Genomic DNA, 72089 nt, shown 5'->3' on the forward strand with positions numbered 1-72089 from the left:
GATGATGGCGATGGTGGTGGTGGCGGACTTTCTTGTATTGGAGTTTTGATTTTATTTTCTTTTCCTTTGTTTGTTCATTTTATCCAGCATCCAGTCTCTTCTTGTTGTACTCTGGAAGCTCCTCTGGGAGCCCTCCTCCCCCACATTATGAATAACTTTGAGCTCTGACCGACTCCAAATGAATTTTAGGACCTTTTTTATGTGGAATATCCCATTTATTCAGTGACTTCTAGCCCTACTCTGCGGAACCACAGCTTCCTTGGCAAATTTTGCTTGTGTCTCTATTTTAAAAAGAAAAACCTCATCTCTTTCTGGTTTTTCAGTTAAAATAGGACTTCCTGCTACTTTTCAACTTCAACCCAAAATCTGGAACATCCTGTGGTCCTGTGTGAAGGCCACTTCCCTTCTCCCACCTACCCTGGCACCTGTATACAGGCCACAGATAGAACCCCCTGACCTGGGCCCTCTCATCAGCTCCTCCCTCCTCCAGCCTTGGAAATGCATCTCAGTTTAGGGATGTCTGCTGCCACTTCCCCCGCAAAGTCCCATGGGATCCAGCACCAGCTCACAGTACCACCCAACAAGCACTCTGCTCCCTGTGGCCCCACCACCTCCACACCTCCCTTCTAGACTGGGTGCACGGGGCTGGACAACTCCCGTACTGAAAAGAACCCAGCACCAGGTTGGACATCCAGGTTTGAATCTCAGATCCAACCCAATGAGCTGTGTGGCCTCCAGCAAGTCACTCCACCTCGCTAAGCCTGCCCTTTCAAACCCCTTCTCCACATGCATGACTAAACTTGATATTTGATATTCCAATAGGCCATAAAAGATACCTTGGTATCCCAGTTCAGACTACAAAATTTTAGATTTCCTAGATTTTACATGTCAGGTGAATGGCAAATAATACAAGGGGGACCCCAAAAACCTGGAATTTATTTATAAAAATTATGTACTTATTCTCACATGTTTAAACTTCAGTCACCTTCAAAGTACTCTTCATTAGATGCAATACACCTATCAAGGCATTTTTTCCACTGCTCAAAACAGTTTTTGACTAAAGAAAACAGCATTAAAATGAAAAGAGAACCAACTGTATGGGAAAACATATTTGTCAATGATACCTCAGACAAGGGTTTGATCTCCAAAATAACTAAAGAACTCACATGACTCTACTCCAGGAAGACAAACAACCCAATTAAAACATGGGCAAAAGACCTGAACAGACACTTCTCCAAGGAGGACATACAGAAGGTCCAGGGACATATGAAGGACGCTCAGCATCACTAGCCATCAGAGAGATGCAAATTAAAACCACAATGAGATACTACCTCACACCAGTGAGAATGGGCATCATAAACAAATCAACAAACAAGTGTTGGAGAGGGTGTGGAGAAAAGGGAACCCTATTGCAGTGTTGGTGGGAATGCAGACTGGTGCAGCTACTGTGTAAAACAATGTGGAATTTCCTCAGAAAACTGAAAATGGAACTGCCTTTTGACTCGACAATTCCACTGCTAGGATTATATCCTAAGAGCCCTGAAACACCAATCCAAAAGAACCTATGCACCCCAACGTTCATAGCAGCACAATTTACAACAACCAAGTACTGGAAGCAACCTAAGTGCCCATCAGTAAATGAATGGATCAAAAAACTGTGGTACATTTACACAATGGAATTCTATGCAGCAGAAAGAAATAAGGAGCTCCTATCCTTTGTGACAGCATGGATGGAACTGGAGAGCATTATACTAAGTGAAATAAGCCAGACTGGTATGAAAGACAAATACCATATGATCTCACCTTTAAGTGGAACCTAATCGACAAAATGAACAAGCTAGCAAACTGTAACCAGAAACATGGAAATGAAGAACAAACTGAAAGTAACCAGAGGGGAGATGGGAGGAGAAAATGGGGGGAAAAGGGGAAAGGGTTTTCAGGAACATGTATAAATGACACATGGACAAAACCAAGGGGGGTGAAAGAAGGTGAGGAAGGTGGGGATGGATGGGGTGGACGGGTGAGTGGTAGGGGGTAAATGCAGACAACTGTACTTGAACAATAATAAAACAATTTTAAAAAATAAAATTATACTGAATAGAGCAAAAAAAAAACCCAACAAGAACAGTTTTTGAATATGTCGATATTTATGCCTTTCAGTGCTTCTCCTTTTTTTTGTTTCACCTCTTCCACCTCAGCAAAGCGTTTTCCTTTGAGGACTTTTTTCACCCAGGGAAACAAAAATAAAGTTGTTCGGGTTCAGATCAGGTGAATAGGGACGGTGAGTGAGTCACAGGGGTCATGTCATTTTTGGTCAAAAACTGCTGAACACACAGTGCAGTGTGGGCAAGTGTTCTTGTAAATTACCCATCACGAAATGGGCAAATGTGTTGAGTCTTCAAAAAAAATTCACTGAAGCCACGCAGCCTCTCACAACACCACCAGCTGGCACACTGATGGAGATGGGTTCCTAGACCTCTCACCTAGCAAGGGAAGCCTGTACTACAAGGGGCCTTCCCTCCAGAAGATAATTCCAGTTTTGGGGGGTCCTCCCTTGTAGTCTTTATCTGCCCTGTGCTGCCATGTTGAACGAGAGTTCCTAACAGGCCCCAGCACCTACAGGTAGGGCCCATTAACACAAGATCTAAGTCAATTAACTGAAGAGAGAAGCAAAGCCATATTGTCATTGGGATGCTTGGTCCTCAAGCCTACTGAGGCACCTAAGAAAAGAAGTACATTTGCCTGAGGTCTTAGATCTCTTGTGTGTCAACAGAGCCACCTAATCTGACCCATGCAGATGCAGCAAGCCTTCTACAGCCACAGGAGTCAAGAAGCTGGTCAAGCAAGAGAGGCAGGGACATGTAAGGACGTGCCAGGGCCTGGGGGTCAGATGGCACACACTTCCTAAGAGACAGATCCATTCTCAAGGCTGCAGGTACCCTCTAATCATGATGGCATGCTCCAACTCTGTGCTGCCTCCCCAGCCTCTCCCCGAATGCCACACAGAGGGTATCTAACTTGGCATCACAAACTCAAACTGTTCAAAGCCAAGACTTGATGTTTTTCTCCCCTCAAGGTATTCATTCTCCCCCATTTTCCCGCTTTCTCAGGTCAAACATCTGACTTCAGAGTCTGTGCATTTAAGCACCACTGGTAAATGTCCAAGTAGTTAGCTGCCAGCTGGCACACCCGCTTCATAATCTCCCCAGCTCTCCTGGGACAGGGCCAGCATAATGGACAGAGATGGATGTGGTGTACCCAGGACAAATCAGCCAACAGGGGTGGAGATGGGAGTTGGGGGCAAAGCATGAGCAACAGGAGAGAAGAAGGAAACAGGAATCAGACACGTGATCCCCCCCCTACCCCAGGAAGCCTCCCAAAAGCCTCCACAGAGTATGCTAAACTCACAGGGGCCTAGTGGGAGTCCTGTGGATACTTTTCTGTGATTGTTATTGCTGTTAGAGAAAAAGAATGTGCTATGATGCAGGTCCAGAGGCATCCCACTAGAAGACAGAGCCATAGGGAAAGGAAAAAGCCAGGAGTTGGCAGAAACCCTATACAGGCCTGAGGACCTCCTCGGAAATGGGATGAAGGCAGGGCAGGAAGAAGGGGTATTCACAGAAATTTTATTGAGATCAGAAGGCCCAAAAAGTCTCCCAGATAACATCTGGCTTACATTAAGAATTAACGGGGCATGGAATAAGATTACAGGAAATAGGGTATTAATATTAAAAATGCTAGTAGTAGGGGCACCACAGAAAGTCCAAAGGCAGCAAGACAAATAAAATCAACCTTGATACTCATTCAAAGGTAGTACCTGTTATTCTCCTGTGTATATGTACAGATATGCACATATATTAGCATATATATCAGTATGTATATGTGTGTCTGCATGACATATACCAGTGTGTATATGTGTGCACACATGTGTGAACACCAGCACACATGATACACATTGGTGTGTGTGTGTGCATGTGTATATGACATTTCTGTGTGTGTGTATCCATGTGTGAATGTGTGGATATATACATTATCTATAAATCAACATGTATGATATATATTACTGTACATATATGATACAGGGTGAGGCAAAAGTAGGTTTACATCTGTTCATATGGAAAATAAAGTATTAATAACACAAGAATAAACTCTGCATGTCATGTATTCACAGCTATAAACCTACTTTTGCCCAACCCTGTATATGTATCAATAAAATAACGTCTCCAACTTGTGTCCTTAGAAACATTTTCCCACTGAAACTTAGAATAAATATAAATGATCAAATTCAAATTTCTGGGGTTGAAGAGATTTCTCACAGGCCTGAGGTACTTTCCTTTGGGTTTAAGTCTTAACTAGACTTCGTGGAAGGGCAGCCTGCCTGGCGCTTCCCTCTGACACACAGAAGACCCTGTACCCTCACTCCCACTTGTTTGTGGGTCCAGTGAAGGGAGGGGTGGGAATGAGGGCAAGAAAAGACACACAGACTGGGCGCCAGCACCTCTGACTCACGACAGTCCAGTGAGGTGCATGATTTATCACCCCATGTTGCAGATGGGAAGCAAGCCCAGTAAGCAAAGGGGTGTGCTCCATATGGATGTTGGGGGGAAGGGAGGGTTCTAAGTTCATGTGCACCCATAGTGAGGACAGTTAGTGCCTGTGTCTGTCTTGTTCACTGCATCTCTACAGCCTAGCGCTCAAAAATGTTTTTTGGCCCTGGCTGGAGTAGCTCAGTGGATTGAGCACGGGCTGGGAACCAAAGTGTCCCAGGTTCGATTCCCAGCCAGGGTACATGCCTGGGTTGCAGGCCACAACCCCCAGCAACCACATATTGATGTTTCCCTCTCTCTCTCTCTATCTCCCTCCCTTCCCTCTCTAAAAATAAATAAATAAAATTTTTAAAAAATGTTTTTTGGATAGGTGAATGAGTGGATGGATTGAGTACACCACCACTGTCCTCCACACCTCAGGCCAACTCTCTTTTGTCTCAAGCCCAGTGACATTCCCACTTTCCTTCCTCCTCCTTCCTGCATTCTCTTCTGGCCCCCACCACCCACTGCAACCGGCTCCCAGCATCTCACAAACCCTCTCTCCAGCTAGGTCTTTAGTGCTCCGGGACCAATATTTCAGGACATTTGTGGTCACGTGTTGCCACCTACAGGTAGTCCTGTGGTACTGCAGGCAGAGGAGCCCACTCTGCACCCTCTGCCCCCGCGCCCCCCACCGCCCCCGTTAGACTTAGATCCCAAGGAGCTATTGCAGGTTTTCACATTATTCAGAAAGAGAAACTGAAGCCTGAAAAGATACTTGGCAAAGACTTGGCAAAGCCCACGGTAAATCTGGAGTTAGTTTAAGTTTAGAATCTTCTCTCAAAGGGAGAAAACACTGCGCTATTTGAGGTACACTGAGCCCAGAATTACTAGATAGGGATTGCAGACGCCATCAGGCAGAGCTGGAGAGGGCAGACGGCACAATCAAGGTAGAAGGTGCATCTGTCTAGGACTCACTATTTCACTACAAACCCCTGCAAGGTGTGTGTCCAGTTAGCGTATCACTTAAACTAGAAAAAGGGATCTGTCAAGGCAATTAGGAAACTCCTGAAACAGAAGAGCAGAATAAACAGGCCTTGAAAAGCAGGAACCAGGCTAGTTCAGAAAATCCCGACCAGAAGAACCTAGGAGCTCTTAACGGTGCCAACCCCTTGCCCCATAGGTGTTTCCACATAAGAGGCAATCCCCTGCAATGGAGAGTCTGACTGGGACAGCCTGGATTACAGGGCCACCTCCAAGGTGGGCCCATGACAGGCAGGCCCAGAACTGCAAGTGTCAAATAAAAGTCATCACCCCAAGGAAGACATGCTGGACAACCCACGGAACAACTGTCCCCATTTCACAGGTGAGGCAACTGAGTCTTAAAGGAGTTTTGATATGGCTGGTGTGTGGGTCAGGTTCTTGTAGGCTGGGAGGAAGACAAACAGTGTCAGTTTCATTACAAGATGGGTGAGACCAAAGTTTTGGCCACCCAACCAGGGCTCCTGCCAGAGACTGGAACAGCTTCAAGTTAGGCATAGCTCTAGTGGCCTGTCAGCAGCTCCAAAATCAGTGGGAATACTCTCAGATGCCCTCACCAAGGGGCATCCTAGCTGGGTACTCTGGGGCTCCACCGTCCAGGTGACTCATCACCTCTGGGTATTGGCCTATTGCTCTGCTGTCTCCACTCTGCTCTCAGCTCAGCTTTTGCTGACTCACACACAGCTCCTGTTCATTCCTGGCACCTTCTCACCATAGCTTGTATTGACTTAAGGCTTCTCCTTAGAACTTTTCTTCTATGTCTCTCAGCTTCTACCCCCCATGCTGACACTAATCCTTTCTCCAAGTCTCATATTCAAATACACCAGATGGAAGAATCTGAATTGTTCAGTTGGTCTCCAGTATTCCTGTGGGCTGGATTTCTCACGAGGCCACCTCAGTCCTCCAACCAACATAGACATCCCTGACCTTAGGGTGGGTGTTCACTCCTTTCCAATGAGCTGCATGCATTCTGAGTCTTAACATGCAAAGTGGGAAAACTCGGAGTAAAGACCCCCCTCCCCTGCAAAGGGACTGTGGCATGGCAGACATGTAGACATAATGGGCTCTTCTACAAGCTAATATGTATGTGAGACAATTAGGGTTTGAACCTGGGTTCTCTGGTTCCATATCTTTCCTACCTGAGTACACAGGCTGCCCTGCTCTGCGGGAACGAGAAACAATAGTAACTAACACTGACTGAACACTCTATGTCAGGTACCTTTCTAGCTTCACAATGGGTATCTCAAATCACCCTCACCACAAGCCCTCTTTAATTGTGCCATTTCACAGAAAATTCATTTAGAAAGAATAAGTACAAGCTCAAAGTTATACTCCTAGTCAGTGGCAGAAAGTGATCTGAACCCAGGCTTGTGTAAGCTTGTAAAGGAGGAGGAAAAAGGAAGACATAGAGACTTCTTACTGGTAGAATGCTATAAATTGCCTAGATTTTCACCTTCCAATATAGACACCAGTAACCACATGTGGCTATTGAGCAAGTAATATGTGGCTGATCCAAAGGGATGTGCTATAACTGAAAAATATACATCAAATTCCAAAGATCTGTTACCCCTAAAAGAGAATGTGAAACATCTCATTAATAATGTTTTACATTGGTTATATCTTAAAATAATTCCAATTTGGGATATATTTTTATTGAATTTATTGGGGTGACACTGGTTAATAAGATCATATAGGTTTTGCCCTGGCTAGTGTGGCTCGGTTGGTTGGGACATCATCCCATAAACCAAACTGTTACAGGTTCAATTCCCGGTCAGGTCACACGCTTGGGTTACAGGTTCAGTCCTGCTCATATGAGAAGCAACCAGTCAATGTTCCTCTATCACATCAATGTTTCTCTCCCTCTCTTGCTCCCTCCCTTCCCCTCTAAGTCAATAAGTAAAACCAAAAACAAAAAACATATAGGTTTCAAGTGTACAATTCAATAAAACATCATCTGCATACTGCATCATTCACTTATGAATCTTTTGAGTTAAATTATGAAAATTAGTTTACTTCTTCCCTTTTACTTTTTAAAGTAGTTTTGTTGGTATATAATTCAAATACCATACAACTAACTCACTCATTTAAAGTGTAAAACTCACAGGCTTTTATTATATTCACAAAGTTGTGCAACCATCACAGTTAATTTTAGAATATTTTTAGCGTCCTCCAAAGAAACCTGTGCCCATTAGCAGTCACTCTTCATTTTCTTTTCCCTTAGCCCTAGGTAGCCACTTTTCTGTCTCTATGGATTTGCCACTTCTGGACATTTCACAGACATGAAATCATACAATATATCATCTCATGTGACTGGCTTCTTTCACTTAGCATAATGGTTTCAGGGCTCATTCATTTTTTTGTAACATGTCAGTACTTCATCTCTCTTTATTGTCAAGCAATAGTCTACTGTATAGATGCACCACATTTATTTATCCTTAGTTGATGAACATCTGGGATGTTTCCACATTTGGCTCTTATAGTTAATACTGCTACAAACATTCATGTGCAAGATTTGGTGGAGACATGTGTTTTCATTTCTCTTGGTCTTTTTACTTTTCTAAATCGGGTTACCAAATGAATTTTAACTACATACATGGCTGACATTATATTTCTGTTGGAGAGAGCACAGGCCTAGATCTTTCACCCTGGTTCTGGTGAAGGTGAAGATATCCACCCCAGGGGCCCTGCCACATGCTAACTCTGACTCCAGGCTCCTCCTCACCAAAGCTGGTGGCTCCCAGGTCACCATGGGCTATCATAGTGCTCAGGCCATTTCCATCAGTCCAGGGTCTGCCAAGAAATCTCTACAATTCCAGGGGCCCAACAATATAACTCGGTTAATTCTATAAGCTTAACGACCAACAGAGACACTTGAGGTGGCTCATAATAGGCAACCTTCCATCACAGAATACAGGTTAATTCTTGAAATTCTGAAAGGCAGGCATTCCTCTTTTAGCCATGGAACTAGGGCTGTCATTTATAGCAGAGTAGCGGAACTTTGGTTCAGAGTTGGACAAACCTGGGTTCAAATACTGAATTGGGCTCTCCTTATCTTGTAACCACAGGTCAGCCACCTCACTTGAGCCTCAGTTTTCTCAGCTGGAAACTGGTGATAATGCTACTCATCTATCTCCTCGAGCAATTGTGGGGATTAAAAACAAGATCATGAAAACAAGGCACGTAGCACAGGCCCAGCACCTGATGCACAACACATGAGAAATGGTGCCATTACTGTTACTAAGTGATAGGACTCCACCCAAATCCAACACTGTTCCTCACTGGACCACTTCTTAAGCTTCTGGACAAGGCACCCATTTACTTGAATCAGTTGGGACCATTAGTTGCAAGCCTGACGCTGGCTAACTTAAGGAAACATAGAATTTGGTGAAAGAACATGGGCTGCTCAGAGTGCAAAGAAGGACTTGAGAAGCAGTCCTGGAGCAATCAGCAGGCCACGGCAGCAGGGGTCTCTCAGCCTGTGTGCCAAAGCCCGCCCACACATTGTTTCCTTGCAGTATCCAACATAATAATGGATTTTAAAGGGTTGTCACATAAGGAGAAGGAGGAGAAGGACAGGAAGAGGAGAAAACAGATTACATATGGCCTGTAAAGCCTAAAATATTTACTGACTGCTTTTTACAGAAAAGGAGGGCCAATCCCTGCTCTAGACAGTCCCACTTTGGCACTGCTGTCAGAATGAACGAAACTTTCCTATCATTGCACCATTCTACACATGCTTTCGAAAGGACAATTTATTGTTTTTCAAGTATGGTGAGGCCAACAGATCAAGAGACAATTGCCATAGAAAAGACAGTTTGGCATGGCATTGGTAAGATGCTGGAGTAGGAGATACCAGCCTTCATTCCCTGACCAAAAATTTAAAAAAATAGACAACTATTCAATTTGCATAGGGGTAAATCCTTCTCGTTGCTGTGCCAACAGCAGTCAAGGCTCAGCTACAATAGGAGGGTGCACACAGCTCACATTGGGGAGGTGGCATGCCTGGAGTGTCCAGCTTAGGTGACTGGGAAGCTGTGCCATTGGGTTTTACAGGACACCTGCTACATAAAAACACACTACCAAGACCAGGAGATACAGCAGCTCTACCTAACACATAGAAACACACACAGGGAAGCATCAAAATGAGAAAATAAAGAAATATGTCCCAAGTGAAAAGGCAGAAAAAAACTCCAGAGAAAGAACTAAACAAAATGGAAACAAGTAATCTACCAGATACAGTGTTTGAAACACTGCTTATAAAGATGCTCAGTGAACTCAGGAGAAGAGTAGATAAATTTAGTAAGAACTTTAACAGATAGAAAACATAAAACTGGAGATAGAAAACATAAAAAAGAACCAGTCAGAAATAAGAATACAATAACTGAAATGAAAACTATATTACAGGAACCAACAGTAGAATATATAAAACAGAATCAAATCAGCAATTTGGAAAATAAAGCAGAAAATACCCAATTAGAACAGCAAGAAGAACTTTTAAAAAATGAGGATGGTGTAAGGAGCCTTATAGATAACTTCAAGTATACCAACATTTGTATCATGGAGGTGCAGAAGGAGAAAAGAGAGAAGAAATTGAAAACCTATTTGAAAAAAACATTCGATTCCCAGCCAGGGTACATTCCTGGGTTGCAGGCCATAATCCCCAGCAACCGCACATTGATGTTTCTCTCTCTCTCTCTCTCTCTCTCTCTCTCTCTCTCTCTCTCTCTCTCTCTCCCTCCCTCCCTTCCCTCTCTAAAAATAAATAAATAAAATCTTAAAAAAAAAAAAACAAACAAACAATGAAGGAATTCCCTACTCTGGTGAGGGAAATAGATATACAAGTTTAGGAAGTGCAAAGAATCCCAAATAAGATGAACCAAAGAGGTTCACACACCAAGATTCATCAAAATTAAAATGCCAAAGATTAGAGACAAAGGGAGAATCTTAAAAACCAGCAAGAGTTACACCATTAGTTACCTACAAGGGAGCTCCTATAAGACTGTCAGCTGATTTTTCAACAGAAACTTTGCAGGGCAGAAGAGATTGGCACGAAATATTCAAACTGATGAAAAGCAAGGACCTACAGCCAAGATTACTCTACCCAGCAAAGCTATCATTTAGAATTGAAAGGCAGATAAAAAGCTTCTCAGACAAGAAAAAGCTACAGTTCATCACCACCAAACCAGTATTACAAGAAATGTTAAAGGGTCTTCATTAAGAAGACAGAAAAATTAAAAATATGAACAATAAAATGGCAATAAATACATATCTGTCAGGAATTACTTTAAATGCAAATGGATTAAATGCTCCAATCAAAAGACATACAGTGGCTGAATGGATAAAAAAATAAGATCCTTTCATATGCTGCCTACAGGAGACTCATTTCAGGTCAAAAGACATTGACAGACTGAAAGTTAAGGAATAGAAAAATATATTTCATTAAATTGGAAAAAAATACTTATACCACACAAAATAGACTTTAAAACAAAGGCTATAACAAGAGACAAAGAAGGATCCACCAATTCTACTTCTGGGTATTTATCCAAAGAAATCCAAAATTTGAAAAGATATATACATCCATATATTTATTGCAGCATTATTTATAATAGTTAAGATATGGAAGCAACCTAACTACCCATCAATGGAAATAGATAGCAATACCTTAATATGAGGGGACATCAATACCCAATGGATAGATCATCCAGACAGAAAATCAAAAGGAAATATTAGACTTGCAGTATACTTTTTACCAAATGCACCTAACAGATACATAGAGAATACTTCATCCGAAAGTAGCAGAATGCACATTCTTCTCAAGAGCACATGAAACATTCTCTAGGATAGATCAAAGTTAAATTATCTCTATTTCTAGATAACATGATCTTATATATATGAAAAACCTTAATAACACCACCAAAACTATTAAAACTAATAAATGAATTCAGTAAAGTTTCAGGACACAAAGTAATACACAAACATTAGGTGCATTCCATATACTAACCACAAACTACCTGAAAGATAAATTAAGAAAGCAATCTCACTTGCAATAGCATCAAAAACAATAAAATACTTGGAGATAAATTTAACCAATGAGATGAAAGACCTATACACTGAAAACTATAAGACACTGATAAAAAAAAATTGAAGAAGACACAAATACATGGAAAGATATACCATGTTCATGGATTGGAAGGATTAATATTGTTAAAATGTCCATACTACCCAAAGCAATATTGAGATTCACTACAATCCCTATCAAAATTCCAATAACATTCACAGAAATAGAAAAAAGAATCCTAAAATCTGTATGGAATCACAGAAGATCCCATGGAGTCTAAGCAATCTTGAGAAAAAGAACAAAGCTGGAGGCACCACACTTCCCTATTTCAAACTCTATTATAAATTTATAGTAATCAAAACAATATGGTACTGGCTTAAAAACAGACACATAGACAAATGGAACAGAACACAGTCCACATAAACAGTCAACTAAACTTTGAAAAAATCACCAAGCACACATGATGGGTTAAGGATAGTCTCTTCAATAAACTGGCCATCCATATGCAGAAAAATGAAATTGGGCCCCAAACTTATACCACTCACAAAAATTAACTTGAAATGGATTGAAGATTTAAATGTAAGACCTGAAGCTATAAAACTCCTAGAAGAACACATATGGAAAAAGCTCTTTCACTCTGGTCTTGGCAATAATATTTTCAGGTATGGTACCAAAAGGCCAGTCAAAAAACAAAAAGAAACAACTGGGACCATATCAAACTGAAAAGCTTCTGCACAGCAAAGGAAACAATCAATAAAAGGAAATGGCAATCTACAGAATGGAGAAAATATTTGCAATCCATCTATCTGATAAGGAGTTAATATCTAAAATACATAAGGAACTCATACAATTCAACAGCAAAAAATAATCTGATCAAAAATGGTCACAGGATCTTAATAAACATTTTTCCAGTGAAGACATATAAAAGGCCAACAGGTACATGAAAAGGTGCTCAATATCACTAGTCAACAGGGCAGTGCAAATCAAAGCCACAAGAAGATATTACCCCCATACCTGTTAAGAGATGGCTATTACCAAAAAGAGAATAAATCACAAATGTTGGTGAGGATGTGGAGGAAAGGGAAGCCTCATGTACTATTCAAGAGAATGTAAATTGGTACAGGCATTATGGAAGACGTCATGGAGTTTCCTCAAAATACTAGAAATAGAATTACCATATGATCCAGCAATCTCACTTCTGAGTTTATATCCAAAGGAAAGGAGATCAGTAACTGGGAGGGACATCTGCATTTCCATGCTCACTGCAGCCAAGAAATGAAAATATTCACAATAACCAAGATATAAAAATAACCTATGTGTCCATCAATGGATGAATAAAGTAAATATGACTACATATATATAAGAATATTATATATAAAAATATATATAAGAATATTATTATTTTTAAAAAGAAGGAAACCCTGCTATTTGCAACAACATGGATAAACCTGGAGGGAATTATGTTAGGTGAATAAGCCAGACAGAGGAAGACAAACACTGCATGGTATCACTTATATTTGAAACCTTAAAAAATAAAAGTCAAACAGAAACAGAGAAGAGTGGTGGTTGCCAGGGCCTCAGGGGTGGGAGAAATGGGGAGATATTAGTCAAAGCACATAAACTTTTATTATAAGATGAATAAATTCTGAGGATCTAATGTACAGCTTAGTGATTACAGTTAATAATACTATATTATATCCTTGAAATTTGATGAGAGTAGATTTAAGCATTTTCACACAAAAAAGTAATTATGGAAGGTGATGAATGTGTTAATTAACTCGATTGTGGTAGTCATTTCACAATGTATACCCATATAAAACCATGTTATACACATGATGGCATAAGAGGGGAAAGGAAGGGAGAGAGAGAGCTGGCTGAGCCGTCCTCAAGAAGCCTGTCTGAGGGGACAAATGGGACCAATTAGAAAGAAAATTAATTGAACCTAAACTGAGGGCTTCCCAGACACAGCGCCTCCGCAAGCCTGGTATCAGCCCCACTTCAAGGGCAACAGAGTCTTTTGGAGTTTGGAGATTTTGGTTTTTTGTTTTTGTTTTTTCCTGATCAGCCCAGACAGGGCCCACCGGACCCTGTACGCTGTTCTGTTCCTGACACATTCTGTTTCCAACAACCCCAGGCCCAAGTCTTGCTAAAGATATGGTTTGTGTGACCTTATCCAAAGCTGATGGATTGAAGGGCAGGGAGGGAGCACAAAATTTTACCCCATAGATGGTGAACGTGAAGAATTCACCACTGGCTTGCAAGGTCAAAATCTCCCTAACTGCCATTTCGAAGCTCCTAACCTATGAATGAGGGAATTTAACTTCCTGCACAGACAGGCAAGAACAGTGGAAACAGAAGACCTCGGAGATCAACTACTCAGAGAATCGACATCTCCACCAAGGAAAATCCCACTTGTGAAACTATAAGGGTTATTGGGCTGTGAAATATGCTAAATAGTTGAATAGGAAACTAATTTCGATTACCAAGGAAGAAGCCAGCAATGCAAACTCCCATTCAGCCAGGAGCCAAATAAGCAGAAAATACAAATCACCAGATTCTTCTCTGCACATTAGACCTACACTCTATTTCACAGGAAGAAAACAAGGAAAATCACATTCTCTGACATCTGGATTTTGCTGTAACAAGTGGACTGCCAAAATAGGCTAGGGAGGGGGCTGCTCATACATTCCCAGTCTCTACCCAGAGTCCCTTGGAGTCACTGCAGATGACCAGTCACAACCTGTGCACCTCTCAGATCCTTTGAGAGGCTGGCTCATGACCAGGCAGTTACACAAATGTGTGGCCAGTGCCCCAGTGCAGGAGAAGCACAGGGGCTGAGGGACGGAGAGGGGACCAACTCACCTAGCTGAGTGGGGCAGGGGGCTGGGGCCAAATGAAGGAAGACTAGAGCAAATTTTATCTTCCACACAGCATAAAGGTGTTTGTCTTTGTTCTGAGATTTACCAATCCATTGCACTCCTATGATGTCCCCACACCCCTATGAAAGGTGGCTCTTTATACAAACACATGCCATTAGAGAGTTGGAGAAAGTACCACTTGTGTGTTTGGATTCTTATACTAGTAACAGCTACTACAATTTTCTGAACACTTGTCCTGTGCTAAACACTGGACTAAGCTCTTTTTTAAAAAGATATTATTTATTTATTTTTAAAGAAAAGGGAAGGGAAGGAGAGAGAAACATCAATGTGGGGTTGCCTCTCACATGCCTCCTACTGGGGACCTGGCCCACAACCCAGGCATGTGCCCTGACCGGGAATCTAACTGGTGACCCTTTGGTTCGCAGGCCGGCACTCAATCCACTGAGCCACAGCTGCCAGGGCTGGACTAAGCTCTTAACATGGTCACTCATTTAACCCTCATGATGAGCCCATGAAGCCAGTGAGTAGTTAAGACAGAGGCCAGGGTTTGGATCTGACTCCTCCAAATACTAACTATATGACCAAGTGATTTGACTTCTCCATGCTCAGCTTCCTCATCTGTAAAATGTACATAATAATAGTACCTGGCTGGTAATATTGACATGAAAATTAGATGTGTTATTATATGAACATTTTCTGGAACATAGAATGCACAGTACAAGTATGGCTACCACCATCATCACCGACACTTTTCACAGATCCCCTGTCCTCCGGACGCCTCAGGAAGCAGGGACACCACATCTACTCTCTGCTTTAGGAGCAATTGTGCTGGCAGCACAGGTGGGTGTGGGTGTCCTCTCCCTAGGCACCTACCCACCACCCACAACACTCCTCCTGAGCTGGAACCATGCACCCATGGGTGCTCTCCCCAGTTCTCCCTTGCCATACTGTTCACTTTTCTACAGACATGCAACTCTGCCTCACACCAGCCTCTATTGTCACAGCAAGAGAAAACAGCAAACAGCGGTTCCTAGTGTCGCCACACATGCATAAATCTACTCTAAACACATTCCCATCATCATGGCCCCAAAATGGGCCTTTATTTTTAATGAAGAAAGGAGACAGAAGGTACCTGGTAAGTCAAGAGTACTTTGGTTTATTTCTTCTCTATGCCATTCTTCCCATTTCAAGGCATAAAGGAGGAAAACTAGAAATTTTGGCTGTTAGATGTTACACAACTTAATAGCATTCATTTTTTCTGGGTGCCAGGCACGTACCCAGGCAGGGCCCCACCTCTGCTGACAGGAGTGGTTTCTGCATGGTTTAAAGCACCCTGGTGATACAACAAAGATTTCTTGTTATCTGAGAGCCTGCTGTCCATGTAATATGAATTTACCTTAATAATAATAATTCACCACTTCACTGGCCCAGTGCCCCGCTAGTCTCCAACAGTCAGCACTTTCCAGAAAGTGCTCTCAGCATTCCTGGGAGTCCCTACAGGGTGCCTTGCATATATCACTGACTTGTCCCGCACCATCAGGAAGCATCTGCTCCAGGAGGGGTTGCCTCCCATGCCCTGGGGCCTTCCTACATCAGAGTTCCCCTTCCTAGCCTAGGAGTGCCAGGAAGAAAGACTCTTCTCTTTTGTCTTAGGCACTCTGAGAGGGCTCCTGACTGGGGCTGCTGGGCCCTCAGTGTCTTACAAATTTTACAGAAACAGACTTTCAATGTTTTCATTCAACCCTCTGCTCAGCAACAGATCTGGGTATGCCTCTGTATGGGAAAGCCTCTTGGTTTTCTTGATTCCCTGGCATACATAGAAGCTTTGAAAAGCTCTATTCCCACACATATCTCTTTCCCAAACTCTTCTTTCCCAGACTTCTTGGTCTATTACTTGTCCCAAGTGTTGTCTCTTGCCCAATGCTGCTGAAGCCAAGCCACCTGGAAAGCCACCTCAGCCCTGGGAATGCCCTGAATGAAGAAATAGGAAGCCTTTCCACCTGTCCTTCAGGGAGCCACCAGACAGGCTGACATCCACCACCACTGTTCTTTGGGGATAAGTTCCCTATTGCCCCTCGGGCACTAGCCACCAGCACCAGAAGTCTGGGCCACCACCATGGAACACGAGGAATGGTGAGTTCAAGTTTAAAATGCAACAGCACTCCTACCATGAAGCGGCAGTTTCTCTCCTCAACACATTTTCCCTTGGCTGTTAAAAGTTTTTGACTCGAGTCCAGAGTTCTTCAAAAGCTGATTCTGACAGATTTTTGCCCGCTCACTAGTTCCCTATCCCACCATTTTGAGCACTCTTTCCGCGTGTGAGGAAATCCCTGTTTTACAAGTCTAAAGGTGCCCACAGTAGAGGCGGGCACTAGTTTTCCTGATCTCTCTTGCAGCTGCACTGCAAAGGTGGCCCTGCATCTTAGAAATGCATCAAAAAATAAATTCATAAAAATAAAAAATACATAAAATAAAATCAACAAGCATGTCCTCGGGTAAAAGTAAAAAAATAAATTCATTAAGGAACACAAGTGTGCTCTGGTCACTCAGGATCATTTGCTTAGCACTGGGTCTGCATACTCCGTAATCCTAAACAACCCATTTCATAAACAGTGCTCAGGCCAAGAATGTTCTCCTCATGTCTTGCCCTAAAATCTCCGAACAAAATGCAATTATATCTGAACGGCACAAAGGCGTACGGGCTGTGGCCTCTGCCAATGTCTCAGACAGACACTGCACTTCAGAACATGCAGAGAACATAAGTGCTGAAAACACGTGAGAGAAAGAATAAATTAATTAACTTCTTAATTAACTTCTTCTCAAGTAGCATGCATACATTATTAGATTCTGGCCTAAAAAGTATCATTTCCCAGTGTTGAGCATTCATTTTTCTGCTTCTTTTCATGTTGATTGTAGCTGAGGACATTTTGCAACTTAATTCATGTCAGTCTCTAATTCATATGTATGAGATCTAGACACCATATGTGTGAAGTGATACCAATTCTTTACATTAGCAACTACACTGACACTGAAAACTGGAATTTCAAAAAGTTATATAATAAAAACATTTGGTAAGTTAATATTTTTTAAATATTAAAATTTTCAGCTTTAAACAATTGATTTAAAACTTTGATATTTATTACTTATATTTGTTTTCTGCCCTGTAATGTTACTAAACACTTTTAAATATTTAGAAAGCAACTTTGAAAAGGCTTTTGGACTTAAAATTTTTTATTTTACTTTCATTTATATTTTCTATAAAAATATATTCAAATTTTTATATTTTGAAACTACACAATTACATTTTTTTGTCCTTTGAATCATCACTATCAGTGGAACATAAGTTATGTAGAAACTTTGATCATAACAACATATTTAATGACTTTATAGAAATAAAAGAGAAATAAATTTGTGGATAATATATATATATATATATATGATAGTTTATAAGTTATAAACATCTTTATTTCTCATCCAAATAGAGCTACCCCATCAACTTAAATATAATTACTCAGTTTTCTTTGATAGTTTGCCAACTCCTTCATACAAAACCAGCTTTTGGGGGGTTTGTTGTTGTGAAGTTGTCAGATAGGAAAATAAAACATTTTATTAATCAACTTGTTAGTCTGATTCATAACTTTTAACTACACAGAGATAGGACACACAGGCCTCTTTCTAACCTCTTGCCCTGGCACTGGCACTGTCTGCTTGCAGCCAGTTAGGGTGTGAAACTTCGATCCAAGAGAGCAATGCTTCTCCAACCAGGGTGATTCTGCCCAGCAGGGAAGTTTGGCAATGTCTGAAGACATTTTGTTTCTACCTGCATGTAATGTAGGGAGACCAAGACTGTTTACTAAACATCCTACAATGCACAGGACAGCTTCCACCCAAACCCAAAATACCAACGGTACCAGTTATTCTAGTAAGGGCAATAGAGAAACCTCAAGCCTCTAGAAATAGCCAAGGCATAGAACTCAGGAGCATGTTAGGGACACAGGATAACAGGGGGCCATGGTGTCTGGACCCAGCTGCAGCAGGGTTCTCCAGCGGAACAGGCCAGCAGGAAAATGAGGTACCATTCCAGCTGCAAAGCCTCCAAACTAATTCTCTGGCCCTTTCAGAGATTCTGTGTTACATTTTATCCTTCAATAAATTAAACTAGCTAACATGGGTTTTCTCCCCCAACTAAGAGCACTGACTGAGAAGGCAGGGTAGCACCAATATCCTGGCCCCCATTTGACAGATGAGATTAACCCCCAAGATGTCCCAGCAAAGATCAGTGTCAGGACAGTTGTTAGTTTGCAAGTAACTAGAATTTAGCTCAATCCAGCAAATTTAAATTTAGCTTTATTAATTTATTGTAACTAACTTTAAATTGAGCTCAAATTGGTACTTTTTTAAAGGAGGTTGTTAATCCTTGCTCACAGGATATAAACATGGGAAGGGCAGGGGTGCAGCTGCATGTCACGAACAACAGGCAGCCCAGACTCAAATACCTTGAAGAACTCAAGATCTTATCTTACTATTTCTATCATTTTAGAGATAAACCTCACAGCTCCCCAGTTCAAAATATCCTAAAGTACCTTCAACATGGTCTGTCAGAGGGCTGGGAGTTGGGTGTCCTCGAGAACCATGTGCATGCATGGAAGAGAAGGGAAGAAGGTAATGGAAAAAGCCACCCTGAGAACAGAGTGTGATGGATAGTCTCCTGACATGGCTCAAAGGCCAATTCGGTTTTTTTCCTTGATATCCCATCCTTTTCCTTTTTGTTAACTTCAGCCCTTACTAATTTCAGAGACTGCTCTAAGCATTTGTATGAGGTTAGTAACAAACTTGAATCCACGGGTGACTTCTTGCTCTTCCTACACTCATTGCTTAGCGCTGGTGCTCTGCGTTGTCACCCTTATGCCCAGGCCTGGGCTAATGGAGTGTCCATTCTCTGGCACAGAGCCCATCACCACAGCTGAGACAAGAGGTAGGTCTCACACCAGCCACTAAATGCTCCAGCATGAAAGAAACACACCACTTCTGCTCACAGCTCATTCACTGGCCAGAATTAGTCACATGGAAAGTGTATGTGCCTGGCAGGGAGAGAGCCTGAGTATTTTGCAAACAGTTCTAATTACCACTGCAGCACTTCACATCACTGTTTAATCTTCACAACTACTACAGGAAGTATTGCTATCATCCCTAAAGATGAGATTGACACACAGGCAACTGGCCCAAGATCACCCAGGTTGACTAATGAGGCCATCATTTGATTCCAAAGTCCACTCTCTTAATCCTGTTCTGTCTTCTTTGGCATATCTTCTGTGTGGTTTTCAGCACCTCCATTGCCTATCAGATTACTTAAAATGTAAAGAGATGAGTAACTGGGTGCCAGGACAGTGACCTTGAATTGAATCCTGCCCACATCCAACTCCACTCCATGCTGCTGTTAAGACTTTTGGGTCCATGTAATTCTGTAGACTGAACACTACACAGCACTGCTTATGATTCCACTTTAAGAAGACAGCTCTCCCATGCCGGTCATAGATGACTTTAAACCTGCAGACATCCTGATAGGCCGGATGCTGTGGGTAGAGTAACAGGGTTCCTGCTGTGGAGGACTCAATCTGTCTGATTAACAGGCTACAACCAGGACATGGACTCAGTATTTTTGCCCTTGTACCCACTCCTGTTCCCTGGACATCTAACACTAGTAACAGTGAAGACAAGAATGCATGACAGAACATAGTAAGGGCCAAGTCACAGGTAGGCTCTAATTTAAAAGCATTTAAATCCTGACTCTGCCACTTGTTAGCATCTTGAACAAATGTCTTCACAGCTCTGTGCTCCATTTCTTTCACCTGAAAAACTGGAGTAATAGTAGTCATGATATATATAGCCTTGTTAAGATTAAATGACAGCATGAAGCCTGGCTCCATGCCTGGCACATAGTAAACATCTAACAAGCACTATTATCCTATTTAGGCATTTGCATGTTTGAGGGAAAAAACGGTAACATATAATACGTTTCTTTTGAAGACTTTTGGTGAAAGAGACATTTAACCTGGCTCTTAGGAACATCTCTGGGGAAAAGGCATTCCAGGTGGGCTGAGCCACAAGCCAAGTCCCAGAGATGGGGCACATAGTGTCCAGGCAGTGGATTATATTGAAAAGCCAAGTGAGAATCAGATTTTGCCTTTGGGGTCAGGAGTGCAAAGTACTTTCTAGCCTGGGGAGAAGGATGTCTGTGATGTAATGTAGGCTGACCAAGGCTGCCACTCCAACTTGCCCAGTGAACTGAGTGTTCTATCCAACTCTGTTCCCTGAGGCACCAGTTCTCACAGGTAAGCCAAACAGCCTCCAAATGAGAACACAACATGCCCTCATCTATGTGGAAGATGTCCTTGGCAGTGGTTTTTTGAACCTTTCGATTAGATTTCTTTCAGCCTCTGATCAAAAGATCTTTCCAGAAAAACACATGGGAATCAACTTTGCATGTCAACTTTAGTGTCCCTGACATCCATCTATATATAGATTCTAGGCTACAAATCAAGGGTCTAGATATGTGCTAAGATTTCTTCAACACTATGACTCCGGTGCACCTGGTGGGCCCAGGTGATCCAAATGCTATCACACCCATACACAACCCCAACCGCTGTCTGCAGTGACATGTTGTGAAGGCAGGCTCACATCACTGAAGTACAACTGGCCTGAGCCAAATCATCCTGCCAGCAAGAACCTAACCTGTCTCCAAATCCTCAAAACCTGGGTCCAGCCCCAACCAAGCCCAGGTCATGTTAGAATTGTACTCACTGGGACTCAGAAACATGGACTTCAGATCCTCTCGTCTGCTCCCTCATTAACCCAAAGAACATGTGCTGTTTTACCAACTGGCCGTTTTTCCCCAACCCAGTTTTTCCATCCCTAACTATTTCAAAGGACACAGGATCTCCACCGTATCTTGCTGGCAAATGGGGCCATTTTCTTGCCTATTTTAATGTTTAGTCAGTGCCCAATAAGATTCATTCAACTCAACATATACTTATTGAGGATCACCTGTAGGCTAGTAATCATGCTAGTGATCAGATATAAGTTAACAAAAATACATCCTGTCCTCCTGGAGTCTACAATCTTGGCGTTAAGAGAAAAAAATCATCAGCTCTTTGAAGATTATTCTGAACTCACCTCTGCGCCTTACAAATAAAACAGTATGATGCTCAAGTGCTTGGTCTGCTGAACCCCAAAATACATGTTAATCACTCACAGCTTTCGGAACATCAGAGGCCTCAGAGCCAGACCTCTTTCAACACCTAACATTTAAAAGCAGGAGGAGCCTATCAAATGGGGTTGTTACGTGCCTCCTTACAACAGGCCCTCCTTTCAGGAAGTTACTAAGTTCTTGAATGCTGGCCCTGGGTTGTTTTACATGCTCTCATTTAGCAACCCAATGAGGTAGGTTCTCCCTTTTGACAAGAGGACTCAGTTGTCACCTGTTGGAGATCACCTTATGTCAGGTCAGTGATAATTCAACATCCCCACACAGGCTGAAATAAAGAGTGCTGAGAACTGCTTGACCTATCAGATGGTCAGAAAGTAGTCCTGTAGGATAGCTATCAAAATAACCCCAACAGGTAATGGTGAAACATACTTTTCTGAAGACAATCATATCAAACCTATACAGCATCAAACAACTGCTAGCACCTCATACCACTTCCTAGAAGGTCTACTGGATGTTTTGTAATCAGGCCTGCAATCTGGCAGCCTTTGGCCCACATGACTAGAAGATAAAGTAGCTGCTATTCTTTTATGTAAGGCTCTGAACTGCCCCATCCATTCCACTTCCATACCAGGCAAATACAGCAGGCTAGCTGTACAGTAGCTGGAGTCTCTCCCAAGCCTCTTTTCTCCTTGGCCAGACTGTCAGTCCTACCAAAAATAAAGAGGATAACCCATATTGTCTATTACGGAATGCCAGCCACATGTAGTTATTAAAAGTGGCTAGTCCCAATTAAATTGTGCTTTAAGTATAAATTAATGTGTAACATAGATGATTTCAGACCTATTACAAAGTAAAATTCCATTCATTTTGTATCAATTACATGTTCAAATTTTAACATTCTGAACACAAAATGTTAAGAAAAATAATCAATCCCAACGTCTATCTCAATGTGGTTACTAGAAAGTTTAATTATACGTGTAGCTCTTGTTATAATCTACCCTAGACAGTACTGTGCTCTGAGAAGCAGGGTGGAGCTCTGGTCTATCTCACAGGAGCCATCCTGCCCTATTTGGTGGCTGAGCTGTTTATAAGCATTTCCCAGGTAAAGTGATCTAGCAAACTTATTCACCCCAACCCCAGGAACACACATGTGACAGGTTTACAGTACAACTACAATTTTAAAAAGATGTTTCATTTTTTAAAATGCCACTTTACAAACACACATTGCTAAAAATCTTACTGACATGCCATCCAAATTTACTTTGAGGTCTTAGTGAGCTGTGGGCTCTAGCTGTCTTCCTCCTGCCTGCTTCCTTACAAGCACTTACATAGTTAACTAACCATATATTTTCAGGGAAGTTAACAGTGCATGGAGTGAGTACTGCATCAAGCTAAAAACAAGAAAAAAGGCACCACTCTTTCCAGGGTTGACATAAGATCCCAGAAAGGGACAGCTTCACCACTTGGACCCCAACCCAGACTCAGCCATCCAGGGCCAGACACCCTCCTGTGCTGAGCCATGAGGGTGACGGTGGAGTAATCACAAACCAAGACTTTCTTGTTCACTTCAGGGAAACAGCATTCACCAATTAATACAAAGGCTGCACACTGCCGCAGAAGCTCTTGCTACTCTGCTGTCACGTTCAAAACGACCGAGTGAAGCACCAGAGTCCATTGAGGCATTTTATTTGCACATATGTATTACATCCCTAGAAAAAGAATCCCAGGATTTTCCCTCCTGTGTGTTTTCGTCTTGCTTCTTCATGGTCCATGATGCCCGCTGAGGTTGTCAGTACAATGAAACTATGGAGAGTTAAAAAAAAAAAAAAATGCTGGTGAGTTTTTCCTAAATAGTTCAACACAAAGCCAATTTCTGGTACAGAAAAGCAGCAACATTCATGAGTGCTTAAGATACTTTCCCCAACAGACAAGAGACTAACAGTGCCTACACAAGCTGGCACAACTCCTGGAACCAAAAGACTCAAAACCAGAGACCTCAACCACACACACTCACAGCTCTGCCCTAGACTAACAAAGAGAAACAATGCTATTAAGTTTAACTGACAACAAAAACTGCACTCATCTTCAAAATGTCACTTTCTGCTTTCAGGTGAGGAGACATGGAGTTTCAAACATCGAAGTATTGCTATGAACTGGATGGAATTGTTTCTACCACTTACCATATGTAAGACCACAGGAAAACTACTGTACAGAGTAACCTGGACAATGGGAGTCCCACCTGGCCTATCTCCTGGGTTACTATGGGAATCAAGTAAGGCACACAATATTTGCCAACTGGGAAGAATTAAAATTAGGATCATAATTACAGTTAGAAATGACTTGCTGCTAACACTGCACCTGCTACCCAGTAACCATAAAGTGGGAGTAAATCCAACTATAGCACCAAACAGGATTGCAGGGCTTAAGTTTCTAACCACAAATAAAGTGCTATCAGACTCTAAAGTGCTTTACCAGAATTAAATCGGTTGATAACAGAACTTATGAGAAAACTATCACTACTGTTATACATGAAGATATCAAGGCTATCATTTGCCCAAGGATTCATACCTTTAAAGTAGGAAAACAAGGATTTGAACTCGGCCTCTTACCAAAGACGAACATTTTCAAATTGAGTTTCCCCAGAGGCCTAGAGTTCAGAAGTGATTCGGCTGTAGGAATCACATCACACATAAACATGAACTATATACACTGAACCAAAAGAGCAGACATTAAAGGGGACACAAATCTGCTCTCTCAACCTCAGCTCTCATATGCCTCTCAGAATCTGAATCCTAACACTAGCATGTGAACTGACAACAGCTAAATCCTTGAGTCAAGCAGGTTGAGAATAAACACAATTCCTACTGCTGTAACAAAAAACAAAACTCAGGTTGTCAAATTGCATCACAGCAATCTTTAGCATCAACTTATTCTAAATGAGGAAAATCAACTTACCCAAACTGACGGGATGGAAGCAGGTTGTTCTGCCATTTTTCTAGATCTTTGAGTTGCACATCAAATCTGGGGCTGATTACTCCACACTGTAAAAAAATAACATAAATGTTCACTCTTCATCAATAACAGAAAGACTAACACAAAACAGTATTTATTTGCTTAACAGTCATACAAAAAGTCATACAAACCAACATTTAATGTACAGTACTTGATATAAATGCCATTTGAAATATACTAAATTATGACAATGCAACCCAGGGAGAAAAAGCAAAGTATAGAGAAAGTGAAAAGATGCAGGACATATGTCAGCGTCGGGTCATCAGTGTGCGTGCCGCCCTCCCTACGGGCTAGACAGCTATCCCATAACAAAGTCTTAGACAAAATTGCAGTCAAAACTTTTTAGATAGTGAGGCTAATATGGATAGGTAGGGTCTCAAATCCGTCACCTATAAACCGAATATGCAAAATTTTAGAATTTCTAAGAAACAAGCTCCACAGGCACTAAGCTAAAATCTAAGAACAGTGTCCACACCAATAAATTACCGTTAAATACTTCCAAGGCTTACTACCCTCTACAACCCCTGGCAAAGTTTTCCAAACTCATCCAACAAAATGGATGGGAAGGAGAAAGAGCAGAGTTCTTAACGTTATCCCACTTGTTTGCTACTGAGACACAGCAACTGTCCTCTACCAGTGAGAGCTCTCCAAGAGCCAAAGCACAATACTTCAATCGCTCAATCATATACAAATCCTAAAACACAATACATGTTCAAACATCTACTAACAAGCTACATAATTTACCTGTGAGTTCATACGTCTGACTTAATCAGCTGGCTTTGGAAAATGAAAGTTGGAGAGATCAAAAGTCTCTTTAATTAGAGGTCAATATGACACCCCGCTCACACCAGTGCTTATAAATCACCAGCACACCTAAAAATATCAAGGCAGATAGGCTCCCATTATTTACACACAAGAAATGATCATGTGAGAACATTCAGGATTAGTACCATCAAAGTGTAAACTCCAGATGACTAAGAAAGCAGGTAGACAGTTGTATGCACACCTATACAAGACAATCATTAAAAAATTCCAACAGATTACGAGGTTAGCATTCATTCAAGTTTTGTAGCTACACATCCCTAGGTAGAGGTTTGAAACTGAAAATGGGCCTCTTAGGCCCAACTGCCCTGTGCTAGAAAGCCTACCTACTCAGGCACTACTTCCTATTAGTTATAATGTGACTTGATTCCATCCCACACTGGATGGAAAAAATACAGGAATAGGGAAAACCAGTTCTCCAAGCAACCTAAAATGAAAGACCTATCTGAGGCCTCCATTCCACAGCATCCAGGTTTTTTATTCCAGCAGAAAAATGGGTCTCATTCAAACAAAATTAAACCAGCACACCTTTCCCAAACCAGATAAATCTTAACAGTCTTTAAATACTACCTTTCCCCCCAGGCCCACATTTCCACAGTAAGGGTACCTCCTGCACAAAAGAAACAGGCAAAAATGGGAAAACTGAAAATCAGAGAAGCTGAAAACTGAAGTCTGTTTTGCCCAAAGTCAGACAGTTAAGTGGCAGGGGCCTGGATTTCAACTACCTCTTAGCCAGAACTTTTTAAACCAGTATACCACAGAACAGGAATGCCACAAATGAGGTCCAATAGGGAAATGCTCTATTTTGTATCTCAAACCATTATGTACAGTGAATGTTCAAGAATTTGTTATGCAGCCCTTCTCCAACTGAAAGAGGTTGGCTTTCGTTTTTCTTTTTTAGTTTTACATAGTTTCTGCAGGACAGTTTTAAGATGTGCTATAAAACTGTCTCCCACTGGTTACCAAGTAGCTGACAAACCTTAAGCAGAGCTCAGATCTCAGCTTCCTAACTGCCAAAATTAGGAAAAAGCAATGACACACCTTCTTCTACTTCAAGAGCTCTAAATCTTTCTTTGGGGCGGTGGTCTAAAGGTTATAACTAGAAAACAAGACATACTCAAAGTTACCCTAGAAAATCCTTCTTCAAATCTTTCATAAAAAGTTCACCGCAGTAGTTTTCGTCTAACGCCACTCAGTATCTAGCCACATATGAACCAAGTTCACAGGGAGCAACTTTGTAAAAGAAATTGTTGGACAAGGAAAATAACCCTACCAATTAATCTGACTCAATTTCTGGGCCTGCTCCCCCTCCCCATCTGTGCCGGACCACAGGATCTGACTCCCTGAAAATCTGAAAGCTACAAACATGAACACAGATAACGGTGGCAGCCCAGGGACCCTGACTTAGCTTCAGACACCCGCTTCCAAAATACCTGCAATCGGTTAAACCATAGTCCAATGGCTCAAACAGACCCACTAGGTTACACTGACAACTCAAACTGACAGGGAACACAGACCTCAGAGACATATACAGCTTATGCAAGGAAAAAGAGAAGTATTAACATTCTTAGAGAATCCTATTCCGTTCAAAAACCCAACAGAATCACCGAGAGGAAGGACAAAAGTTGTTTATATTGAAAGGATTAGTGTGACTTTGGCCACCCAAGTTCAAGTCAGTGAGGCAAGCAGTGAACCACCCAAGATTTAAATACCAAGACCACCAGCTTCACCTCAACCCTCCTGTATAGCCCTTCAGACAGCTCATACTCCACAAATACCAGGTCAACTAACAATTCCAGAACATGTGCAAGCCTGGAGAACAAATGAAGTAAAGTGGGATATAAAATTTAATGATTTTAGGTAAAATAAGCACACCACACCACTATTCAGTTTTACAAGGGCAATGTCAACACCATGTAAGATCATTCTTAAATGTGGAAAATAATCAATTCTTACCTTGTTCAACCTGCCGGTAAGGTTTACAACAATTTTCCCAGCTCTGTGGTCATCAATAATTTCAAATTCGCCAATGTAGCCTACAGAACATAACTGATTGTATTAATTGGCAGATATCAATTTGACAGACCTGAATATTTATGCTCTTCTAGTATTCCTGCTGTTTGCCTACTGGATTCTTTTCCCTCATCTCATTTATTTCTCTAAGCAGTTTAGGAAAAGACAGTTGCTCTGTATCAGAACCAATTTTTACAGCCTAATAAAAAATACTTAAAATGCAGGGGGCAGCACCCAAAACCCACCCTGCAATTCTTCAAAGTGGATTATTTCCCCCTTGCCCCTTCATAGCCCCCCACTCCCAAAGACTACCTTGTGGACCAGACATGCAACAATCCTTTCCATCCCAAAACTCTTAGAAGAGTTCAGGAGCGCTTTCAATGATATACAGCTGAAAGACCACTGTAAATCCCAAACACCGAGCAGAGCAAGCCACAAACTTCGTTCCCCCTTTTAACAGTCCTAACCTACTCAACGCTTCTTCAACAACATCATCTTTCCACACCATCCTGTCCACAGCACAGATCAACTGCACACAATCCCCAGGTACTGGAACAGCGGGCTCCCCCTCCCCCCCTCCCAGTCCACAATTTTTACAGGATCAGTTCCTTACATATCTTTGTACAGCAAAACATAAAACACAGCAGCAATACTTACCATGCTTCATCATCACAGTTAGAAACCGGACGATGACTTTGGAGCACGGCCTGATAAGAACCTGGCGTTTGCCTCTCTTTTCAGCATTGTTGATACTCTTGAGAGCATCAGCCAGGACATTCATGCGCACCATTATGGCTGTTCAGGGAAGACAAGAGTTTCACCATCACCGCAAGCATCAACAGGGACCCAATCATTCCACATCCTCTTTCTTCTGTCTCTATCATGAGAAAGTTTCCCTATCTCTAAGCAGGCTGGCTTCCCAGTATCCCCAGCATAATATGTCAGCTAACAAAACGAAAATATCATATGGTCGGTCAGTTCTTCAGACAGGAAACTAAGTCACCGACAACGTTTTCCTAAGTCTGAAATCCAGCAGCACCTGTACTATTAACACTAATACTTTAACACTGTCCTTTAAACCAACTAACTCAACGTCAACCTTGTCCCATAAATATTAAAAATAGAACGTCTCTGTGACGTCTAAAATTGCGTCCAACAGCAAGCATATCACAAAGACAAACAAACATTTTACATGCACGAGAATGGACCCTAGCCCAAAGGGCACGAACTGCAAGAGTTCTGGAAAGTTGTCGGAGCTAAAGACGGAGACCAAATCATGCTTCAAATATCACCAGCAGGGATCCAACCTGCTTCCTCAAGCTCAGAAAAGTGCCTGAGGGGAAACCCTAAAGCAATGAAAATCCAGGTTAGTTCCCACCCAACTGCCACCCCAGGCAGTACTCCCTGCTCCGCGTCCCCAGCCGCCCAAGCTCCCAGCGCGCCCCAGGAATGCACGGCCCACGATGGCCACGGTCCCCAACGCTTCCCGCCGCCCGGAGCCAAGGCGCTGCCTCACCCACTACGAGAAGATCCTGGCGCCGCCGACCGAGCCGTGGACTACCACCTTTCTGGGCGGTCGAAAGCTCTGGTTCCCGCCAGCGCTGTGGCCTGTGCCTTGTAAGCCAGCTCCCCATGGTACTGAGCGTGGGGCGACCGAACATGACTCTCCCCTACGCCTGCCCAGACCCCTTCAAGGCCAGTATCCCCAGCCCAGACAAGCCCCGGCATCCTCGCAGAGCACAGAAGTCGAGTCTGAGACAGCAGGATGGCGCCGATAACTGACGGATGATGCTGGATGGCTCACAGAGGGGTACTCACCGGCACGGAAAGATGGCGGAAAGAGGACGGGAGGGGCAAGCCCACGGAGTTATGGGAAAAAGGAAGGCTATCGCGAGATTTTCAAAGTGCCTCTGGGAGGGAGGGAAAGACTAGTGGAAGAAGGTGGGTGTAGGGCGGAGCCTCTTCAGGGGTGGGCAATAGAGAGAGTCGATAGAATCGATCTTCCCAGGTGAAGCCTTGGGAAGAGTATAGAAGGCCTTAGTCGGAGGTTCCATTGCCTTTTAGCACTTTAATCTGTAAAAATGAAAAACTTGACAAGATATTTGCTAATTTTTATTGCACTAACTGTTCACCATTTAAAGTAGATTTTGATATTGCGTATGTATAGTGTCCCTGGAACGAACTACAGAAATCGGTAATTGCCCTCTGGGGCCCTAGGGCACTAGAAACTGGGATAGAAGACTTGTTTTTTCTCCCTATACAATTTTGTTTTGTTGTTTGAAAGGTATATACATTGTATCTTCAAAGCAATCAAAAATATTTTTTTGCTCTCCCTACATCTTAGAAATTATTTACTAGGGCTCCAGACGTTTCTTTCGAGTTCTGGGGAACACAGTCTGGAAGAAAGCCACAGATGTTTTGAAATAAACACTCAGGATTCTGATCCAGTGGCTTTTTCCCTCTCTTTTGCACCCGGACAAGCACCAGTTTGTATGTCTTATTCTCTGTGAACTTTCCCCAAATGTAAACCAATCCCTGCCTCTTTAAAATTATTTTGAAAGTCAGATGAGGTAATGGTGACAATGGGCTCGCACAACATCTGTCACATAGTAGGTGTGCAGTATATTTTGGCAACCGAAAGAGCAGGGAATTGTAACTACTGCTTGAAGCCCAGGCGTCTAATCAGCTGCAAGGGAGTGAATTCTACCTCCTTCTGGAGCTGTGTGACCTTGAAGCCAGTTACCCATAGCCTCCTTATTTCGCTGCTTCCACCCTTACCCCATCCTCCACCACCCTTGTTTTATGGCAGCCAGAAAGACCTTTTTAAAACTGAAATAGATCATGCACTTTCCAAGGGCTCCTATCAAATACAAATTTCTTACCAGGTTTACAAGGCCCTCCCTGAGGTGCACACCTGCCTCCTTGCACCACACATCAGACCTCATACCCCATCATTCTCCCTGGCTTGCCTTTCCTCAGATACTCCAAGCATACTCCATCCACCTCAGGGCCTTTGCATTTGTTTTCCCCTCTAATTTGAACACTTCTCCCCCAGTTAGCCAGGTAGTTTGTTCCCTGGCTTTCCTCAGCTTGCTATTCAGTCACACCAACATACAGCCTCCTAGCTGTCCCCTGTCCCCAGGGCCTTACCTAATTTTTCTCTATAGCATTTACCACCTGAAAAATTGGAAGCATATTTATTTTCTTTCCACATTAAGTTCCAGGCAAGCAGGGACTTAGGTTTGTCCACCACTGCACTCATAGCTACCAGAGAAAATATCTGGCACATAGTAGGCCTTGGAGATAGATACATAGATGATAGGTAGATATAAAATAAGTAAATGGCAAATCAATTTCCCCACCTATAAAATGGGGATGATACTACCAATCACTTGAAGTTGCTGTGAGGATAAATAATTCATGAGGTTAATACAAAATCTGGCAGAGTAAGTGCTCATCAACATTAACATCATTCATTAGTATAAAAGCCTCTGCCTACCACATCCCACTTCTCAAATCTTCAGTGAACCCGAGGAAAGCAAATCTCCCAATTTGGGTATCTCAGGGATATAGAATTCTCTGATTAAATATACATTACAAAAAGACCATTTGCTTTTTAAATGAAAATTTCCTTGAAGAACTGATTCCCCTGTACTTATGTAAAAAAAATGTTTTGTTGACTAAAATGTGGAGTTCACCTTGAGGTCCTTGGCAACAACCATGGGGAGTTAAGTGAATAAACCCACTTTACTTCAAGACTTACCATAAATAGAAAAAGAGTACCATCCACCATCTCTTTATATATTTCATTCATTCATCCATTCATTGAGCATCAAAATATCATGTGCCAGGTTTGAGGGGACAAAAACAAGTCCCTGCCCTTAAGAGGTGCAGATCACAGTAGGGGAGACAGAACTCTAAATAACACAATACACTGGCCAATGTGCCATATAGAAATGCGGGGGTGGCCTGGGATGTTGCTAAAGCTCTCAGAGGAAGTATAATTTGATCCACGCTGTGAAGGGTACTGCCAACCACTAATTCTAACAGCCACTGTGTTTCTTGCAGATTAATTCTCAAAACAAATGTGATTATATACTGCCCCTGTAAGAGCTATACTGTCACCCCCATTTCACAAATGAGAAAATGAAGCTCTATCTTAAAATGACTCAATTTTAAAATTGTTTTAAGTCAAAGGAAAATAAAAGTGGTTACTTGTCTAAACTACTAGATAAGTGGGTGGGGTTTGGATCTAGGTCTACCTTATCCCAAAATGTTTGTGTATGGGCAATAGATACCGTATGCTTGCAACAGCTTCAAGAATTAGGAGGGCATGGTATAAAAATGAATAGAAATCTTGTAATGGCAGGGTTGGGATTGGGAAATATGGTAGAGGAGAATTGGAGCAGAGGGCCATGTATAAACAAACCGCCTTGTTTACAAGTTTGAGATTTACGCCATAGGCAAACTGGACCTGCTGAGAGGGCTTCAAATAGGAATGAGCATGGTCTGAGTTAAAATAAATGGCAACCATGTAAACAGTGAACTGACATTAAATCACCTTTTCTAAAAACGTTTTGGCACAACTCCAAATGACCTCCTCTCGACATTTTTGTGAACTCTGGGATGACAGGACCTCCCCTGGAGGTGATGCCAGGGCAAGTGTCAAGAGACTTATGCTGTGGCCATAGATGGCACAAGTGTAGCCATGATGGCTTCAGAAGAAAGCTAACCAATGAGACTGGTCCAAGATGTAATCACAGGTGTGTAGTAGAAATCCAGCATTAAAAGCATCAGGAGACCACCTATGGTGACTTTGGGTTGAGACTTCCCTTTTCTGCACATTACCAAACCAACTCCCCAGAAGGCTCCAAAGAAGAATCCATACTTTTTTTTTTTTTTTTGCCGGGGGGGGGGGGGTGGGGGGTGGGGGGAGGTCAGTGGTCTCAGAATTTAATCTGATTGAATCTGTTCCCAGGACCCACTAAGTATAGGTGGTGAGGCCCAATGATAAAACATATAATTTGAGTTCTAATGTAAAAAAAAAAAACAAAAAAACAAATTTCCATCGGATCCATAAATCCACCCATGTAATATTGTACTGGCTAAGGTAGAGAGGACACAAAAATGGATTCCAGCGTTTATTTTTCCCCTTTTCACAAAACAAAGAAATAATAACAATACAGAATTAAAACCACAAAAGTAGTTAAATTGGTAGACCACGTATATAAGAAAAAAAGATCCAGATAAGACAACAGGCTTATTTACAATGAGGAAACACATGTAAATTAAGGTAGCTTGCAGTTTTCATATGAAACATTAAAAAATCAAACATATGCTACATGAGTGCCACTGTTTACAGCAATATTGAAGGGGAGAAAACAACACTTATTTAGGGACAGATATACCATACCACAAAGTCCAGGTTTTATAGCATCAGTGCAATAAATTCACAAAACTATATTACAGCTAATTAATTAGAGTTTAAGACCTGTTCCCAAATATGTCACATTTTTGGCCCTTAGAGGTTCATTCCACAGACTTCAACTACTCTAAACTTCTAGCTACTGAGAGGAAGAACAACTCTAAGACACTTTCCAAGAGTTACAAAATCTCTAAAGGCTCAGGTCATCCATTATCTCCCAAAGTCTGCTCTCACCAACAGCCCTCGTATTCTTCAGGGAAAAAGTCAGATGCCTAGGAGGTAGTCACCATCTCCTAGGCCAGATCTATGGTGACCAAAGCAGCCAACATTAACATAAAATGAGAACTGAAATATTAGTAGGATAAGATTATTTTCTCCTGAATCCTGATGGAACCCAGTAAGACTTTTGTCCTTGATTAGCTGGTCTTGGAGTAAAAGTCATAGGCACGAGTCTTCATCTCTTATGTACTTTAGTTTTAGACAGCTGAAATCTGAAATTAAAAGTATGCTAAAAATCCTAAATGCAAGCTTTTAGAAACTTGCTATTAAAAAGCTTTTAAGGGCCTACTAACTTGAATGCTAAGTACAAGGGGACAAGAGTTCTAAGCCTGTCATATTCCCCATTTCAAAGGAAGAATCAGTATTTTCTACAAATTGCTAAGTTTTGCACAAGGGAGAAACCAACATATCCTTGGGCAAGTAATCAGTTTCATTTTATTCTATAAGGATTCTTCTCCCATGGCATACAAACAGAATGAATGAGGAATGAATCTTCACTGGTTTCTTCATTGGACATGGTAAACTTGGTCTCTGTGTTCATGAAGCCAGTTTTTTAAGCAGACTGTGGAAAGCAGGCAGTAGAACCAGTTTTTTGTAACCACAGACCGCTCGCTACACCTCATATCTAGCAAGCAAAGATCAACTTGAACAATTATCCGATGTTACTGTTAACTGTACTAAAGGGTAAAATTCACCACTATTTTATTTTAAAGGAAGCTGCCTACAAGAATTCAATTAACCCTGGGTAAGAAAAATCAAAACAAGTTGTATTCATGAGTGAGTTGTCCTTATAAGGCCAACTGATGACAATGCACCCAGATACACTTGACACGAAGATACTATGTATTAAAAAAGCCTTGCGTGGCAAGTCTGATTTTCTAGTAACTAAGGGCAGAAGGAATGAGAGCAAAGAGCTACTTCTGTAACACTTTAGTATCCAGATAATAGAAACTGTTCCCAAGGACAATCAATATACATGCCATTAATCACACTGAATGAAGATGTTATTCATTTTTCTTTTCTTTTTGCTTAAGAAGCTTGTTCATCTCCCTTTTGGCCATTCCAATGTACTTCGAAATGACTCCATGTTGGTTTAGTCCAGGAAGCATCAGTAAGAAAGTCACTTAAAAATAAACAAACAAAATTAAGGAGACAGCCATTCACTTCTTAAATGTTACTACATGCTAGAGAAGACAGTTTCCCAGACTATTAGGCATTCTAATGGGAGGAAGAACTATGAAATCCATTACTTCTGTTGATAGTTACCTCTAGAAACTTCAGCTATGTAGCTTCCAACCTCAGATGACACACACTGCTTATTTTTACCTCCTGCACATTTCTTTCTACCCTGGTTATTATGTTCTTTGTCTTAGCTTCCTGCAAGACCATAAGCTCACTGCAAACAAGGACCTGAGTTTTATTAATCCTTTTAGACTCCCAGTTCCTTGTTCACTGCCTTAAACTTGGTAAGCGTGCACGTATTTGTTTAACTAAGTTCCAGTTAGACTTCACTGCCCGGGATGTGCCTTGTGTCCTCAAAGACTTACCTATCAGGTAGGTTAGAAGAAGGTTGTGGACCTGCTGTCCCACCCAAGCAACCGCAGCAAGAGAAATGATCATGGTCATGAAGTACTAGTAATAAAAATAGTAAGAATGTATCAACTCCTAGAAACAGGCTAAGAAGCCTAACTTTAGAAGGATGTTTCAAAGGTTAGCAAATGATTCAGTTTTTATTACCACTTTTCTTTAAAAATACTCAGTATCTATATACTATATAAAACCCATAGAAATATCCATTAGACCTGCTTTATAGAATTTGGATACATATCATCCTAGAACTACTGTAATTCTATATTTAAGTTAAATAGTTTATAACAGAAATTATACTACTTTTACAATTAATAATGCCACATAGTAACTTCATGTGAAGCTGAATTAAAACAAATGCTTTCTAAGTATGTTTTTTACTTGAGTTCAGTAAGAAAAAGGAAATATCTCACTCCACTAGAATATAAATTAAATGTAAAATATAATTTTAACTTCCAGTGACTCTGTCTAATGCAGTTATGCATTAGGAATGTACTCAAGAGGAATTACACGAATGGATGATATCAAAATATAACTTCACACAAAAAGGCTATTATTATATTACAATGAAGAAAAACTGACTGAATCTTAAACTTTTGCTTTACTTGAATAAGTCAAAACAAAAAAGTACCATTTTTGGCTTTTCTTCCTTTAGTGTGAAGAGGCGTTTCCACCAGCCCACAGCTCTCCGTCGAGTTTTTACTAGACTGCTGCAAATTTCATGGAATCTTTGCTGCTGTTCAGTGGTCCTAGAAAAATAATTTTCCCCTTAACTATAAGCAAATCTCTATCATAAACAGAAATACACCATCCTCTCATATTTAAAAACCTATCTTCTAAAGAAAACCTAAATAAAAAATAATGATTCATCATTATCTTACAGACACTTACTAGGGTGTCTTGTACCATTAAGATACCCTAGATGGCACAGGAATAAGTTTTTATGTAAATGTACGTGTGAGTGTGTATGTGTACAAAGTAATGGTGCGAAAGCCACATTTTGTTAATGACAGTAACAAAGGACTCATCTACTATGGGCTGCACAGGAATCAGTATAAATTAATTTCTCTATTGCTCTTATTTTTCGGATTCTAGTGAATCCTGGGTTGTAGCCCACCCGAGTCCCACTATTTTGAGGAAGACATGAAGTTTCTTCAAACAGCTCTATTTGAGGACTTTGCAGTAAGACAGTAACTATCAGCATTCATAACATTAATACCCTCAACTGGGCTTCATACATTTGATGCCAAGGCAGCAGCAACACACAACCCCAATCTAAGTTTAGTCCCACTGAGAAATACTATAATCACAAACCAAACAGCAGTAAAACTACAAGATCCTCCAAGAAAGCCCTTTTCTGCTTATAATTTTTCGGAGGGGTTCTGATAGAAATTGCCATTGTACTATCTTTGCTATGTGGCTATAATGGCTGCTACTATAAAGCAGGCCTTGCTCTAGCGATATATTGTCTTCTCTCCTCCAATTCTCATCCTTGTGAAACTGCAGTGAAAGATACAGTAGGAGGGTTTCTGCTGAGCCCTGGAACTTCTTGCAAACAATTTGACCTTCTATGTTGCCTGTAGTCAAGGCTGACTATAGCTATCAACAGTGTTCTTCCTTCCCCATAAGGATCAAACAGTAAAACTGCTGTGTCGATAAGACCAGGCCACATACTGATTACCATGAAACTCAGTGTTTGTTTCTGAAAACATTTCTCCAGATATTATGAATTAGCAGATTAGAATGCCAGCTGGCTAATAAAGTCAAGGTCAGAAGTTGATTGATTCCCTTTGTTAAATTTTCATACTGTGTGATTACAAACTTGCCCCCCAAAAAGCAGCATAATTCATTCCTGCATGTGAAAAATAATTTGAATCAAAGAACATTTTCTAATACTCACCCATTCTGCTATGGGGGAAACATCTTTAAATAAATATAACAAATTATCCCTTAACTTAGGCAAACTCCCCTAAAACATCTGAATTTTTCTCAAAGATCCAAGGGATTACATTTGAAATTTTTACCTTTAAGAATTATTTTATAATTTGCTATTATCAGGGGAATAAAAAGTTAAAGGTACAAGTAGACTTAACAAATTAAAAGAAACAACTGAGGGAGAATAGCAGCTGGGAGGAAAAAAATCTATTCTGACCCCCAGTTCTGCTCATTATTTGGATGAAAAGTGAGAAATGCAACATTGTGGAGAAGTTAGAATACTTTAATATGATCCATAGCCACTTAACTATACCTTGGGAACTCAGTAACTAATTCACATAATAGTATAAATGAAATCAACAACCCACTTGTATATACACAACTTGAACCTGTTCTGAAGCACTTGTTATGCATTCAAATACCACTGTACTGCCTCAATGATCTCAACCTTAAACTAAGACCAATCTTAAAAATCAAAATAATTCACAGTACCCAGAACAGTGCTGAACATAAAAGTAGACATTCAATAAATAGTTGCTAAATGAATGGACAAAAATATAGCACTTACTGTTTTCATAGCCATTCAAGAATAACTTGTAAAATTTATATACTATCTTAAATATTAATGAAAATAAATACAAAATGTAAACCTACTACTTTTATGGAAAGCTCATATGAGTTCTACAATCTTTGATAAAACATTACCTGAAAGGAAACTTCCCATTTTTTTTTAATAACTGGGATGCGTTTAACTTTTTTTTTTTTAGGTTTTATTTATTTATTTGTTTTTAGAGGGGAGGGAGGGGGAGAGAGAGAGAGAGAGAGAGAGAGAGAGAGAGAGAGAGAGAGAGAGAGAGAGAGAGACACACATCAATGTGCGGTTGCTGGGGTCCATGGTCTGCAACCCAGGCATGTGCCCTGGCTGGGAATTGAACCTGCAACACTTTGGTTCGCAGCCTGCGCTCAATCCACTGAGCTACGCCAGCCAGGGCTAAGAAACTTCACTTTAATAAACAGGTCTAAAAAGGAAAAAAAAAGAAAGTTCAAATAAAAGACTATAAAAGACCTATGGAGATATGTAAGTACTGGAAATTCATGATTTACATGTGAAACAGCTAAAATACTCTTCATATAAAAACAGTAACTCTAACCCCTAGGGAAGCTGATGGTTAGCTCTCTGTGGTAATTACAGGATACTAATCACAGCCAACAGGGTAACTTCTCAAATTAGAATGCCAAATCATTATGCCACCTACCATTTATTAGAGCCAAAAATTCTAGGCGCTAGAATGGGAACAAAGTAGTCAGCCAGGCACAAAAACATAACAAAACAGGAAACACCGGAAAGAACAGATGGATCTAGACCGTAGATAGTCCTGTTAAAAAGAAATTAATAAAGGTTAATAAAACATAGCCATTTTTCCTAAGTAAAGATGTTTATTCACTTAGTTCTCTGGTTCTCATAGATGTTACTTGCCCTTTCAATCTAATTTTCTCACAAGTGGTTTTCTGGAAGCTTCATGACATGACCACATCATAGCTGTAATGTAAATAACAAGAGAAAAAAGCTCTTTGGGGTCTTCAATACTTTTTAGGATTCTAAAGGGTTCTAAGGCCAAACGGTTTAAGAGTCACTGATTTATTCAACGGCATTATATAACCAAGTTCACATAAGTACTACAAATTCTGAAAACTAGGCAAACTGCTCTAAGAAAAGGCATTCTTTACAGATTATACTTTACAAAAGACTTAAGACACTTCCATAAATGGAGGCTGTGTATTACTTGAGCCCTTATTAATAAGCACAATCTTAAGTAACTGAATAGCTCACTTACAGAAACACCAAAGAAACCACACCGATGATGGCAGGTGGAAACCAGGGTCTTTCCCATCGGAGGATTTTATCAGCCATCAGCATCACCTCTCCCCATCCTAGCAGCTGCTCTTCCAGACTTGCAGTCTCTGCAGCCTATATATGACCAACATTTAAAACCATCATTTACTACTGTCAACATTTCTATGGTTCCTAGAGGGTTAAAATTCTTCTAAGGCACCAAGTATATAAAATAGCTGTTAACCAAATCACTATTTTAAACATTAGTTTCTAAAAACTACAATTTTGGTACCAATGTCAGAAATCAATGCAGAAAAAAAAAACTATTATTTAATGGTCACCTTCCATGCCTAAGAACCAGGACACTCTTTACATAAGATTGGGATAATTAAAACCCATTTTACAATTAAAGAATTGTTAACTAACTTTCCTAAAGTTGTGTACTACCAAGCACAGTACCCAGATCACTTTGTATTTGCTCATTTCAGGTGGTTGGAATTGATCTGTTGTTTTGTCATGTCATTGATTTAAATCCCTACTTCTAAGTCCATTAGGTAAGCCTCTCCCTGAACAACACTCAATTTCTAAAATAGCTCTTTGTATAATGGAATCATTTAGATGTTGACATCACTTGCACAATTAAGGAAAACCACTTTCATCAAATTATATGAGGCATTTTAAGCTCAATATGAATCTCCTCTCCAGTGCTTCTTACACTTATCAGGACATTATTATTAGACCTCAGATTTCTCTGAAAAGCTGACAATTTGACTTCCAGAATGAGCTAATGTAGTATAAACCTTCAGCTGATTTTGGTGGAGGGAAAAATTGGAACTAAAAAATCCACATGTCCTTATAAATGTCTCGGGAAAACATGCAAATAACACGGGACAGTGCTATCTGTGCCACACTGATCACCTAGGTGACCTCGGTATTTCTGACTTTATACCATACTTAAATAGTTAAATAAAAAATTTCTATGTGAAAAACTCTCTTAAGTGTTTTATTTGCTTATACTTTAATCCTCCCAACAAGTTAAAAGGTGTTGTTACTATCCTCATTTTACAGATGAGGAAACTGAGATACACGGAGGTTAAAGATCTGAATAAAGGAAATCCAAACCAAGAGCCTTGTTCTCCTTAAAGTTACACTGCTGTGCGGGGAAAAAATATTTGCGCTCCAGTCCAGGACCTGTCATTTCAATAGCTGTGGGAACTCGGGCAACTTCTTTGTGCTCTTAAAAAGATCCTGGCTGGGGCTAACTATGCTCGCTGTCGAGCGGGTGGGGGGCGGGGCGGGGTGTGTGTGTGGCAGGTCATGCATTTCTAAAAAAGAATGCACACACAACAAAACTGCCCTGCAAAGTCCCCAAATTCCTTACACCTGGGTATTGGAAAATCGAAAATCAAAAATCAAAAGTTAAATTCTTTGCTCCTTCTATTCACCGTGGTTGTGGTGTGCGACCTGCCTTTTCCTGCGGAAAGGCAGTGGAGAAAATGAACGGATTTTTCTTGTTTTTGCCTAGAGGGTGCTGTGAAATTCATAATGAAATTAAATTTGTACACCTGTGATACAACCTCATTTCAGTTCCTGAGGACCCCTGCTTATCCTAAAGTCGTCCTGTGACTCCTAGACTTACAAATTCCGGACAAACGCCTGGACCTCCCATTGTCCTTCCAACGGGACCCCACGCCCAGTTCTCTACGGTGAACTCGCTGCCTCTCTGCCATGTTAAGCTGTGCCAGCTCTTACAGAAATCCTCGGCAATCCCCTTTCATCCTCCACACCTGCCCAAGTATGGAGAAAAAGAACGCAGGGCATCCCGGTTAAGATCAAAACGGGGGAAATCCAGATACGAGTGGGGCCTAGGCCCCAAATACGCTAGACAGTCACCCCGCCGTCCTCTGCCTCAGGCTACACCCAAGACTTGTCACAGTCCCCCTTTTCTCACTTCCTCCTCAACCGGTATTCACGGTGACTGATCACGCGCCCCCCTTGCCCCTTTCCCAGGGAATGTTAGGGGTAGGCACGGCTAGAGACCTCCAAGCAGAAGCTACCCAAGAAGGCCGAGGAACAAGGATTGTCGCCGGCGCCTCGAAACCGGGAGAGGAGGGCCGGGGCCGCCGCGGACGACAGACACGAGGCCGCAGCTCCGCCCGGTGGAGCCCTCAGAAGTACAGAGGCCCGGCTCGGTTGTCTCGTGACGCGGCGCCGGCACTCACCAGCAAGTTGGTGCTACGATTGTCTCCCTCTGCCATCATCCCCAAGGTGCCGCCTCACTGAGCGTAAGCCAGCCTCCTCGACCGCCCTCCTCAGGGATCAGCACTGTAGCTCCAATGCGACGACACACCCAGCAAACCGCTTATATAGGCCGGCCGCCTTTCCCGACAGCCCCTGCGAAGTCCGTTCGTCATTGGGCATATCGAACCCAAGCTTTAGGGGAGTGGGACCAACCGCTGGCCAGCGCAGGGCTTGAAATCGAGGTCAAAGAAGAGAGAGGCTGCGCTGAGCTGAGGGGGCGGGGACAGAAAATGACCAATCAACGGCCAGGAGATGTGCACGGCCCAGTTTAGGGGCTTTCGAAAGCGGTTCAACAGCCGCAGCTCCTCGCTTGGCCGGGCTTTAGTATCCCCAGGATTGGCCGCCAGGGTTATCTCTTGGATCTTCTGCTGAATCTCAAACCAGCTAAGGGGACTCTGAAATTTAGTTTTCGAAGAAATAAGCCACGCAGTATCAGGGACAGATGGGCATGTTTCCCTAACCTTGCTGTGCCCCTAGGCGGCCCTACCTTCTAATCCCTGCTCTGGCGCCCGAGTCAGCCCAGATTTGACTGCGACTGGTGCTCACTTCCTTATATTTTGAGCTATTTATGTGGATTTTCTGCATTTTTCCCTTCCAACCCATTAGGAAAAAGCCTTAGCTCGATTGCGGGGGTGGGGGTAGGGGCGGGCGGGAGTGGTCTGGGCTTAGTTTGACAGCTCGTGAAAAATGCACCGAATTATCAAGCTGGTTTATACGAGGGTCTTTCTTTCTGGGGCACTTGAGTAGCTACGAGCTCCTTCTCCAGAAGTGCTGGTTTTGACATTAGGGATCATGCTAAGGAAAGATGTAAACCCTCTTATGAGCTGTGGGATTATAAGCAATTTAGGATCTAGATGAACTGTGTTGAGGCACTTCTAGGTCTTTTTCTCTCCGGGATTAACAAATGCTTTGCTTTTCATTATTCAAAACAAAATCATGCCAAATGTTCACCTGTTCAGATGTCTGTTTTAGGAAAATTTACCAAGCTTTTAACTTACAGCTTTTTATCCTTTTATACTCATCTATATTACACCATTGAATTTAAATGTTTTAAAATCATTCCTTAGAGAACTACCAGCTTCTTAAGAGTTCAAACAAGGCATAAAGAAATGAGAGCAAGTATAGCTACAGAACACAGAAAGCCAGGGGTACAGGAGCATTAAGTCAAGAAAGGGTATTGTTGACAGGAAAGACCTGGTTCTTCTTGCCCATTCATGTAAAGAATTACAGATCAGCACATCTATTTGCCTGCAATTAGGGTTTATTAGTGATCAGTTCCCATGGAAGAGAACGGACCTACGTAAGGTGGGGGACAGATGGGGTTAAAAGCATTAGGTTCAGGGCACAGCAGGGCAGAGAAAGTAAGGGCGGCCGGCCAGGGTGGTAAGCTCCCAAGGGGCCTGAGGCCAAGCAGCCAGAGCGCCAAGAGAGTCCTTTGTTCTGAGGACTTACATATTGGCACAGTGAACGTAAAAAAGTTATATTAATTGACAGGTTAATGCGGTGTCAGCTTCCCCAGGGAGGGGAGGGTAAATGTGGTGTTACCTTTCAGGGGGAGGAAAGGGACCTGACTACCAAATTAGGCATATATGTGGGGGTCTGTTAGCCCAGATCCTTCTTACTTCAGACTCCATTTGTTCATCTTGTAAAATAGATACATGACAGGAGGCAGTTAAAGTTGGGGTAGTTACCCAAAGGTTTTTATGAGCTCTTTCTCTAAGCACTAGGGACTCCCTCGTTAAACAGATAGTGACTAGAGGCAGGCAATTTACCAAAGTTGTTTTATGAGCTGCTTTAGCACCGTGGACCCTCTTTCCCCCTTTCAGGCCTTGGGATGAATACAGTTTCATAGGCTTTCCTTCCCGGATAGTGGAAACAATACACAGAATTTCAAAGACTTCCCTCCTTGTGTGCTAACGTGTTTCTTGTGATGGTGGAACACCTGGCAATATTATCTCACCAGGCTCAGGACTGTTAGTGGGTGAGATAGGACTCCCTCCTCCTCCCTGCCTTGGTTTGCTATTCATTTTACCTAAGTGCCAAAAGGCATTCCGGGCAACCAGGAAGATAGATGCTGGCCAGTAATAGCAGCACAGTCTGAGTTCTTCCTATGTTATCTCCTTGCCTCAGAAAGATCTTTGAAAAATAAAACATCTGGATCACATATAAACACTTGAAGTGGGGGTAAAGCCTTTGCAAGGGAAAGGGACCTTCACTGAAGTACTCACTCTGGGGACTATTGGGTGGAAAACAGGTTATGCAGGTAAGACGCAGCAAGCTGATCTAGAGACCCCATTTTGGGAGATTTTAAAGCTATGAAGTTTGAGGGCCAGGCCCTTCCCTATCTCTTCAAAACAAAAACATCCCAAACAATCAACAGCTACATAATTAATGAATATACTGAGCACTGACTGCAAAATTTTGCTATTGACACAGTAATACCATCCACTTTCAATTAAGAGGCCAGAGTTATTAGGCTTTTAAAAGTGGCCTTTCTAAAAACAAAAGAAAACCCCCTGACATTTCTACTTTGTGAAGTACTTCTAGTTTTCACCCAACTTCCCCTATGTACAACTTAAGAAGGAAGACTTTTGAACACGACTTGTGAAATTGAGGTAGGTGGAAAAAAATGGAAGCAGCTCAAGCAGCAGGTTCTCCAAAGAGTACTTTTAAGAAAGGTGTTCCCAGAGCTACTTCAACTTCACAGCCCAGGGGCACTGCTACAAGGTTTCTAATGATACTTTTTAATTGGCCTAACTTAAAAAAAGAAAGAAAACATACCTTTAGTGTAGCTTTGAGCTTTGTTTTTGTGCTATAAAAACAGGATGTGATGTTTCCTACTGTGCCAGATGACAGCAATAAATGCAATCTGACTTTCACACAGTAAAGCAAACCGGATATTTAAATTTTTCCTCAGGATTTTAGACCCTGGGAAATGTATATGTGAATAATGTTCTACAGTTTTAAATATTGACAATATTAAGCATAATTTTATGTTAACTCTCACTGAAGTAAAATTTCTACTGCTGTTCAAAAATACTTTAGAACTTTGAAGGTAGAAAAAATTATTTTAAGCATTTTTGGAGATATTGATGCTTAAAAAAAAAGCTATTCATATTGCAAAATTACATCTTCTGACAAGTACTTTGACCAATAAATTCAGAACTTAAATGCTATGTCTTTTAAGACTTTATTTTTTTTGAAAAACAGGTATTTCATACAATCTTTGCCATGTTAATGCAAATATGCACAAAGTAGGCATGTATTTTTGTTTTCCAAACAATGCATTATGAACATTTTCAGGAAGCTGGTGTGATTTATTCAACTTTTAATCTTAAATACAATCACAAAATTATATCCATCAGAAGGCATTACAACCTTTTGTACAGAGAAGCCACTTTAATTTATACAATGTTTACTAGGACAAGGAAGATTCAATTCAACTCAATTTGCTCTTATAATAAGGGTAAAGTAAATTAACAAATGAAGTATGATGTGGCCACTGACATTACAGGTGGAAATAAGGGAAATTTAAAACAGAAGTAACTGACACAAGAACTTTAAATAGGAGCTGAAAGTGAGACTGTCAGGAAAAAAGTAAAAAGTATCAGCCTGTTTTGAAAGAAAAAAACATTCTACAAGTCTGCATTTCAGAACATGCAATTCCTTAAGTTTACCATCTTCAAAAGTTAAGCTAATTGTATGACATTTTTACATTAGCACAACCAACACCTTTTCCCTAATAAGCCCAGTCAAATCCCGTAAAAAGCAAAAGACTCTAAGCAGTTCACGTTGTACAACTTAACCCTTGGACCTATAAAGCTGCTCTAGGAGTCCACTTGCCCATTTGTAAAGAAGGGGTAGTGATATTGTTACCTAGGCCTAAAAAGTAGGAAAAGTGCACGAACCCTTAGGGGTTATAATACAGTGAATGTCCCCTTCCCCAATGTTTGGAAAATTTTGTAATGCTAGTTTTTCCCCATAGGAGAAATCTTTCTAATACAACCCAAATACTGGAAACAACTACATTCTTCAAGTGACCCTTACATTAGTATCTTCTACCTCCTTGATTTGGGGTGGGAGGGGAGTTCTAGCTTTAAATTACTGGCATTTTATAAGCTCAAGAAGAGAACTGAAGGTGACTATTTTCATATTTACCTAATTTTATGTAAAAAAAAGTTATTTAATGTGCTAACAATAAAGCATTCACTGATTTTTGATGTAAATGAATAAGGACCAACAGGCTAACTGCAGGTGTTTTCTTTAATATGAAAGGAATCGGAAGAAAAGAAGAACCAGCTCCTTACTGCCAAAACAAGCCCAGAATAATTACAAGTATGTGGAGGAAAATAGGCCAGGAAGACTTTTCAGTTTAAAGTACTGCCTATAATACCCCAGACTTAAAAGAACCTAAGATTGCACATCAACTCTAATATTTGGCTGTACTTGCATTGCCCTGCGTGGTATTTTTTTTTAATGGCTCTTTCCTTAAATTTCACACATCAGAACCACAAAATGCAAAAAAAAAAAAACAAAAACAAACAAAAAAAACCCCACACAAACAAAAAACACACACAAAACCAAAAACCCAAACATTGGACAATATTTTAAAACTACACACTAAGCTTAGTTAATAGAGGCAAGTGTTAAGGGCAGAAATGATGGAAGTTTTTCTTTAACCCTCACCCTGAACCTGAGGTTTGGGCTCTTAAAAAACAATTTAGGGAAGCAGATCAAGAGCTTGATTACCAGTTCTCAAAGAAATCTTACATATCTCAAAAACTGACCACAAGTGTCAGACACAAAAGAACCTGAATAATCAATCATCTAGCAAACTATGTAAGAACTCATAAGCAGAAATAAAGAATGTTAAGACATACCAAAGAAATACAGACAGAGCCATAAACCATTAAGCTCCATAGCTCTGCAGAGAAATCAACTAATATTCAGGCATTTCTAGAAAATTAAAGGCAATAAAACATTTAAGATAAACTTCAATTTCCAAGGGTACATTGAATTAGAAGTTGCATTAGCCTGTACCCTCTGAATCTTAGAGAAAGAGGGAGGAGAGCCAATCCCTGGTTTTCCACAGGTATTTTGTATCATTAAAAATGTATGACTTCAGAGGCCCTGGCTCCATGACTCAGTTGGTTGGAGCACTGTCCCAATACATCAAGTCTGCAGGTTTGATCCCGTGGTCAGGGCACATTTGAGAACCAACCAGTGAGTGCATAAATGGGTGAAACAGATCTATGTTTCTTACTCTAATTAAATAAAAAAATTTAAATGTATGACTTCATAACCACATTCTAAACTCTACATTATTTTAAAAGATAATCCCCAAAATACAGCCCTGACTTCTCAATCTGCTTTATCACCAGGACTTTTTACCCTTGATTAACTCTCTGTTGAGTTCTCTTACAACAGTTTAAAATGGCAAGGCTACTTGCAGATGACCAGGATGCAGTCAAGAGCAGCTTTGTAAAGAGCAGTTTTGATGCCATCAGTTATTCATATCTGCCCCACAACCAAACGTGTATGTACCGCACTATTCTCTGAGGGACTATTTTAAAATAAAAGTGAGGGATAATTTACCAGATGCACATGTTTTTGATATAAAGCTATTTTGGTTTTGCTTGGATAAGGTGCCAGGTCCCTCTGATGCCTGAAATTCACAGGCAGTAAAATTCACCTATTCCATTTATTCTCTTTACCAAAGAGGAAGCAATTTCGGAATACTACTTATAGGGACAAACTAGTATGAACTGGTTTTTATTTTGATGCAAGTTTTTCCTTGTGGCAATGTTGCTGAAAACACTTTAATCTTGAGGAGCAGAGGTAATCAAGTGATGAATGCAATAGCTCCCACAGCCTCTAGGAAATAAAGCAGCTTGCAAAACACAATATGGCATTATTATTCCAGATAGGTTGTTTTGATTGTGAAAACAAGGTTCAAAATGAATGAGTAAAATTTGATGCACTAGGTTCTTTCTCTTGCTATTAGACACACACACGGGTATTAAAAAATATACCACTTTCTTGCAATATCTGTCAAAGTATTTAAAAAGCACTGATACTGAAATGCATTCTTTGATGGGTATTTAAAGATTACAGATCAATGTGGCAATAAGAATACAGAAAAGGTGAGAGCTACGTGGAATTTCTCCTTAATACCCTTCAAATTTGTGAAGATTGGCAACTAGAAATTGATCACCGTCCTAATCTCTAAGATGCAGGAAAAATGGTCTCAATCAAGATTTTAACTGTAGTCTACTTTGTGTTAGTAAGTGATTTGGAGAATCCTAATCTGGATTTTATTTTGGATCAACAATTGAGTTTACACAGTCAGTACAGAAATGCAATGCTAAAATTTAAGGAAAACTTGATCATGAAATCACTATAATGTATTACTAAATAGCAAACTATTAAAATTATGTAAAAAGAAAAGTACTTTCACAGACTAATTGAACTTAATATTGGTGGTTCTAACTTTTGCTGCTGTTTCATGTACATATCCTAAAATGCCAGGTAAACTAAAGCACTTCTAATTTACACCTTGTAAATTAAAAGTATCGAATGAGAAAACTGAATTAAAAAAACATTTCACTCTACCTCCAAGAACACATCACTTTATTTTTAATCTGTCATCAACAATGTAAAACTCTCAATAGGTACTCTATTCTGTTTTTTAAAAAGGTAAAAAGATTACATTGGATTAGCTACTTTTATGAAAGAAACTACAGCAATCACAGAAGAGGGGAAATTTGAATGACCTCCCAAAAATGCACACTATAAGCAAAGGGGAGTGTACATGAAATCAAATGTGTTAGATTCATCACTTTTGAATGCACAGTGACAATTCTAGAAACTGTACATGATAGAATCACAGAAATGACTTAACCAGAATTACATTTTGTATGTGATCATCAGGCCTTCAAACAATCCTTGAATTTTCCATGTTATCAGTAGTTTTGGAGAAATTTGTTTATCACTCCAATTATGTTATGTAACAGCATCGAGACAGAAGTATATGAAATATGAGGACTGAACTAAAAGTGAATTTGAAAGATGGCTAATCTACATCAGGTAAAGGGGGAAGGGTAGAGGTGGCAGAGTCTAGGGAGAAGGATGAGTGGGTTTTTTTTTTCCCTTTATTTCAGAAGTAAGTTCTTCCCATGTAGTGTATCTGTTACATAGCTCTCCATTTTCAGTCCATTTCTGAAATTCATATCACATAGCCTTTTTGTACTTACTGGTCAACCCAACCAGCACTGTTGCCAGGCAACAAGTGTTACACGAGAATCTGAATGCATCAAATCTTCCTTGGCTGTGATTTCTTCGCGGCCCCAGTTTTCTCTGTTTCTGAGCGGGGTTTGTTTTTTCCTGGATTGTACACACAGGGTCAGGTGGAATGGAGTTCCAAATCACTCTGTGCTCCGCAGCATCCCGATTTCTTTCTGCAGCTAACCTCCTGACATGTTTGCAGCTGTTCTGAGGCAGAAAGACAATCTCCGTGTTCAGGCGGTGAGCTTTCTTTCTTTCACCCTTGACCCTGGGGTTGCAGGCCATGGTGTAGGGCGTATCCCTGAGTGCAGCTGCCCTGCAGGATTCACTTCCTAGCGCACCGAGATTTCCTAGGTTTCCTCAGAGTAAGCCCCCAGTTGCATCACCACCGACTGTGGTGTGGCTTTGGATGCCTGAGGCTGAGTTGATTCTGGTGGATGTCTGACCTCGCTTAACCAGACTCATCTACTGTCTTGCCATTCACACCCAGGCTGTCCAACCTTCATATAGCTGAGCCAAGTTATCTAGATTAGTTGCTTCCTTAATGACATAGTCAACCTGTGAAAATAGGCAGTATAGTATTTACATTTACAACTTGACATAGTTCATATATGAGGAATACAAATCATTTAAGAATAAGTTTATAATCACCCAAATTAATTACTCAAAAGAAGTATAGCTGCTGTGGTAGAAAGGTTAAGTAAGCTGAGCTTCCCTCCTAATTGCACAGCTTACAAGATGGGCTTCTGGAAGGCCACAAGCCCTCTGAGCCTCACAGATCCTTAGATGAAGAGAGAGCCCCACTGACCCCACAGCTGCTCTTGGGGTTAGCATTTACAGTCACTGAGTAAATGCTTAGGCGGTGTATAAAGAAAAGTGCCTAGCAGATTCTGGAACACAGGTAGGTGCTCAACAAATGTCCACTGATTCCGACTTAGCTAAACTGCCTTTTATTGTAAGAAATATGATCATCTCTCTAAATCCAGAGCATCCATCAGGGTCCATTATATAGCAAATGTGCATGATATGGCTAAATTATAACCTATACTAAAAATTGTGTGCAAAGAACTCTATCCTTAACCCCACTCCTGTGCCCCTTAACTTAGTTCCACATAAAATGAGATAATGATCAGAATAAAAAGTACAACAGCCAAGCCTCCTTTAAAAAGATGAACAAAGACCAGGCTGGGTGGCCCAAATGGTTGGCGCACTGTCCCATACATCAAAAGGTTGTGGGTTCAATCCCTGGTCAGGGAGCATATGGGAGACAGCTGGTCAATATTTCTCTTCTCTCTAGCCCCCCTCTGCCCCTCCCTCCCTTCCTCTCCCTCTTTTTAAAATCAATAATAAAAATAGCCACGGGTGAGGATTTAAAAACAACAATAATAATAGTGGATAGTCATGAAAGCATACAACCCAATAACCTATAAGAAAGTTTCTGAAGTAAAGATACTGACTGAAAACACTGTGCAAGATTTTGACAAAGGTGACAAACTGTTTCTAAAGAGTGACTCTTGAACAAGAAGAGTGTAAGCTCAGGTCCTGTGCAGCGATTTAACAGCATTTAAAATAAAAATAAAAAAAGAAACACCTCTCTTGCTGATGTTTAAATTTGTGAATACCAAACCATTTGAAAGTAAGATATTCAAGTCTCAAATTTTTACAGAAGAAAAGTTACATTTGTAATGGAGAATTCAGGAAGACACTGCCCTTGACCAAGTGATCTAACTTGTGTCAACGATGGCACAAACATATGTCCCTTATGTAAAATTCTGAGGACACATCACTGACATAGCATTCCTGCCAAAAATGCTGGTTCTTAATCTAATTATAAGAAAAATACTATCAGCCCTGGCTGGTGTGGCTCAGTGGATTGAGTGCTGGCCTGTGAACTGAAGGGTCACCAGTTCAATTCCTAGCCAGGGTACATGCCTGGGTTTAGGACCAGTTCCCCAGTTACAAACATGTGAGAGGCAACAGATCATTGTTTCTCTCGCACATCCATGTTTCTTTCCCTCTCTTCCTTCTGAAAATAAATAAAATCCTTTAAAAAAAGAAAAATAATATCAGACAAATACAAACCAGCATATTCTGCAAATCAACTGGTCTAGACACATCAAAAAAGTCAATGTCAAAAGGAGAAAAAGGCTGGGGAACTGTTCTAGACATTAAAGGAGACTAAAAATAAAAGGGCATAAAATGCAGAATGAACATTGATTAGATTTTATATGGGAGGGCAGGGACGGTTTAATCAGAGGGCATTTTAGGATAACTGGAAAAATCTGAATATTGCCTGAAGGTTGGATAAAAGCCAATGATAGCAAGATGAAATACCAAAATATTATAACATCACTTTGTTGTTGTTACAACAACAGGAAGCTGTTGTTTCCTGAGTTAATAGTTATATAATTATATTGTGGCTATATATCACAATGTTTTGTTTAGGAGACATGTGCTCAAGCATTAGACATGAAGTGTTATAATGTCTACAACTATCAAATGGTTCTGAAAAACTGCAGCATACACACAGACAGAAAAAGTGAAACAGATGTACAAGAACATTAACAACTTGTTTCCCAATTCTAGGTAGAAAATATTTTAGAGTTCCTTTATTTCCGCAGATTTGAAAATATTCAAAAAAAAAGGTGGGGGGAACTATTTCATTTTCATATTTTATATATAGTTTTAATAAAATTAATGAGAAAATTTCACAGTAATGACTTCAGACAAACTGACATCCAAGAACACTACAGATACTACTCCTACACCCAAAATGTCATCCTCAGTGTACCTGATACCTTCAGATAAGCCTCTTTAAAATGCAAATTAGAGGGTCAGGTCACACTTTAAATTTCTGTTAAAAGAGGGCTAGGGAGAAAAGAAAGTGTTAATAGGGTCAGATTAAAATGGTGGATGTTTGATGATTACAAAGCTGTTACTCAAAATCTTCTGAACCTTAAAGTCTCTCATTTCTTCTTTTTTTAAAGGCATTTTCTTAAAAAAGAAAAAAGATTTTATTTATTTACTTTTAGAAAGGAGAAGGGAGGGAGGGAGAGAAATATCAATGTGTCGTTGCCTCTCATGCACCCCCTACTGGGTACCTGGCCCACAACCCAGGCATGTGCCCTGACTGGGAATCTAACCAGTGACCCTTTTGTTTGCAGACTGGTGCTCAATCCACTGAGCCACATCAGCCAGGGCAAGTTTCTCATTTCTTGATGAAGCACCAAGGATATAGATGAGGGGATCTTTAAACCTATAGTTTCAGCAGCATTATAATGTGTGCTTCAGGTTTAAAAAATGATCACCTACCTGTTCAGCAACTGACATCCTCCTATTTGGATCAACATCTCGGCCCTCCAACTTGGCTTTCACTCTCTTCCACACACTCACTGCATATGAGTTTCTCTCTTGCACAGCTATGAAGCAATGGAAACACATGCAAGTCAAGCCACCACTTTGTATAAACATTTAAGGCATCCTTATTTTAACAAATTACCTTTCCCAGTTTTAGGGTCTCTGGCAGCCTTCTTAGGACTACAAGCAACACTCTTGCCGGTTCCGGGAACTGTGCTTGGTGGAGTATCTGCCGAAGTTGCAAGATTTTTCTGAATTAGCTTTCTAGCATTTTGTGACATGACATCAGGCTGAGTCTTCTGGCCAGTGTTGCTTCGGACTGCTGTAGAGAAAGAGTTGGTGGTTCGATTTACATATAAACAGAAAAATGAAGGGACATAAAGAAGAGACAGCAGAGTGACACTCAATCATCAACTACAATGTACAGCCTTGAAAACAGATGCTTTTACTAACTTAAAGGCCTTATTCTTGAAATAGAAATTGTCTTCCTAAAAATACAACCTAAACAGCTAGACACTGAGGTACACATTTGTACAATGGGGCTTCCTACCTTGTTGTGGTATCAAAAAACTATAAATATCTCAACTGTCCAACAATACAAGATTAACACAGAATGGCATATTATATTTGGCCAATAAAAATAAACAAATTTGGCCACTAAGTCATTTTAAAGACTTTTCAATGACAGGGAAATTATCAATATTAAGTGGCAAAAAGCAACAAAAATCATGTTCACAGAATACTAATTTACGAGTATGTGCATGCATACACAGAGAAGTCAATCAACAAACACAAAGTTGGTTTTACCTTTAATTAGTAAAGAAATATAAATTTTTCTATTATTTTTCTAAATCTCCCTATATATTTCATAAACGATTTAAAGACTATTTGAACACAAGATATTTTTGCTATCTCATTAGGTACTTTTAAAATTAAGCCAAAATTTGTTCAGTTTTGGATATGACAAAATTCAGGGAAATCCTTTCAATAGGTGACGACTATAAATATATTAGATATTTACAGTATATATAAACATCCCAGCTTCCATGTATAGATGAACACATCAAGATTCAGGTCTTTTCAAGTAGGGAAGTCCTACCTGCAGCAAAGGAAGGCTGATACGTAGCAGATGACGTTGGACTTGAACATTCATTTGTTGCATCGGTGATTAAGGGTGATGCAAAACTCACTAAATTATTATAGATACTGAAATACAAAATAAAATGGTTTACTTATAAAGTGCTTTATCAGATTCCTACTTAGAAATATGAAGATTGCAAAAAATTAAATAAACAAAACTTAATTACACCAGAAGTTTTTAATTTACATTTTAAATTTAGGCCAGAAGGTGTTCTTACCTCTGACTTTGTGTTTTCAGTTCTTTCAAGGTGGGAGTTATTTCCTGGAGCATTTCAACATGTTCTTGACTTCGAACCTGACCCATAGCTTGGACTAATGTAAACAACACTGTCTGAATGTTGTCCTGCCATGATTTATATTCACCCAAGAACTGCCGAACACTGTTCTCATAGGGAACATCTTCACCATCTGCCAGAGCAGCTTCTTCATCCTAGAACCCATATATTAATGATTAAGAAAAAAGAGTATTTGTGTTAGCAAGTACTCTTAAAATGGTCACCTGCTACATAACAAGTGCTTTTCAAATACCACTGCACTTATTTAATCTGCTTATTACCATTAAAGTCCTTTTCCATTAGAATCTTGTTTCCAGCACAAAATAAAAATCCCAAGTAAAATAAATCCTAAAATTAAATGATTTATTGTTTTGTAATAACAAGTAATTTAGCCTTTTTGGGGAACTCAGTTTCCTTATTATCTAGATTATGTAGGATACTAGAAAAAAGAGATAATATTTCAGTCATTTTAGAGACAAACTATGAATTTGGGGGTAATGGTGAGGAGAAGGAAGAGAATTTGGAGATCTAAACACTCTGAGACTAAGTTCAAGTTTCACTCCATTATAAATGATGTGACTCTGGTGATTCAATTTTCTTAAGCCGCACTTTCTCTGTGTACAAATCCAAATACTACTACTTGCTTAAAAAAATAGTTGATGAAAACACAAATTAACTCAGTTACAAATTGGAAGATGTGACCTGAGAAAACTTTTGTTTAGGTCACATAAATACAACTATTTATAATTTTATAACAGGGGAAAGTAACCGTATATCAATGTTATTAGCCTTACCTTAGCCATTGCTTTCAGGAGGTGTTTGACATCTCCAAGTGGCCGGTTATGACCAGTGAGCACAGTCTTTATATTATCAACCAGGTTCTGAATTGTTTCACAGACCGTTTCTATCTGTTGCTCTTTCTCAGTCTGAATTGCTCTCTGAGCAGACATATCCTGTGTCAGTTGTTTATGTGCTGACAAAAGCCATTCAGAGCTTCCAATAGGATGTTCGAGACTAGTGTCCTAAACAGAACAAGCATTTGTTTGATGTTAAGTGTCAGTTGTAATAATATGATTCTTTATCATCATCAAAAGGCATTAGTAACTCAAGCTGAGACACAAAGAACCTCCACTGCCAAGTCATGAATTAATTACCCACAAAACACTAATTTAAATATATGAAGTACAAGCTAAGATTTTTCACTTTTCTTCATAATCAATCATACATGAAATAAACACCTCAAGTTTAAGATCTAAGAAGTATATGAAATAACAAAGATGACCTACATCCAGGACCCTAAATCACTCTTAAAAATTTTTTATTTATTTTTAGAGAGAGGGGAAGGGAAGGAGACAAAGAGGGAGAAAAGCATTAATCAGCTGCCTCTTGTGTGCCCCCAACATGCAACCCGGGTATGTGTCCTGACTGGGAATCAAACTAGCAACCTTTAGGTTCATGGGTAGGCACTTGATCCACTAAGCCACACCAGCGAGGGCCCTAAATCACTCTTCAAAATGAAACTGGAATTTCCTGATACACATCCTAAAGCCTCCCCACAAAATATAAACACTAAATATGTCAACTTGATATTTCTGGACCCAATTCACTTGTTTTGTCATCATTCATCTTTCACCAGGCCTCTGTGCACTTGCTACCCTACTTTCAGTGCATCTGAGTCATTTCCCATACAGGTATCTTTCCCCCTCTGAAACTCCACAGTACTCTGAGAATGCTTTCCATTTTTTCATTCATTGTATTATTTGTTTGGGCTAAGAAAAGACTTAGTCATCACTGTATCCCTCAAAATGTTTTATATACAGTACACATTCAATAAATGTAAGTTGACCAAATATATTGACTTTGAGGGGATAACGTTGGTCTTATCATTTTAATCACCAAGCCTATCTCTACTCCCACCAAGAATCAAAACTCACCACTCTCTGTAATAAACGAAGCTCTAACTCAGACACCGAACTGTTGAACTGTGATGCAAATGAACACATTTGCTGACACCGTTTGATTAGCTCAAATAATGCAGCGTCCAGGTTTAAGGCTTCTGCAGTTCTAGTTCGTAAACTCTCAAAGTGAATGATATTGCTGCAGAGGAAAGTGACCTGTGAAAAGGCAAAAGAGAAATGGGACCATGACAAAAAGAGGGAAAAAATGCAATTAATGACACAAAATACTACTGCCCATTCATTTCCAGAATTCAGGACCACAACAGGTCCTGAGAATGCTCATGACTCTTCTGAAACACAAACCTAATCCTTATAAATTATGGCGTGTAAACAAATGCACATTTTTGGTTGTTAATGCAGTTAGGTCTGAGATGGCCAAAAGCACCTAAGTATAATTAGGTATATTTATCTCCTACATAACCGTTTTCATACAAACACACAAAAAAATTTACTCTAAGAGAAAAATGTTATCATATGCAGCTGTAACTTGTGCTATGTCCAAATTTCAATTTGGAAGGTTCCCTTTCTGGTTCTACTCCTGCCTATCTTTACAATAAAGATCACAGAGTGCTAACTAGATATTTGAAAATATTAAGCATATCATTAAAGGTAGGTAACAGTATTGTGATTATATTCTTACACAGTTCTTATCTTTACAGACACGTACTGACATTTTTATGGATAAACTTATTTAATATGGGGTATTTCCAATGACTATGGGATGGAAAGGAGGCGTAGGAAATACAGAGGAAATCAAATAGGACTTAAGTTGATAATTTTAAAATTTTAGTCATAGGTATATGGAATATTAAAACCATTATATTAGTTTAATTTTACACCTAATTGAAAGTTACATTAAGTTTTTTTGTTTACGTCCTCCCTGACCCCCTCCGTCATAACAAAGCTAATCTACCACCCCTGGCAGAACACAAGGTCATACAACATTTTATTGCCAGGTGGAAGAATAATATTCATGTCATTTAGATCACCTTAAATTACATATAAAGAAAACCTTAGATAAATATGGAATTAAACCCTTTATCTTCCAACAGAGACTGAGTCCACTTTATCTTTAACTGGGAGGGAGTAAGAGCCCAGGGAAAAAACTGGTTATAGTTCAGCCTAAAGGATGTTGCCCCCACTCATAGCCTTCATTAACCCCTCTTCCTAGAGCTATGTGAACTAGATAGAGGGTGGGCTCTCAAGCTACCCCTAGTTATCCAAAACATAACTTCCACTCAGTTATATAATCTTGCAACTCAAAACAAAGACAGTGTATAAGGGCCACAATACCTGACTTGCTCTTTGGCTCTCTTTAAGGACAAGATTTCTTCTTTCAGCTATTGTTGCTTCAAAATCTTGTAGTACAGGTGCCAATGCAGGGTTGGCACCACCCGCCCACTTGAGTCGCTGTTCAATACTTGCTTCAAGTGCTGCTAATTTCTCCTATAAAAAGCCAGAAGAATATCAGTGAATATTTGACACTCTTCACGTCCTGTCTGTTGAGCATTTTATATAAATATAAGAGATTCAAAACAAGCAGGATGGGGCATAGCACTTTATCTGCCCATAATTTAGAAAACATCCTTTTTTGGTAACTAATCTTGATTTCACTTTGAATGTTTAAAGATAAACAAATTGGTAAACAAATTGATAAACAAATCTGGGGGGTTAAGAATTGGCTTTCAGTTTCCTGTCTTAAAATCTGCAGAAGGAAAGTTTCATTTTCATTTTCAAATAGTCTAAAACAAAACAAAACACTTGCTACCTCCTGCACCATATGTGCTATTTATAAGAAAATCCATTATACTTTTGATTGTGAAAGATAAAAATCAGATTCCCACAAATTCAAAAATTTTTTGAAGAAAATATAAAAATTTTTAATATTAATTATCTTAGATACTTGGGAGTATGGATGAAATTTTTGAACTTTTATTTTCCAAATTTCCCAAACAAATGGGAATATTTTTAATATATATTTTATTGATTATACTATTACAGTTGTCCCATTCCCCCCTTCACTCCCCTCCACCCTGCATACCCTCTCCCACCCACATTCCCTCCCTTTAGTTCATGTCCATGTGTCGTAAGTTCTTTAGCTTCTACATTTCTCATACTATTCTTGCCCTCCCCCTATCTATTTTCTACCTACCATCTATGCTACTTATTCTCTATACCTTCTCCCCCTCTCTCCTCCTCCTACTCCCGTGTGATCTCTATTTCTGTGGTTCTGTTCCTGTTCTAGTTGTTTGCTAGATAACTGTGAGTTTGCTGTCCTTTTACTATACATATTTTTTTAAATCTTTTCTTAGATAAGTCCCTTTAACATTTCATAAAATAAGGGCTTGGTGATGATGAACTCCTTTAACTTGACCTTATCTGAGAAGCACTTTATCTGCCCTTCCATTCTAAATGAAAACTTTGCTGGATAGAGCAATCTGGGATGTAGGTCCTTGCCTTTCATGACTTGGAATATTTCTTTCCAGCACCTTCTTGCCTGTAAGGTCTCTTGAGAAATCAGCTGACAGTCTGATGGTAACTCCTTTGTAGGTAACTGTCTCCTTATCTCTTGCTGCTTCTAGGATTCTCTCCTTCATTTTAATCTTGGCTAATGTAATTATGATGTGCTGATGTAATTATAATGTAATTAAGTGTTCCTCCTTGGTTCCAACTTCTTTGGGGCTCTCTGAGCTTCCTGGACTTCCTGGAAGTCTATTTCCTTTGCCAGATTGAGGAAGTTTTCTTTCATTATTTGTTCAAATAAGTTTTCCACTTGTTGCTCTTCCTCTTCTCCTTCTGGTACCCCTATAATTTGGATGTTGTAACGTTTAAAGGTCCCCTGGAGGTCCCTAAGCCTCTCCTCATTTTTCTGAATTATTTCTTCGTTCTTTTCTGTTTGGTTGTTTCTTTCTTCCTTCTGGTCCACTGATTGGAGTCCCAGTTTCCTTCCCATCACTATTGGTTCCCTGTGCATTTTCCTTTATTTCACTTAGGGTAGCCTTCATTTTTTTCATCTAATTTGCGACCAAATTCAACCAATTCTGTGAGCATCCTGATCACCAGTGCTTTTAACTGTGCATCTGATCTGATAGGTCGGCTACTCTTTGTCACTTAGTTGTATTTGTTCTGGAGCTTTGATCTGTTCTCCCATTTGGGCCTTTTTTTTTTTCGGTCTTGATGCACCTGTTACGTAGTGAGGGGCGGAGCCTTAGGTATTCATCAGGGCCGGGTAACCTATGTCACTGCATTGTGATGCTGTTTGTGGGGCAGGTGTCCAAGAGGGAACAATGGTGCTTGCTCTGCTCTCTGTCGGATTTCAGTCTCTTCCACTGCTTTTCCCCAAGCAAACTGGGCACTTCTGGTGCTGATTTCCGTGTGGGTGGGCTTGTGTACATTCTAAGACCCTGTTGGTCTCTCCAAAGAACTCTCCTGTGAGGCTGGGAGTCTCTTGCGGCACCTCAACCCCCACAGGTGTTTTCAATCAGTGGTTTGAGGCTTTATTTTCCCCGAGCTAAAGCCCAGGGTTGTGTGGTCTATCTTGCTCCCTAGTTTATCTGCACACAAATGTGGGACTGCCAGGTCAGCCAGCTGCCTAGCACGCCTTGCCCTGCTTCACAAACGCCACCTCACTGGGTCTGCCCGTTGCGACCCCATGACCAGGGTCCGCCAGCCGCTACTTTTATTGCTGAGTCTCCTCTCCGCTGGGCTGTCCAACTCCGCCCCTCCTACTGGCCTGGATGAATATGTCTATTGTAACTCCTTGGTTGTTGGACTTCCATACAGTTCAATTTTCTGTCAGTATTGGTTATTTTTTTGTTTCTAAATTGTTGTTGTCCTTATTTTGGTTGTGCGAGGAGGCACAGTGTGCCTACCTATGCCTCCATCTTGGCCGGAGGTCCCCCCATATTAAAAAAATTTTAATGGTAAAAATCCATCCAGATTATCTTAGCATGGATAATTTTATATAATGAAGATATTTCATTATTTATTCAACTTTTCAGATGGAGGAATTCACATTCTTCCTTTCCTCTGCTTCTCTCCCTTTCACATTCCCTCAAATCAGAAAAAAAGAGGAGCAAGAGTTCATTTTCCTAAGTAAAAGCTAGGACTAATAGCTATATAGAAGAGATATTTCAATCTTCATAGAAGTGAGTCCCAGAAAACATTCATTAAAAATATAAAAAATATTACAGAAGTGATTATATTTGCTTTATACTAATATTAACTTACAAAACAAAAGTATCAGTTATTACTAAGTACATGAGATATAAAGATACATAGATATATGTAACTATGTAACTATCATCAAGACCAATTTATTTAAAAAAGTGAGGAGAGATTAAATATGTAACTAAAAGGACAAAGAAATACAATCAATAATAGTAGTGGTGAAAATGTTCTGCTAGATATAATAAGCTGGATATAATTGCTTATGTACATTTCAGAAAAAGAGTACTGTACTTTGCCATGTATAATGTGCTCTTATGTATACTGCACACCCACGTTTTTTTGCCCAAACTTTCAGGAAAAATAAAAAAAATCTCTCGTTTTAATTTGTAATTCAATTATTTATTATTTATATTTAGAAATGAAACCAATTACTGTATTCCAGGGTATTATTTCCCACACAGATATCATTATTGCTTTTTAGAGTTACACTTTTAACACATAAGCATAAATAAAGAATTAAACATATTAAGTGTGCATCATGCACAGCAAAATACAGTATTCAAGTTTTCCAATTACCAAGGTTCTCTTAACGTATAAATATAGTAATTATCAAATTCATTAAAAACCTGAAATATTTAGTATGTCTATACTTCTGGTTCAAAATATACTGCTCCTATAATATTCAATTACCTTGGAAGGTAAGAAAGAAAAAGATGTAAGTTAAAAATAAAAGTGAGAAGGGGGTTATGTTCCTGAGGCTTAAATGCCAAGGACAGGCACTTCGTTTCATCACAGTGTAGGTTATTCCTAAAAAGGTTATTCCTATTAAGGCATGCTGGAAGGAAGACCTGACAAAACAGACCTGAACTGTTGCAATTGAAGTTTCAATCTGGCTCAGAGTATGGAGTTTCTTTTTCATGCTGGTTAAGATGGCAGACCGAGGGGGAGGTGTGACTGACATGGCTTGAGGTCTGTTGATAAGGATATCTTCATGCTGCCACTGTTCAAAGAAAAACAAATGTAATAAAATCAGGAGGAAAAAACCTTTAGATAAACAAGTAAGGGGAACTATGAGTTGAGATGATGGTGAAGACAAAGAAACCCAGATGCAGCAAAGTGGGGTGGGCAGGAAGAATAACAGCAGAAACTGATACAAAAGAATCACAACCAGGTGAAATTTCTGAGGTAGAGAATGGGTGATAAATTTCTTAGATCAGTGACTCGCAACACTAAAACAGTAATTCTGAAGATATTTCCTAGTCTATGTAAGAGACTAGTACACAATCCTCTTACCCAAAAGAAAATCTCCAATTAAAGAGGCTGAAACAGGTGTGGTAGAGGGGAAGCTTGTACAGCATGGAGGCTAGCCAAGTGACCAAAAGAATTAATGGCAGCAATCACAAAAGAAAGAATTCTCAAAACAGAGAACCTAGAAGTGACAGAAAGGGGTGGGCAACTATTGAAAGAGTATCAAGCCATTTTGTGTGTTGTAAGGAAAATCCCAGAGGGCCAAAGGGGATATTTGGACAACAATTTAAAAGTTACATATTGTGCTTAAGAGTTTAATAGGTGTTCAGCTAAAACTGAAAGGATTTTTACAAGATTTCCCCTACAGTTGTCAATTTTTGAGGGAATAAACTCCAAATGTATAAAATAATAAAACTTCTCAGCATTTTATTTTTCAGAAGTAAAAAAAAATCCAAAAACACATCGCAACGTGCTGGAAGGACTGTTACTATACAATAAATGCAATTCCATAATTTGAATAAATTACTTTTACTAACTTATGAACTAAAAAAAGAGCCAACAATAAAACTGCGAAGAGAAGGAAACAGGCTGGGTTCCATGCATGGAGCTGAAACCACCAATTCCACTAATGGGAAGCACCTTCAATACAAATGGCACAAAGGAACCTTGATTTGTGCCAAAATGGATGCCAGGAAAATGCAATCCCAAAATATTACTCCATGCTACAACTTATTTGAAGCTATTGACAATACTGAAGACTATACAGTATATGAAAAAATTTAAAAAGTAGCTACAATTTTCACTGTGCTTGCTGTCTTACATAGATCATCATTTTTACCCTCAGTTATTAACCATTCTACAATGACAAAATCAGACTTAGGGAAGTTAAATTCAAGTTCATACACCTGAATCCAAATCCACCTCACCCATAAAGCCTGTATTGTCATCCCGCCCCCGCCCCCGAAATATGCAAAGACAAATACAGGCTTCTAAAAACAATTCCCAGATGAGAAAAGATTCACGCAAAGCTGTTGTCACATCATTAGAGCATCAGAGAAACCAAAGTCTTTGGAAAGAATCTTAATTATACATTAAACAATACAGGAGACATAGGCACATAATAAATATACCCAATCATCAGAAATTATATTTACAAAGTAATAATGACACAGATAATACTAACCATTACAACACTGATAGAAACAAATTCAAAAGACACAAACTATAAATGCAAAATTATCTCAACTACATAAAAGATAAATAAGAATAATTGGAAAGCACCAAATATCAAAGCTGGGTTTGCTCTTGGCTGGCACAGGCTCAGGAAATTTAAAAAGTTCTCTGGTTTATATTAATTCCTCCAGTTTTTTAATTCCCACATCGAGGGAAAACACATTACTAAAAAAATACTTACCTGAAACATGGCAATATGTAGCTGAACACGCTGCAGGCTTGTCTTACAAGAGGAAATACTGGTTTCCAACCTGCGCACCAAGTCATGCTTCTTCCAGGCAGTGTCATAGGAACTTGCTAACACAGTTGCCCTATTCATGACCAACTGAGAGAACTTCCCAATCTGGATGTTATGCTCCACGGCTTTCTTACACAGATCATCAATGGAAACTTTGCTTTCAGCACCAAAATCCTTTGCCTCTACTTGAGCAATGATGTCTACACCGAGCGCACTGATGAAACTGCAAAGCGTGAGTCCCAGGGCTTGGTTCGGCAGTCCAATCAAGAGCTGCCTCACAAAGTCAGCTGTGAATGCCTTTATAGGTTTGGCCATCTGGTCTTCACTGAAACAAGAGTTTCTAAAAAGGGTTTTTACATTAACAATCTGTACAGGCCCATTTACAGTATTCTGATCTTCCAGTGAACTTGACCCTAAAAAAAAAGAAGAAAAGTGTCTTAAAGTATTTCATGCAAAACTAAAATAAGGTAATAATGCTACTTATTTAAAAAATTAAGATTTTATGAGCATACAATTAAATTAAGCTTACTCAATGCCACCCCCTTCCAAAGCACTATGCAACTAAATTTAGCATGTCTAAATATGAAATACTGATTACTCTGGAGACTTCCGGCCAAGATGGAGGTGTAGGTAGAAACCCTTCACTTCCTCGCACAACCTAAAAGAGGATAACAACCAATCTAAAATCAATAAACAACCAGAAGTGCCAGAAAATCAAACTGCATGGAACTCCGACATTGAAGGAATTAAAGAAACATTCAACCTGGCAGGTAGGAAGGAGCCAGGCAGCCTGGCAGGCAGAGAAGACCCCCTGCAAAACAGCGGACCTAGTGGGCCAGGCCCACTGAAAGGACCTGTGAAGTGGCAGACTGAGTAAGCAGGGCTGACTGAATGGGAAACTGAGACTCAGAGCTGACTGTGGACTATGGCGGGGGTTGCCACAGTGGGAGAAACTCCCAGTCTCACTGAGAGTTCGTTGGAAAGTAGGGCTAGAAGCTAGCAAGTAAGCCACATTGTTCCCTCTCTGGCGCCTCCCTTACAGACAGCACCACAATGCAGCAAAGAGGGTGGCCCTGCCTTGGTGAATACTTCAAGCCTCACCCTCTTACAATGTAACAGGTGTGCTGAGACAAAGAAATATGCCCCAAATGAAAGAACAGAGTAAAACTCCAGAAAGAGAGCTAAGTGATGAGATAGCTAACCTATGTGATGGAGAGTTCAAAACCCCAGTAATCAAAATGCTCACAGAACTGATTGAGCTTGGTCGCATAATGAAAGAACAAATGAAGGATACCCAAAGTAAAATAAAGCAAAATATTCAGGGAACCAAAACTGATGGGAAGGAAACCCAGATTCAAATCAACAATTTGGAACAAAAAGAAGAAATAAACATCAAACCAGAAAAGAATGAATAAACAAGAATTCAAAAAAAATGAAGAGAGGCTTAGGAACCTCTAGGACAACTTTAAACATTTCAATATCCTAATTACAGGGGTCCCAGAAGGAGAAGAAAAAGGGCAAGACACTGAAAACTTATTTGAACAAATAAAGGAAAACTGCCCCCGTCTGGTGAAGGAAATAGACTTCTAGTAAGTCCAGGAAGCCCAGAGAGTCCCAAAGAAGTTAGACCCAAAGAGGGACACACCAAGGCACATTAAGTTACCCAAGATTAAAGATAAAGAGAGAAGCTTAAAAGCAGCAAGAGGAAAGGAGAGTTACCTACAAAGGAGTGCCCATAAGACTGTCAGCTGATTTTACAAAAGAAACCTTACAGGCAAGTAGGGGCTGGAAGGAAGTATTCAAAGTCATGAAAAGCAAAAACTTACATCCCAGATTACTCTATCCAGCAAAGCTTTCATTTAGAATGGAAGGGCAGATAAAGTGCTTCTCAGATAAGGTCAAGTTAAAGGAGTTCATCATCACCAAGCCCTCATTATAGGAAATGTTAAAGGGACTTATCTAAGAAATTGAAGAAGATCAAAAACTATGAACAGTAAAATGAGAACTCATAACTATCAACAACTGAACCTAAAAAAAAGAAAAACAACAAAAACAAAAACTAAGCAAACAACTAGAACAGGAACAGAATTAGAGAAATGGAGATCACATGGAGGGTTTTCAGGGTGGAGGAGAAGGGGAAGAATGGAGGGGAAGGGTACAGGGAATAAGAAGCATAATTGGTAGGCATAAAATAGACATGGAGATGTTAAGAATAGTATAGGAAACAGAATCAAAGAACTTGTATGTACAACCCATGGATATGAACTAAGAGGGGAATGCTGGAGAGTTGGGTGGTACAGGGCAGAGGGGGTATAAAGGGGGAAAAATTGGGAAAACTGTAATAGCATAATCAATAAAGTATATGTTAAAATAAATAAATATGAAATATTACCTGACAAAGTTTTAGAAAAGGTACCACAGAGTCTGAAAAACTCCTTAATTGTCTGTAGTCTTTTGAGAAAGAAAATTTCTTCTAGCACCTGACGGTGGTTATCATCATCAAAAAAATTCACTTGGGTACTCCGGGCTTCCCTTATGATATCAATCTTTCGCCAAGCTATAGGAATTTCCATCTTGTTTAACTATGTAAATGAAAAAAAAAAGAGAGCTCATTTTTTACTCTTCATACAATGAACTACTTTTATACATTCATAAAATTACTCATAAAACCAAATCAATAATATTTACCTTTTCAACTAATAAGCCAAAAGCAGTCTCAACTTGAGCAAACATGCCATCAAATGCAACCAAAAGCATCTGGCCAGCTGACATCTTTGGTGTCTCATCAACTGAACCATTTCTTGGTTGGATTAATTCACCATATTGAGCATGAAGTATTCTAGAAGAAAAAACAAAATAAAACAGGGAGTTAAACCCTCAGTAGAGGGCAATAAATTTGGGGAGAACACAAATGACCAAAAAGTCTCACAGATAGTACACAAAGTCTAACAAAAAGTGTTTTGGCATTAAGGAAGGAGTGTTATGATAAAATGGCACTTACTGTCAATCAAAATGGGATGCCAATGGTTCCAATTCAGTACTAGCAATTATTCATATAAATTTTATGTCAACTTGAATTATGACAATTTTTTAAAAACTATATAAAATATGCCCCAGCTGGCGTAGCTCAGTGGATTGAGCGCGGGCTGTGAACCAAAGCATCGCAGGTTTGATTCCCAGTCAGGGCACATGCCTGGGTTGCAGGCCATGGCCCCCAGCGACTGCACATTGATATTTCTCTCTCTCTCTCTCTCTCTCTCTCTCTCTCTCTCTCTCTCTCGCTCTCGCTCTCTCCCTTCCCTCTCTAAAAATAAATAAATAAAATCTTTATAAAAAAACTATATAAAATATTACAGTCTTACTTCATACACAGAATGTGAACTAGAACAAACCTCAATATTAAAAAAAAAATGTCAAGAATCCCACAATTCTAAAGCTGGTAGATCTACCAAAAATTGTCAAGTATGTTTACATCACTGTCAAGTGGTAGAGCCAACTAAATTGATAGTAAACAAAAATACCTGCCATTTATCACTATTTAGCTAGCATGCTGTGCTGTAATAATTAAACTCACTTTTTTTTACTGTATAGTAAAACTACAAATAAACATGAGAAAATAGGAAAATTGTGAGTGTAGGATAACAGAAAACATTAAGGAATTATTACCTCTTTTGCTGAAATAATGACACCATGATTAAGAAAAATAAATTTATATTCTACATATATATATTTCCTACAGTATTTAAGAACAGTATTTGTCTCAAAGAACTGGGCCAAATACAATTTAAATAAGAATATGACCATATACAGGTAATTACTGACAGTGGTAAAATGGGAGTTCATTGTACTATTCTCTCTACTGAGTTTACATTTGAAATTCTCCATGGGAAGAAGTTTGATGGGACAATTTATTTCCAGTCCCTCATTTATACTTTCTGGAGTGAACTGGACATCAGAATGTCAAAGAATGAGGTCTTGAGTCACCAGGGACAAAGGGTCTCAGGGCTTAGCTATAGGCACAGTGCATGGCTAGAGGAACCACCCAATCTCTACAGGTTCCAAGATCTGTTTTTCTGGATTCAAGAGCTGAGGTGTACAGTGTTCAATATCCATAAAAACAAACCTTATAACATTTAAGCTAATTCTAAAATGTTATCATGAATTGAGGTATATATTCCATTAGCTAACTAAACTGGCTCAGGTGCTTCCACAGAGTTCTAAAGGGCTAACTTAAAAAATAGAGCACTCAACTTTGTACTGTGTGCACATATGGTGAAATTACAGCACTGAAATAATATACGAATGTATGTGATAAAACCACACAGAACTACGCACACATAAAAATGAATGCTTGTGTTATTGGTGAAATCTTAGTAAGCTCTGTACCAATGTCATTTGCACGGTGTTGCTATTGTACTACAGGAATGCAAGATGCTAACACTGGAGAAGGGATGAACATGCACAAAACCTTTCTGCCCATTGTTCTTTTACAACTTCCTGTGAATCTGTAATTATTTTCAAATATAAGGTTTTTAAAAAGACATGTATATAAGCATTTATTAAGTAATTATATCTGCTCCAAAAATTGAAAGAAAACTTAGTAAAATAAAGCTCAGAACCTGTATCTGGCTTCCCCATCTGTTTCATGAGAAAAGAGAGCACCTGCCTGGCAACATCGATATAATGAGCATGTGTTTCCTCCTCGAGTCCCATAGCTGCATTTCTTAAATAGGCTTGAAGAGATTCAACTAGTGTCTGTAGGGGAACACCATCCGTTGTCTGTTCAATAAGACTGTCCAATTCATGAAGCATGCTTTCTAGTGTGTATTCTCCTTTCATTAAACATCTCAGTGCTTCTGGAAATATGATTTGCCGGAAATTTGAATTTAATTCCTATAAATATGGAAGAAATATAATTAAACATTTTCTGAGTTTAGATAAGTTACACATTTTAGAGACTTAATGCCATAGTTTAAGAACTAAATTGATGCGATTGTAACCAAGTTATGGACATGATCTTTATTTTAAGTGATTGCCTGAGCAACATTAAAAGGAAGGAAGTCAAATTGCTTTTCTGAATTAAAGAGGTGAGAAGTACAATGTTCAATATCTAAAACAAACTTAGAAAACTTAAGCTAATTTAAAAGCGTTCACCTGAAGTGAGGTGTATACTCCATTAGCTAAGTGAACTGCCTCAGATGCTTCCATGGGGTTTGGAATGTCTAAGTCCTGTGGCACCAAGTGGCACTGCTTCAGTAACTGAACCAGACAAGTGACATTTCCACTCATACTGCAGAGTTCCTCCAAGAACCAGGCTCCATCCCGAGAAGTCAGATCAACCAGCTGTTCTCCAGCACTAGAAGCAGCACCTTCCATCATCAGGTTACGCCTACATGTGATAAATATTTGTGCAGTGAAACTGACTTAGCTAAACTCACATACAAATGAGGATACCTCAAAATATGAAAGGAAATAATGCAGCTGTAACAATGGGCAAGACTAATGACAGTAAAATACCTCAAGTCTGGGATTAAACAAAAGACTCATGAAGTCTCAATAAGCATCAATGTTTCCAAGACAACAAAACTGTCTCAACACGAGGTTAGCTAACTCACCTTGTAAGAGTGCAAAGGGCAGAAATAATAACACTTGCTAGACTTAAAGATCCTTCTTCTCCATTTTCATGAAGGAAAACTTTAATGCAACGTTCAATTTCTTTCAACTGATCTTCACAAACAGGCACAGTGACAGCTTCCTGTTTCAAGCGTTCCACTTGTCTAATAAGTCTGCTGTTTATGTCTGCTGCATACCGCTGCAGGGTCATTTCAGTGGCAGTGATGAACTGACATACTGTTGGGGGTGGTTGGGGAGCATACTGCATTTCATATCTGTATAAAAATAGAAAGAGGTACTTGTTTATAAAATAACCACTCCCTGCTTATAAATAAAGTTCATGGTTTGCAAAGTACTACTATATATTGAATACTGCATTTGATCCTCAAACCCTGAAGAGTAGGAATTATCATTTCCGTTTTACAGATGGAAAAGTCTTAAAAGCCAAAGTAACATCTGAAGATGACTTGTTGGTTAGTAACAGAATCAATGTTTGGGTTTAGCTCTTTACCCTGGTCCCATTCCTCTTACACTGGGATACATTTTAATAAATTAGAAAAAACCCATTACTTAATACAGGAAAACATCCTCTTAAAACCAAGACAAAAGTGACTCCAGACAAATTCCACCTACCAACATTTCATTCAAGAAAAATTAAATACTATGCAATTAAACAAATGAACACAATTTTGTTTCTAACCCCAATGGGAAGTAAAGTAAATAAAGTACTATAAACTTACTTCCTGTAGACTTCCTGACAGCGCTCTACTGTGGTGTTGCAGATGAGCTCTTCCATCCAGGTCTTCCACTGTTCAATTCGATGTTTCTGAAATATGGCCTTAGGATACTGCAAAGCCACGGTTGCATAGTGATGCAACTGTTCCAGACAGCCCCGGAGCACTGAACGCCTCTGCTGCAGCAGAGCACCAACCTCCCCCTCCAGCTGCTCACACTGGCTAATCAGGTGGGCCTGTCCAGCATTCTGCAGAAAGGCTGTTGCTGGCACATAGCTTGGAGGACCTTGGAGTAAAAGATAATTATTAATCATGACAAAACCATTTCAAATCAGCAGTCACTGCAAGACGGCACAAACCAGAACCCCACACATAAAGACACAATTACAAAACACATGCTCATGTGTGTTATCTAAAATAAGTCAACCCATACCAAGGTCCATTTGTGTGCTTATCTCCTGAAGCAAACTTGCAAGCTGTGTGGCCTCTAAATTATTGAACGCAGCCTGATAATGTGTTATCCACTGTTCAAATTCATTCAGCTTCACCTGGATTGCTTCCTGAACAGCCCTTTGCTGAGTCTGTAATTGGGTGTGTTCAGAATACCTAATAGAGAAGAGAAATTTAAATTGTTTTTTTTTTCTTTCATGACCCTGATTTGCTCATACTTGGATTGCCTGGTAAACTCCTTTTCAATCTTGAGGGCACCGCACAGATGTCCCCTACTTCTCTGGTTTATCCTGATTCTACAGTTCCTTCAACTATACTCACAACATTTTAAGCAAAAGTCTACCACACCAGCCAGGTTCTGAGCTATTTAAAGGTAAAAAAAAGACTGATGCTGATAGATCTTTATAGTCTTAGAGCCTCATGCAATATTTGGAACTTTCATATTCAACTACCCTTTACTGAGCATCCACTGTGTGTGCCAGGTTCATTCACTTAGGTCACGTTAATTTAATGCAAAAGAACTCAAGAGAAGTAAATGAAATAACTGCCAGTGTACAAATGAATAAGGATTCAGACAAAAAGTGTAGAGAAAACCAAAATCCAGGTTTTTCTGAAGCCCAGTTCAGTGTTATAACCATTATACTCACATACCCTTAATTGTTACTCAAACATTTAAATTAAATATAACAAAGCAGAATATTTAAGTGAATTGTTATTTATTAACACTTTGAAACTGCAGTCCCTGGGAGAGGTTTTGTCATTTATGTGAGCTGCTGCAATAATTCTAATCCAACTTAAAAATATTTATTACACAGATATGCAAATTCTCCTTAACAACATATATTTAGAAATTAGTAGAACACTGTTTCAAACCTGTGTTGCAGAGTGTGAGAAGGATGATCCACTCCTTCAGCTCCTTCCAGAAACTCTATTTCTTCCAGAAGTTTGCCCTGCAGTTTTTCCACATCTGTCAATTGCTCTTGCAAGCTTAGGTATTCATCTAAGCTGCTGTCCAGCTTGGGAAGCACAACCAGCATCTCATCCCTATTTTTAAACCAGTTCACCTGTGAAAGGAATTACGGTTAGGAAGATTCTTACAGGATCAACTATTAGACATTAAGATGTCTCTCAGAATGATCATGCTAGAAGTCTATCTTGCACATGTTATTCTATTTAAATCTTAACAAAACCCTGAGGAGGTAATGGCATCACCCACATTTTACAAAGATAACAGCATTCAAGTTCACAAAGCCATAAAGCAAGACTCAATTCCACAATACTATACAGTTACCACCATACCACACAAAACAAGATCAGCATCAGGCTACCAGGATATAAAACCAAGACTGAGGGAAGTCATCCAATTAAAGAAGTTAAAACAGTCATTGGCAAACACATTTCAATCTATTAAAAAAAGGTGCCTTTGTATGGAAGTGTTTCCTAATAAAAAAGACATCAAATTGCCCTGTTTACTGCCATTTCAATATTATACATTAAAATCTTGTAAATAAAATAAAATAAAAACAGTTTCACTCAACTTTTTTCTGGACACATTAACTCTATTAACAAAAAGATGGCAATGACCTCTTATCATTGACTTCACCTTAATTTCAGCTACTCTGGAAGAAAAGAGGCTGCGGGTAATCTCCCGTTCCATCTCTCTCTTGCTCTGCTTGCTCTCGGCCTGCTGGCCGCCTCCACCATAGACAGCACCAGCAAACCCAGCCTCGCCCCCTGCTGTCCAGTCCACCAGGGGGTCATACACAAAGGCCTCCAGCAATGTCAGCAGAGTCTCTCTGCCACGCCGCATAATGTGTAGAACCTGTTTTTAAAAGAATTTTAAGTATGGCCACAAGTTTCCTCATGAAAATGTAGTTTTTCATGTCACAGGGTTTATTTTAAGAGGTGTAACAGAAAACAGTATACCTGCTCACACGAAAGCCTAAAAACACCTTCTACTCCAGTTACACCCAGTGCTGTTTCAATGTTCTGTGTCATTCGAAAAGGTACTTTCTCAGGAACACGAAGGCTTTTACCTTGAGAAGAGAAATCATGGTATTTTTTTTCTTGTCAACAAAAAAATCTGACCCTCATATTAAATATAAAATCTAAGTTAATTTTACCTTTTTCAAAGCAAACATTGTAATCTATGTGAACAACCTCTCCAGTTGTCATGTCTATGAGAACATTATCCAAGTGTCTATCTCCAAGGCCAATTATGTACCCAACCATAGACATGACCGCAGTAGATCTGGCATAAGACTGAAAAGGAAGGGGTGGGGGAACAAGGTAAATCGGCAAATTCCTTTAGCAAATTCACATTAGCAAATTTCTTTCCAACATGGACTGATGCTCTAAAACTTAAAAAATTCCATAACCCTCCTCTCCTCTGTTTCTAAATAAATAGCTAGCACTGCTCAGGGCTGCTACAGAGGGTCGCAGAGGTTCTGCACTGAGCAGCTGCACACAACACCATGGGCCTCATTGGTCTGCTTAAGTTACTGGGTTGGCCAAAAAGTCCACATGGTTTTTTCTGTAAGATAAAAGACATGTTTTTCATTTTCACCACTAACTTCACTGATTGGGAAATTCTGAGTAGGCAGCTATCTTCCATGTGGTACGACAATGATTATTCTCAACTAATGTCTCACTTTGATCACTATCAACTTCAATGGGTCGACCCAACCATGGAGCATCGTCCAGAGAGAAATCAGCACAAAACTTCACAAACCACTTTTGACACACTCGATCAGTCACAGCACCTTCTCCATACACTGCACAAATCTTTTTTTGCATTTCAGTTGCATTTTTACCTTTCTTGAAATAATAAAGCATAATATGCTAAAAATGTATATTTTCTTCTATCTTCAATATTAAAATGGCTACACAAAAATTCACTAATTCTGATTAAGCTTTTTTAAAATGCACACTGATATGACAGCTGTCACAATACAATCTAACAAAATCATTTCAAGTGAAGTTAAAGACAACTAATGCTACTAGAGCCATCTTATGAGGGAAAAAAGAACGAACTTTTTGGCCAACCCACTATTATCAGAATGCTGGGTTTAAAAAACAAAAGTATTCTTCAGCCTCTCTAGTTTTCCCCTTTCTAAAGTTTTGATTCTTCTTTTCATTTCATCCATAATTCCCTCTGTTCTGCCCTCACACAGTCATGACCATCTTTTACAAAAATAAGTGTAATATAAGATTCAAATATAGGTCTCAAACCACCAAGTATGGAGGGAGGCAGGGAAGAAGACGGGTGATCCAGGCAGACAAGACAGGAAGCAGGCATGAGAAACAATACTGGTTCCAGCCAAAACCACACCTGCGTGACTCTCCACCATTCATCAGGTGTGGTGCAAGATGACCAAAGCTCTTTAGCAAGGAGATTTGGCGGGGTGGCTTCCATCAACTCTTCTAGCACTGCCTTCATTACATGAAGAGGCCAATCCCGTCGGGACACA

At 39.9% G+C, this 72089-nt stretch overlaps 3 protein-coding genes across 6 annotated transcripts in view; all 3 read right to left on the reverse strand.

Annotated features, from left to right (window-relative positions):
• Positions 1-23380: 23380 nt before the first annotated feature.
• On the reverse strand, positions 23381-29500 carry RPS15A (ribosomal protein S15a). Its single transcript, XM_045819445.1, has 5 exons — positions 29377-29500; positions 28216-28353; positions 27502-27581; positions 24667-24752; positions 23381-23514 (listed from the first exon to the last, which is right to left on the reverse strand). Exons 2-5 carry the CDS (start codon positions 28346-28348, stop codon positions 23421-23423), a joined length of 393 nt encoding a protein of 130 aa, XP_045675401.1. The 5' UTR covers positions 28349-28353; positions 29377-29500; the 3' UTR covers positions 23381-23420.
• Positions 29501-32686: 3186 nt separating this feature from the next.
• On the reverse strand, positions 32687-40993 carry ARL6IP1 (ADP ribosylation factor like GTPase 6 interacting protein 1). Its single transcript, XM_045819581.1, has 6 exons — positions 40841-40993; positions 38620-38753; positions 38041-38160; positions 35481-35598; positions 34810-34894; positions 32687-34385 (listed from the first exon to the last, which is right to left on the reverse strand). Exons 1-6 carry the CDS (start codon positions 40877-40879, stop codon positions 34267-34269), a joined length of 615 nt encoding a protein of 204 aa, XP_045675537.1. The 5' UTR covers positions 40880-40993; the 3' UTR covers positions 32687-34266.
• Positions 40994-47532: 6539 nt separating this feature from the next.
• Positions 47533-72089, reverse strand: part of SMG1 (SMG1 nonsense mediated mRNA decay associated PI3K related kinase) — a 138313-nt gene continuing 113756 nt past the window's right edge. For all 4 annotated transcript variants that reach the window (XM_045819427.1, XM_045819430.1, XM_045819426.1 and 1 more), the window contains 22 exons: positions 71951-72089; positions 70743-70881; positions 70546-70655; positions 70223-70441; positions 69493-69683; positions 68603-68775; positions 68176-68455; positions 67438-67710; positions 66977-67211; positions 66489-66715; positions 64511-64661; positions 64215-64404; positions 61766-62235; positions 59966-60103; positions 56227-56379; positions 54910-55089; positions 53770-53997; positions 52919-53130; positions 52660-52766; positions 51703-51882; positions 51516-51622; positions 47533-48761 (listed from right to left, as the gene is read on the reverse strand). The exon at positions 71951-72089 is cut by the window's right edge and continues 110 nt beyond it. In XM_045819427.1, coding sequence (XP_045675383.1) covers positions 48684-48761; positions 51516-51622; positions 51703-51882; positions 52660-52766; positions 52919-53130; positions 53770-53997; positions 54910-55089; positions 56227-56379; positions 59966-60103; positions 61766-62235; positions 64215-64404; positions 64511-64661; positions 66489-66715; positions 66977-67211; positions 67438-67710; positions 68176-68455; positions 68603-68775; positions 69493-69683; positions 70223-70441; positions 70546-70655; positions 70743-70881; positions 71951-72089 — 4180 coding nt within the window. In that variant the 3' untranslated portion in view covers positions 47533-48683. The remainder of the gene's footprint in view (positions 48762-51515; positions 51623-51702; positions 51883-52659; positions 52767-52918; positions 53131-53769; positions 53998-54909; positions 55090-56226; positions 56380-59965; positions 60104-61765; positions 62236-64214; positions 64405-64510; positions 64662-66488; positions 66716-66976; positions 67212-67437; positions 67711-68175; positions 68456-68602; positions 68776-69492; positions 69684-70222; positions 70442-70545; positions 70656-70742; positions 70882-71950) is intronic.

Source organism: Phyllostomus hastatus, unplaced genomic scaffold (genome assembly GCF_019186645.2).
Source record: "Phyllostomus hastatus isolate PE091 unplaced genomic scaffold, TTU_PhHast_1.1 phas_scaffold_385, whole genome shotgun sequence".
Classification (NCBI taxonomy): Eukaryota; Metazoa; Chordata; class Mammalia; order Chiroptera; family Phyllostomidae; genus Phyllostomus; species Phyllostomus hastatus.

Excerpts from the sequence above, each read along its gene's own strand:
- RPS15A (XM_045819445.1), bottom strand. The coding sequence starts at position 28,348 with ATGGTGCGCATGAATGTCCTGGCTGATGCTCTCAAGAGTATCAACAAT. Across the intron at positions 27,582-28,215 it reads AACTGTGATGATGAAGCATG|GCTACATTGGCGAATTTGAA; the intron begins GTAAGTATTGCT and ends TATGTTCTGTAG. Across the intron at positions 23,515-24,666 it reads CTTCCATCCCGTCAGTTTGG|TTTCATTGTACTGACAACCT; the intron begins GTAAGTTGATTT and ends AACTCTCCATAG.
- ARL6IP1 (XM_045819581.1), bottom strand. The coding sequence starts at position 40,879 with ATGATGGCAGAGGGAGACAATCGTAGCACCAACTTGCTG. Across the intron at positions 35,599-38,040 it reads ATTTTTGGCTCTAATAAATG|GACCACTGAACAGCAGCAAA; the intron begins GTAGGTGGCATA and ends TTATTTTTCTAG. Across the intron at positions 34,895-35,480 it reads AGGAAGAAAAGCCAAAAATG|TACTTCATGACCATGATCAT; the intron begins GTACTTTTTTGT and ends TTTTATTACTAG.